Below are 72,089 nucleotides of genomic sequence, written 5' to 3'. Positions count from 1 at the left end.
CAAGCTTCTCAGATGCTATGGTGGTGGGAAGATTGGTAAAACACAACCTTAAGTTAATGTTTTGTCCAGCTGTGGTGCCAAGTATTAACAGTACCACAGATTTAATTTACTGAACACTATATGTAGCATAAAAGGGAATAAAACAAAAACACCCGCCTTATTAGTAGGCGATGCTCTATAGCAGGGGTTCTCAAACTGGGGGTCGGGACCCCTCATGGGGTCACGGGGTTATTACATGGGGGGTTCGTGAGCTGTCAACCTCCACCCCAAACCCCACTTTGCCTCCAGCATTTATAATGGTGTTAAATATATAAAAAGTGTTTTTCATTTATAAGGGGGGTCGCATTCAGAGGCTTGGTATGTGAAAGGGGTCACCAGTAAAAAAGTTTGAGAGCCACTGCTCTATAACAATTGCAGATATTTAGGCGTACACAACAGATGGCGCTCTATAGCTGCTTTTCCCTCCATCATTGGCAGGAAGAAAACAGAAGGACCCATGTGTCTGGTGCTATCCCTTGCTGTTTTTTGTAAACCTTCTTACTTTTCCGAAATATTCTTATCTATATCCCCCTTAACTGAGAGGACCGTCCTAAGCGGTCAAAACACAGTCATTTCTGCTCATTACAAGTGGTAGAGTGCAATATATGCTTCCAGTAGCCAAGAGTTAAAGGTAATTAGAGATACAATCTAGTCTGCTAGTTGGATCATACAATGCGAATAAAATGCACACCAATAAAGAGGCTTTGGATAACTAAATTTGTATGATAACTTAGCCTGCATGTAGCTACACTCCTTGTTTGACCACAGTCAAGACACTAAAACCAACCCAGCAAAGCACTTAAGCATGTGCTTAACTTCATGCACATAGGTAGAGTCCCACTAACATCACTGAGACTATTTGCATGCTTAAAATTAAGCATGTACTTAAGTGCCTTATTGGATTAACATTTAGCCCCTTGCAGGAATGGCCCCTTAACTATAGCTGGTGAAACTTTTTCAATCACAATTGTGTCAGTGAAAAATGCAGATTCAGTGACACCAAAACATTTTGTGAATTTGTGTCAATTTTGCTAAATTGTTTTGCTTGGAAAAATATCTTTAAAAATTCCAAAAATTCAAAACATTTTGTTTTGACATTTTTGAAATGAAACATTTTGTCTTTTTACTTCAAATGACTTTTCATTTAGAAATTTCCTTCAATCTTATCTTTAAAAAATGAAACAAAAAATGCTTGAAATCAAAACTAAATGTTTCATATCAAACAAGATGGGCTTTAGTATTGCTTAATGTTGAAAAAATTTTGGTGGAACTGTTTTTTCATCTAAATCTAAATGCCTCACACAAAAGAGTATTTTTTCAATGGGAAATTTGTCAATGTTTCATATAGATAATGTTGAAACATTTCAACTTTATTTTATTCATTACGTTTTGACTTTTAGGTCATTGTATATAATCTTAACATATTAAGGAAGTTGGAAAAAATGAATCAAAATGATAGTCATCACTGATAAGCAGGAAAAATTTCTGGCACTGCTGCAGTCCAAAAATACCAGGTTGCCTTCCTGTTTCTGATATGTGGGTTCCCACTTGTGTGCACATCTATACACGTCTCTTAAACTTTCTTTCTGTGGGGTAATGCATTACTGCTCCCTGCTGAATTACAGATGTTGCTGGATTGTTTGTTCTATCCCTTCCCCTACCCTTTGGTGCATGCTACAGGTGGGTTAGAGCCACCAACTTTAGATGTAGATCTGATCTTTTTCATTGTTCAGGAACGATGCAGACTAATTAGGATCATAAGACAGGTGGGCCTGAGCCATGCTGTTCAGATCTAAATCCAAACTGTCCCAGATTTTGTATGGTTCAGATCTGGAGTTCCAGGCTGGCCCTATCTCTAGTACTTACCCCTGGTAATGCTGGCACACTTTAAATGTTTTCTGTTTCTCTCTGTCCCTGTCACTTAAAGGGGAGGATGGAGCAGTCTGTCCCCCTAATGAAAATGCAAACAAGAATGTGTGTCCTCTTCTCTGTAGTGCAGGCTCAGTCTGAATATCTCCCCTTATCTGCAGTGCAGACAGCTGAGATTCTTTGCCACACTGAAAAACATCAGATGGAGCCATGAAGATCTGGTAAAGGCTGGTTTTGTTTCATCTGTGTTTCTCAGCTGATATCAAGTCAAAAAGCATTATGGAAAATGCCATGGGAGTCTGAGATACCTACAGTTTAAATCTGATAGTATGTGCTGTGCCCTGGCATAAAGTTGAGGCATTGGAGGTTGATATTAGATCAAATTCTGTTCTGGTGTAAATGAGCAGGGCTCCATCAATCTCAGTGGGGTTTTCCCCATTTCCACCAGCACAGCATTTAGCCTGTTGTGTATGTGCAAAATTTAGCGTTGGGCACAGAATTCCAAAGAACCTCTTGGCTTGCAGTGGGGGCGTGTGTGGTGTTGCAACGGGAGCGTAGACTATTAAGGAGGATTCTAGCCCTCAGTCTCGGTGCATTATTGCAGTCCTGAGGACCAGGTTACGCAAGAAGAAGACAAGTACAGAAAATTTATGATTTATCAGCTGAATGCTTTCTGTAGCTTTCTCTTTAGCAACAGTGACACTTTATTCAGAGCTGTGATATATAGATGAACATGTTGGGTTAGTCATCGAGCCTTGTGGACCTCCATTTGGTATTTTTACATTTACATTTTTGCAGCACACTTGAACTCTAAGAGAACCTAGGCTCAGAGCCCTCATTACCTGCAATTGGTAAAGCATAAATTATTATGCCATTGTTTAATGTGTAATCCAAACTGTGCTGGGTGCTGCCCAATATGGAAATTCTGCCCTTCTGTAAACATAAGAGCAATTTAAAATTCTTTCTTTGGAAATCACCTGGCTTGGTCTAATCTTAAAAAACACAACGGACTCTTTAATGTTCAGTTTTAGATCTTTCAAATTATTACTATTTCAGTTACAAACAAAGTCTAAGTGGAGAACACGCACCAGTTCTGTGATATGACTCAACGGGGAATTAATGAGACAGAAGCTGTGTGCCAGCTGAGCCTTTGGTGTTGTGGTGACAATGAAACTTTACCTTGGCCTAGACTGGTGAATTTTCATGAAAAATACCTGTTTATTATCCAATGCCGGAAAAGCAAAACCAACAACACTATGGGGTGACACAGCAATTCCATGTGGAGGTGGCGGGGGCTGGAGGAAGTGAAAGTGCTCCGGAGTCAAATATGGCTCAGTCAGCCTGCTATTTGATGTGGCTTGACATCACCAAACCTTATTTCACACACAACATCAAACTCCTGTTAGATGGTAACAACTATACTCACTTAATGAGTGAGGGCTTAAATCAGATTTAAGTGGTATGCAGGGTTTGGGCCGGCCCTCTGCACAGGGGTGAATTGCACCCATTCTGACCTTAGAAGAGTAAGTCTGCATCCTCAGAACCATTCCTCTCCCACCACAGAGTAGTTATAGTATATGATTTATTACAGCTGTTATCTGATTCTCCAAAGGTATGAATTAACAATCCAGATTATATTCTCACTGAGATGCATGTAGTTTGCATACCCATCTCCAGTTAATGTTACTGGGTGCTGGGTGCAATTCCATATGGAATTACAAAGGAATTTTTAGAAATCTATAGTCTCATGATTAATGCCAGTACTTTTTTCAAGTCTTCCTTTCTGTATTGGTAGAAAATGTCCTGCAGGAAAACGGTCCTGCCTTAGTCCTCTGGAGACTGACCAGCTGAATCCTAATGTCTTTTCTATCTCTAGTTTCTGAGATTCTGTTAAAACTAATCAACCAGTGATACTGGCAGCTGCAAATGAGTGCTGAAAGCCTAGCTGGAGTCTTGGTGTCATTGCAGAATCAATACCTCTGGTAATACTATAGTTCCTCTGATCAGAGGCTTTCCACTGTCAAGAGCAGGCAAATCTTATTACAAAAAGCCACGGTATGTGGAATAACATAGTATACGATTCATTTCCATTGGGTGCAAAACCAAGCAGTGGCTGGGAAAGAGAGAAGGAAATTTAACAAAAGGGGAAAATGGTCAAATGTCTACTTGAGAATGTTGTAGCTATGTTTTCTCATCAACACTTAGGCTGAGATTTTCAAAGCTGCATAGGGGATTTGAATGTAATGGAAAGTGGGTGTCCAAATCCCTTAGCGTTGAAAGTCTCAGCCATAAGGCTGTGCTGGTTACGAGAATATCTGCTGTCATAGGGTGCCTGGCCCCACTAAATGAAGTAGGTCCAGCTGCCCTGTGCCAGAGGAGTTGCTCCCATGAGGCCAATTCAGAAAGTGGGGCAGCACCTGGGGGTTATAAAGGATCAGGGGGAAAGCCAGTCAGAGAGATAGACCTAGTGAATCAGAGCTAGACAGGAAAAGGTGAGTGAGAGCTGCCTGGCAGTGAGGAGGAGGGCGGTGAGAGCTGCTAGAGATAGTATGCGTGGGGTCTGGTAGAAGGCAGGAGAACTGCAAGAGGGGTTTGCTAGCTGGCATCCCCAAGTCAGAAAAACCCCAGGGCAAGATGGCTGTGGGGAGGAGGAGCAGTTTGGGGAAATGCCTGCAGATTCCAAGCCAGAGCCAAGGGCCTTAGTGGGATGAAGGCAGGGAAGCAGCAGAGGATCCTCACTGCTGAAGTCTCCAGGGTTAGAGAGCTGGAGCCAGAGGAACCACGGGAGGCCAGGGGGAATGAGGGATGTTTACCTGGCAAGGAGGCTCCCCAGCAGAGAGGCTGTGAGGAGTCTCCCTGGGAAGAACGGGGTTGTGCTCTATTTGGGAGCATTGGTGTGGCTGACCTGGTACAGGGACAGGGCAGGACTGACGGAGTCCGGGAGCGGTTGAAGGCAGCGATGTGTGATATATGGGGTATGGTGGGACGAGATATTGAGTGATGTTAATGACTGCAGCGGGGCAAGAAATGGATTATAGGTTTGCAACTCTTATTATGGATTGCTTTGAACTATATTCTGGTAATAAACTATGTTGATGGACTAGAGGATAAACGTGCATAGATTTACCAGGGACAGGGGAAACTGAGTCAGGTGTGCCTGTTGTGGTGTGGCCTGCTGCTGGAGGGTGCTCCAGGCAGGTGCTGCCCTGTGACATTGGCATTGTAGGAGCTCCTGCAATCACTGAGGTTGAAATGCAACTTGTGTTTATAAACGTTTCCTATTTTCATTTGTTGATACCTTTCTCAGAAATTGTCCTGTAGCTTGAAATTTTCCATGCTTGAGCTCTGCCCAGATGTGACTTTTTTAAAGTATCAAGAAAATCTTTTCAGTCACTTTTGACTTCTATGTAGTTCAAGGGAAAAAATAAACTTGGCTCATTGAGACTTAAAACATAGATTTGACACACTTTTATCCTAAGTACCAAAGACTATATAGACCGTAGTATAACTTACTGTATTTAAAGTTGTATAATAAATTCCAGTGCACATTATATATTGTATTCATTGACATGTAATGTACAACAGTATAAAACAGACCATGTTTTAAGTCAGAAACACAATGGAGCAGCGCTAAGGTTGAGCTTTCAACCTTAACTCTGCATTTTCTAATTTCTCAGTCCTTTCTCTGCCTTGCCATTTCCAGCAAAGCTAGTTGGTTTGTTGTATTTTTTTTTTGCATGGGATATCTTTGCTTGTAATGCCATGGTTATTGCCAGATAATCCAGTGCCTCTGGCTGGAAATCAACATCAAAATGCTAATGCATGTTCACTGCTTGGCTCACTTCCGTGCAATCAGGTCTTTTGGACACTTCTATGTTATGCTTATTATTTTGGGAATCGAACCACTGGGGGTTTTAATGAATTCAAATTTATTTTTTTAAGGTTGCATTTCTTCATTTCTTTATTGTAGTCAGGGCCGGCTCCAGGCACCAGCGGAGGAAGCACGTGCCTGGGGCAGCACATGCTAAGAGGCAGCATTCGGTCCGTTCTTGGGGCAGCACAGTCCGAGTGGCTTTTTTTTTTTTTTGCTTGGGGTGGCAAAAATGGTAGAGCTGGCCCAGATTATAGTTCATGCAGCAAAGAGAGCTCTGCTATATATTACACAGAAATGCAGCACATTGTAATGTACATTATAATGCTACACATTATATGGTCTGGGGGCTTAAAAATTGGGAAATATTGGGAACTGCATCACTCTCCTTCCTAGCTTTCCATAAAAGCCCCTTCAGTCTAGCGAAAAGGATTGATTCTGCCTTTTGTGGCTGGAAGAAAAGAGCTGTTCTGACGCCAACATGAACATCTCTTCATTGGCTAATCAGAAAAGATTTTTGCAGCAGTCCGTTACTACTGGGTAAAGAGCGGCCAGGATAATGAAGCACAGGAGAAGTGCATTCAGACCAGTCATGCAGCCTATGAAATACCTGGTCACTGGCTACCAGAGCATCACACCTTCCAGCATCACGCCTGAGCCCGGGTCATCTTTCTTGTTTTAAGTATGTTTTCTCCAACGAGACAGGGTGCCTAGTGATTTTTGGGTGCCTACCTTAAGTTACCTTGAAGGAGCCTGATTTTTTGGAAAGTATGGCGCACCCTTTCTCTTGGAATAATGTCCCTTTGAGGTATCTTGAGTTGGGCACTGGACATCACTAATCACTTTTGTAAAATATTGGCTTGTATCTTGAAGCCTTCTGTAGTGAACTCACACTGAAATACACCTTGTGTATTCCTCCTTATCATTAAATTTTGTCTTCAACAATGGAAAAAATTAAGTATAGAAAGAAGAATATCCATTTTACCATCGCACCTGCACTCTCCATATCTCATGCTGGGGCTTTTACCATAAAAAAGGATGTGAATTTTAGATGACATAGAATCGTAGGACTGGAAAGGACCTCAAAAGGCATCTGGTCCAGTCCCCTGCACTCATGGCAGGACTAAGTATTATTTAGACCATCCCTGACAGCTGTTTGTCTAATCTGCTCTTAAAAATCTCCAATGATGGATATTCCACAACCTCCCTAGGCAATTTATTCCAATGCTTAACTACCCTGACAGTTAGGAAGTTTTTCCTAATATCCAACCTAAATCATTCTTGCTGCAATTTAAGTCAATTGCTTTGTGCCACATCTATAGTGACAATCATTTATTGTATTATAACAGTAGATACACCTGTTACCCCTATATCCAGGGGGTAGTTCCAGATTGTCCCATGAGTAAGGACTGAATATTGGCTTCAGGAATTTGCCTTATGACCTAAATATTAAAGGTCAGTATTTGAATAATAGTACTGATAATGTAGTAGTCATTCTGCAATAATGACTACAAAATGAAATGGTTATGATGATTATTTATTATAGCGTTTAGAGGCCTCAACTAGGTCAGAACCCCAGGGTGCTAAGGTGCTGTAGAAATCTGTGTTAAATGACAGTCCCTGCCCCAAAGAGAACTAAAATTAAATTATTTTTGAGAGCCAGACTAGTTGCTGCAACATGAGGACTGTTGTCCATGCAGCATTTGCATGGCACACTTTAAATATTGTTCTGATGCTCGTTAAAATGGCATAATGTAGAATAATGCAAGGAAACACATTAATCTAAAAAGGCAAAGTATGCAAAGCCATTGACAGGTAAATGTATAGGAAACTAATAAGAATGTCATATATAAAAGTCATGAAGTTACTTAATTGGCATTAGTACCATAATCCTCAGGCATAATAATATAAAGGCAGTCTATGCACCTGCAGTTCTTACAATGAAAATATTACACAATAAGGAATCCACTCAGGAAAATAAAAGATCAGACAGTTTCTTGCAACTGATTCCCACAAAAGGAAAACCCCTAACTTTCCAGGGAACTGACAATATTTATCAAATAAATTCTGTGAAGCGAGAGTAAAAAATATACGCTTATCTCACTATATTGTGATGTGAGAGGGTCTGAAAGTATGCCATGTACAAGGAAGTATAAATAGTTAGACGTCAACACTACTTTTCGACTGAGAACATCCCTGTTGATCAAAAGCAAAATCCCCTTGAAAATAAATACTGCTGAATGTGTTTAAAAAGTCCACTTACTCTCTTAACACTGACATGACTGTCATACAGATAGCCCCAAAGCAGTTCTATATGTTAAATGTCAGAGATCCTATAATTACAACATTTAATTCAGAATGTTTTTGATAAATACCAAACTCAGGTCTCCCATATACTCTGTGGAATATAGTCAGAATTAAGACAAATGCAGACACACCTGAACATAACCCCTAATAATGAACTGTAAACATCTTCTGAATTAATAGCTGATCCTAAATGTTATACTCGATTCTATGAACTAAGCATGCAATTCACCTCTGTGCAAAGAGCTTAATACATGTCTTGGGAAGGCCCTCTTCACAGGGGCAAATTTCATCCCAAACAGTATATCATAGCTGTAAATAGATCCCCTCCCTACATCATGAGAGGAATGTAATCTAAGATTAAGGAATCCTGTTTTAGAAACCGTAGAAACTAGGAATATCCATTTCAATTAGGATTATTAAAAGTAAAATAGTTTTGAAATATAGTAGCAGCACATGCTATATTTACTATGTGACTCAAATGCTGATACAAACCATCATCTTTATATACAAATTTTTCCTTTAATCCCTACCTGTCTATTACATACATAATTCATACTGGAAGGTCTTTTATACACACGATATACTTTTAATTTCAATATTTATCAGGGTTAAATAAGAGGTTTAAAGTTAGCTATATTTCTAAAAATGCAGATCAACAAGTATTTTCTCAAATCATCCCTTATAGTATCATAAACATAATGGGCCTGGAGATGCATTGGTTTAACTGAGAGTAGAATGTAATCAACTTGAAGATGTTTCAGGCAGAATGGGCAACTGTTTTTATATCAACGTTCATCTATAGCTGTTCTTTTCTTAGCTTCCTTGTAAAATGGATTACTCTAAATCCTTACCGGATGTACAGTATCCTCTACAGGATTTTGGAAAACAAAAGAGAATGTCTCTAAGTTAATTTTTTTAAGTTGTTCCATGGTTTCAGTGCCTAATTCAGAGCAATAGGGCTCATTGTTTTCCCCTGCAGCAAGGTTGGCAAAGGCAGGGAGACTAACGAGAATGCCTGGGCGGGGTTATGAACTACAAATCTGCGTTTTCCATAGAAGAGCCTGATTCTTAACAATTGCGAACCCTGTTTCCACTTGTAAAAAGATCATTTACTTGTAAAAAGCCTTTTTCTGTGCAAAGTAGATGTTGTTCTTTGCAGCAAGCCATGGTTTGGTGCTGTAACGGGCTGTTCTCTTATGCCTCCCGCGTGTTGTGAGACACCGAGACCAAAATGCTAAATGAGTGCCTGTCACCATTTGGGAAGCGCACTGATAGCCAAACAACACACTTACTGGAGTGGCTTATTGCTACTGGGGTGAAATTCACCCCATCTGCTGAAGGTCAGTACAAGACGCCATTTAAATCCCACTTAAATACTATTTATATCTGACTGCCCTCTGTTCCTTACGTTATCCTGGGACCGGTCAATGGTCCTTCCCTTCTCAGAGGTCCTTCGCTTTATCCTCTTTCCCCTTTTGTTCTCGTATGTAACAAATTCCTAGAATGGCTTTGCTTCCCACTCTGTTTTTAGCCAAAGGGTTAGGTTCTCTTGATTGCACTTGTATGGCTCTCACTGAAATCAATAGGGGCCATGCTAAATGCAGCTGAAGGAAGAATTTTTGGCCCTTAATGATTCTATTCCATCCTAAGCTTCCTGAATAAGAAGTTACTAAAAGAAAGGGGAAGCTGTCATATTTATGTTGGATCTTGGTCATAGATTTCCATTGGCTGATATAGATGTACCCCTCTATTACCACATCCTGTATCAACAATCCAACATCATGAGCTATCTTGGTATCATTGCACTGTCCTCATACAGGAGCTGTCTGTGTGAGATTGCAAAAGCTGTCTTGGTGCTATTGTAATAGTAATGTATATCCTTTGGCCTAAGACTTGCTGTTGATCTGCTTAATAATTGCCTTAAGGGATACTGTATATTGGTAGGAACTTATGACAGCTGCAGCTAATTAAAGTGTAATTTTTTTCAGTAAAGATCAGTCACTAATTATCCTGACAGTTATGTACTCAGGCTCTTATTCTTTATTTAATTTTAGGATAAGCCATTTGAGTTCAGGAATTTTTTTTTTTTTAAATGGAGATATACCCATCTCCTAGAACTGGAAGGGACCCTGAAAGGTCATCGAGTCCAGTCCCCTGCCTTCACTAGCAGGACCAAATACTTATTTTTGCCCCAAATCCCTAAGTGGCCCCTCAAGGTCACTATAGACTATAGCTATAGCTCTGTGGTTTGAGCATTGGCCTGCTAAAGCCAGGGTTGTGAGTTCAATCCTTGAGGGGCCACTTAGGGATCTGGGGCAAAAATAAGTACTTGGTCCTGCTAGTGAAGGCAGGGGGCTAGACTTGATGACCTTTCAGGGTCCCTTCCAGTTCTAGGAGATGGGTATATCTCCATTATATATATAAAAAAAAAAAAAAAAAAAAGACCTAACATAACATAAATAAAATCCTTGCTGATGCATGTTCTACTACATTAGTGTGGCTGTGACATTGTAAATGTTTCATTGTTTTCCCCTGTAAAGAAACCCCAGTCAAGTTCATTAAGGTGAAATAGATTCATTGTTATTCTTCGTTTGTTACTGGAGTGTGGAGGAAGGTGCAGCAAAGTACAATATTCATTTGTTAGCTATTCCGTCCCCCCCTTTCCAATATGCCAATATTCTGGGACCAATACGGCTACAACAACTCTTCCTAGGCAGTCAGTCACTGGGATGGGGATTTGTGGGGGAAAGTCAAAAGAAATCAAAGGGCATTTCCAGAAGATGAATTATTGACAGGGCTGACATATTTGTGGCTGGTTTAGGGATTTATGCGCATATCTCGGGGAGCATAAATAAAATATCACTCTACTAGAAGAACTGTAAAAACAAAATTAAGAGACGGAATATGAGGCTATACTAGCTCCTTCAAGTCAAAAATGTAGAGAGAAGAAAGCCAGTGGCTTCTGTGCAGTAAATAAAGGTTGAATCCTCTCCTTGCTTATGTGAAACAGATGACAGCATGCAACAGGAGGTCAGAGATCAATGGGAGAAGATGGGTTGAGCTGTGCAGATCGCAGGACAAATGCACCATGTGCTTGCTCCTCCATGGAGCTTCAGCCCCGTGACAGTGGCAGCATGGTCATCTGAATGACATACTGCCAGCAGTGCTCTGGCTGTGCCTACACACAACCACCTACTGTCTGAGATCCCACAAGTTACTGTGTACCATAAGGTACTAGGTCTCTTGGCTGCACCCCCCAATCATGCCCCACAAAGAATGTGGAGCTCGAAACGTACAATGATGCTATATAGTGACTGCTGCCAGCTAGTCACTGTGATGAAGATTATATCAAATCAAAGAGAATTTTGGAAGAGAAGCTGTAAAGATTTGTGTGAAACCAGGGAAGGGGCCTATAGGGGGCAGTGTAAGTGCAGATTGGCATTAAGAAATCAGTGAGCAACCAGGATCCAAGGGATTAAACAGGGGTTTGAGAACTGGCAGTGACTGTGACACGCCTAGAAGCCAGGTGATGTTTCACTGACTTTGTGGTATCTTGCTTATATTTATTTAGAAGGGGCACTATATGAGTTTTCGATGATATATAAGAAAGGTCACAATGGATGGGGCTACTGACGAACTTGAGTGAAGATACATAGCTATAGGGCAATGTCATCTCAGCTAGAACATGGGTGAGTGCTTGTGGGACCCGTCCTAAGTCTCTCAGTGAACATGATCCCACAAACACCTGCCCTTCCCTGTGAGTCATTTTCCAGTGTAGTCAGCTCTGCCAGGCAGGTATGGCTTTGGGCTGCAGTTCTGGTTGCTGCCACTTGAATGCACAGCATTTTTTTTTAAATAAACAATTTAGGAGAGGGAAAGAAGGACAAAGAAGAATCCAGGTGTGGTTAGGAGCAGGAAACAAACCAATAAACTCTCCAAAGATAAACAGCTGGACCCTCAGATGGCAAGAGCAGAGTCCACTCTGCGTTACATTCTTATGCCAACCTTAAATAGTACATTCAGCTGAAGAGAAATACAATAGACTGATAGAAATGGGAACTCAGTGCAGCTTACTGGACCTTTCTAATGTGCCTTAAGCCTATGTTAATTGTTTTTCACCAGATCACTCAGTGCATCCTCTTAACATTTTGAACCTATGTGGAGTAAAAAGGGAACCTAGAGCTTGATCCTATAAAGGACTGAGCAATAGGAATTGAGGGTTCTCAAAACTTTTCAAGATCAGGTCTTTAAGCAGAACTACTTCATGTAATGTGTGCTCAACATCTGGAATATAAATGATTAGTGAAAGTAATTGAAACAGAATATACATGAGTTCAAGAAACTTGCTGGGCTGAAAGGCCTTTTCCTGTTTCTAAAGTTTCCTATGCCCTGGGGAACAACTCTAGTGGTGTATATACAACAGCTTGACCATTCAATAAAACCTTAAGCTGAAGTTGGCTCTGAGCATGGTATAAGTGAAAGCACGTTGACATGGTCTTTGATACACTTGGTTTCAGTTTCCTTTTCTTGCAGTTGTCACTCATGGCAGCCATATCACTGTTCAGATCTCTTCAATCTTCCGTAAGTCACAATCCTTTAAGGCCAAGCAAATATCATCAGGGTACAATGCACCTATGTTCTAGTCATGTACCCTGTGATTACCCTAGGGGAAACTAAAACTGCAGCCAGAGTACCAAATCTATTGGATCATGGATTACATTGGACATAGACAAGGAGTCTAGTGAAAGTATCTTTCCTATGGTAAATTATTTTATCCATGGTAGACCTGGAGACAGTGAGACTCCATCCACCAATGAGTAGGTTTTCAGTCTTTTTAAAACGATCATTTAAGAAAAAAAAAAAAAAGGAAATCTGTATCCTCAAAGGTATGTTAAATGACAGGCATGGGAAATGCAATGTTAAGGTTTATACCATCCTAACCTCTTTCATCACAATTTGCTTAGATAGCAACACATGCAGTGACATACTGAATTCTGAGTTCCAAACATCAGGGCAGCAAGTGGCTTCACTTTTAACTTGGCATTCTCTTGCTTTGCTCTTGTGCATGACTGCCTTACTGTACTTGAGCCTTTGCATACGTACATTTTATTATCAAACAGTCACAATGTCTTGAAGCAGAAGATCATAGTAGTTAGAGATGGAAAAGATTTTCTAGGTTATGTAGTCCATTTACCCCCATTTGTGCCTTTGAAAATGTCCCCCTATGTGCTTTGTCCAGTCTGTTTTTAATAATATGACTATTCAAACCCAGAGCATGTTAATGGGGCTGTGGAAGGAGACCAGCAGGTGGCAGCTTCATCTAGGAAAATAGAAATACGTATAATAATATGTTTGTAAACATTAACTGTAGAAGTTTGTGTTTAAATATGGCTTTTCCCTCTGCTCTGCTGTGCTCTTGAACATTTCTTGTGCCAGTGCTTCACTGAACCTTGCTAAATGAATATTCTCCATAATTGTCATTAAGGACCTAATGCTACTGCCATTGAAGTCAATGGACAAACCTTCATTGATGTCAATGGTGCAGCATCAGACCCTAAATCAGTACTAGGGCCTCGATTCAGCAAGGAACTTAAGCACCTGCCTAAATTTAAGCATGTGAGTAGTGCCACTTAAATCAATGGGATCATTTGTATGTTTAAAACCAGGCATGTACTAAAACTAAATTGAGGCCTAGGAATTACCCATCCCCCCGCTTTTTTTTTTACTTCAGTGGGCTTTGGATCAGGCCCTAATTTCCAAAAGACAACTGAAATTGTAACATTTCCGCTAAATGCAACCACTTTTAAAATAGACAATTTTTATGGTCATTTCTATTTCGTTTCTTTTATGTTGCAGGTCCTATATTGTACTCGCAACAATAACTGCAGAAAAATTGGCATTCTGAAGCTTTTCTGCCCACTGATTATTTTTTTATGCCAACAATGTCCCTTTGCTGAATGGGTAAAAATAATGTTTTGTATCATATTAATAAAAAATGGACTGCATAGAGAATTTCAATTAAAGGATGTAAAACACTGCTAGAAAAAAGATTTAAGTTTTACAGAGATGAATTGAACTGTTAGAGCCCTGCTGATCTGTGGCTATCTGCGGACCACGTTTGCGGATCGCAGATCGGATGCAGATACAAATTTTGTATCCGTGCAGGACTCTACTAACTGTGATTATTAATCCTAGGTAGGAAGAAAAACATAATTAGATCTATGTCAATTTCAGAATACTGTATGTCCTTTTTGCTACCAATATTTTGACCTCAAGGATTTCTACAGTTCTGTTCCAGATTCACCCACAGATGTAGTGCATTTAATCTGGGTTTTTAATTTAAACTCATTGTTAGTGGGCATATTGTTAATGATAACATAGGAATTGCTATATCGGATGATCCAGACCCGGGTCCATCTAGTCTCTCACAGTGGCCAGCACCAGTTGCTTCAGAGGAGATGCAAGAGATCCTGCAGAAGGCAGTTACGGGATAACCTGCTCCCAACAGCGGCTCAGCTTTTAAATACAGAGCTCCAAGGCTCAGTCCCTGTGGATGACCCAGCAAGGGGTGTTGTTGCACCCTCCTCAGGGTTTCATTCATTTTAAATAAGGCACTGAGTGGCTGCTTAATCCGTGGTTCAGCCAAGATCTGCATGTGACTCAGCTGTTCACATGGACACCCCTGCCTCCTCCCTTGTGTCTGGGTTACAAGCCTCCGAGGACTTCAGAGCCAACCCTACCTTAATGATTGGCTCCAAGGTATATAGGGGGAACCATGGAAAAGTTCATACAGCCTTAATCAGTGTTAACTTTCTGGTGGATCCTCCATGACACTTCACACTCTACCCCACCCAGCCCCTGACCCTCTCTCTTCTGTCTCATATACACTCTTGCCCAGCTGCAGATCTCTGATTTCACAGGGTCTCTGTCCTCAGGATGTCTTGGAAGCAGCTGAGTTGCTCTTTACATGCAACCAGGAACAGAGTTCTCAGTATGCATCATCTCAAGAGAAATGCTAGGTTCTTGTGATTCTGTCTGTAATTCCCTAGGGGCAGCAGCTTGTGTTCTGAGACATTCCTTATAGTAGCCATGACAAGATACATGTTAATTCTGAGCAAGTAAGAAACTGCCCTCTAAGAAACATGGGTGGTAACTGGAAGAACAAACCATAGCATTTACTGTTAGCAGAACATAAGGTACCTACTCAAAAAGTTTTAATTTGGAGAAGTGCCAGTTACTGTATTTCCTATTTAAACCTGATCTAAAATAATTCAGCATTGGTATCCAGGATGGGCATGTCTATGAATGTGAAAAGGTACTGTGTACATGCCTGGTTCACACAGCTATTGTGACAGCTCAGGCATGTTTCTTGGATGAATGTAACTTGTATATACATGGTTAATTCTTCATTAATGTGGGTTGTTTCCACTGTACCAGTTGCACATCGGTTCATGTGTTATTAACAAAACACCACTCTGGGACTTTCCTTAGCCTGCATCCAGCCCTATGAGGTATTTTTCACTAAGTGGTTTTCACTCAAAATTCATGTGAACAGTAGGATGAATTTTGGATGAAAACCACTTTGTTTTCATGTTACATATACTCCTCTTACTTTCATGCCTTAATTGTTCGACTTGTATGCTGCAAAAACAATCCACATCTATTAAAAACATATGACAACAGCTACTCTACTGAGTGACGTAAGTTATACCGACCTAAGCACCGGTGTGGACAGTGCTATATTGGCATGAGAGATTCTCTCACCGACATAGCTGCTGCCGCTCGTTGGGGGTGGGTTAATTAAATCAACCTGAGACCTCTCTAGTGCACCGCTGTAAGCTCTCTAGTGTAGCCATAGCCTGAAGAGTTGCTTTTCCTTGATAACTGTACCAAAGGGGGACTGATTTCTCTGTTTCAGTACTGTGGCTTTTCTGCATGTACCATGGCAAAAGCAAACTCACTTGAAAGACTCGAGGGGTAACATTGCATGAACATTTCTAATTGTAATGAATCTTGCTTTACAACAGTTTCTGCAAGTAAGTCCCACAACTCTTCCTGCTCCATCCCATAGCCTTCCAGAGCTAATCAAATGATTCATTGTAATTAATATTAATTACAAATTTAGCCCTATTTTTTGTTCTTGAATCATTCACGATCTGATCCTGATTTCTGCCAATTTGTGGGTGGGTGTTTTTTGTAATTTCTCACTGGATAGTTTGGACGAACAATTTTCATTCTGTCCGTTGTTCACAAATTGTGCAAATCAATAAGGCATGTGTGTGATTGGTCACATAAGTTAAATGGTGTTGTTTCAGCTCCCCCGACACAATGACAGAAACTTTTAGGGAGCAAATAACAAAGGTATTCATCTGAAGAGAACTGCTCTTCTCTAAATATTCATACCAACAGTAACCTGTTCAAACTGATGTTTGTGAGCAGCATCGATCAAAAGGGCATGTCCGTGGCTGAATAGAACAGCAGTAGAGATTTGACTGAACACTTGTGAACACTATTCTGCAGTATTTTACTGAGTGGAGCAGGATCACCACACAGGGTGTGTAACTTTTCCTTGTCCCAGCATCCAGAAATATCCAGGTATAAATGAACCCCGAATGGTGCATTGCTTCATGGCTTCAGAGGCTTAGGAAATAAGCGTGAGCACTGTGTAATTTCTTGTTCCTCTGCAGAGTGACACACGAGAGGGTGTGGTTCAGTCATGGAATCCCTGCCTCAGCATCAGCTTTCACCTTCATGGGAAACTCTCATTTCAGCGTGTGGGTGTGTAATGGCACAAGACAAAATTGTCTCAGAGCACAAAGTTGCTTTGCCAACTTTTTCTACCTCAGACCCCCTGCATGGGAAGCTTTCACAGGTGCTGGGAAATAGTCTCATCTCAAGCTGGTTGGTGTGGCAGCCCTGCAGTGTTTCATGTTATCCAGTATAAGGGGGCTAATGGAGTTGTGACAGGTCTCCTTGCCCTAGGGGGTTTATTAGTAAAGGCAAAGTTCCTTGTGTGAGCATAAGCTCACCAATGAGTAATCTCATTCTAAATTGTATGGGCAGGAGCCCCCTTCTCTCAATATAAAATGGGTCTGCAGTGAAAAGAACTCCAAAGTGGCACTCTCCACGTGGGCTGGTATGCAGCAACATTGGAGCTGATACTCCCTAAACTTCTGGGCTCAGATTGTCAAGTCAGTAGAACTATGTTAATTTACACCAGCTGAGGATCTGGACCCTGGAGCTGAATAGACATAGACTTTGCATGCGTCATTTGTTAGTCATGAAAGCTGGAGTGTGAATCAGAACTGATTGTTTCAGAGAGTACAATGGATGAATGAAACGTTGTACAATACTATAGGTCTTTATAGAGTTTTTCACACAAGCTGTGTGCTAAAATGCATCATAGATGTAAAAATGCAAGACAGGACAGAATATGATATAAATCATAGGCAGGAAAAGAAGGGGTGACTTTGTGGTTAAAGCACTGGACTGGGACTCCAGAGATCAGGCTCCAGTTCCTAACTGCTACAGCTTTCTTGTGTGACCTTGAGTAAGTCACCTAATTTCCCCGTGCCTCCATTTCCCATCTTAAAATGGGGATAATAATATTTCCTTTGTCTGTCTTGCCCATGTAGAATGTGAACTCTTTGGGGCAGAGGCTGTCTTTTACTGTGTGTTTGTGCAGTGCCTAGTGCAGTGGGCCTTGGTTGTAATTGGGGCATCTAGATAATATTATAGGAAGAAAAAATAGGGAGTGGGGGAGGGCTGGCAGTTTTTTATTCTTTCTTAGCTAAATTCTGCAATCCTCAACTGGTCCCTGTGCAGGCAAATCTTCCAAGGAAACAATGGGAATATTGGCTGAATATGGGCTGCAGAATTTGGTCTTCTTTTTCTTTCTGCTGTATGCAGGTTGGGTGGTATGTGAGGCTTTTCCTGCCATGTCTAGGTCCCCTTGCTGGCAAGCGTACCATGACATTTGCTTTTGTCACCCTCTCACATTTCTTGTAGCAGGCATGGAGTTCAGCACACAGTAAATTCTGGCATTATGCGGACAGTCATCATGAGATTTATTACAACTCACTCAGAACAAGTCTCTGTCTCCCTGCACAGCAAATGTATCTAATTGGATGTGATGATCTGGCTCCTACCTTGACTCATGCACCGTATTAACTTTCCCAGTCCCAGGCTTCTGCTGAAACAGGACGATTTCATTTTAGATTTTTGTTTTAAGTAATATTTTGCTTTAAATGCTTGTACAAATGTTTGGGAACTTGCCAGCATTATCTGTTAAACTGTCACTTAATGTAGCATGAAAAGTCACTTAGCACTTTAAACTGCCTGACAGCCAGCCTTGTGTTTCAGATTGCTCGGAACAATGGTTTGATCGTGTTCCTGCAGGAATTAGACCTTTGCTTTGTTGCCAGGACAAGAGCAATTTTGGAAGGTTGATAGCTCCTGTTTGGAAAATCATTCTTTCTGCACAGTGCAAATACCGTGAACCAAATTAACTATAAGAGACAGGAGGGGCTGCTATGTTGTGCCCTTCACGCTACGATTCTGGCTACTGCGTTGTCTCCACCTTGTAATGCAGGAATCCTAGTCAGGGCCTGCCTTAGATTTTGCTGGGCCGTGTGTGAAATAAGATGTGTAGAGAACTGTCCAGTTCACCTCTTTAAACTGTTCGCCCACCTTTGTATACTCACAATAGCTCTTGGCTACCGGTGAACCAGATTTCCCTTCACCTGTCTGTGAGGCTCCATTGGCTCTAGTGACTATGCATACACCTGCAGAAGGTGACTGAGAGGGAGGATTGCCTGGTGGCTCTGGTCTGGGATTCCAGAAATCTGGGTTTGCTTCATTTGTCTGTGCTTCATTTCTCGGTGCTTTGATTCCGCTTCTATTAAATGGGTGCAGTCTATTTTGATTACAAGCTCTCTGGAGCCTGGGTTGTCTCTTACGGTATTATGTACAAAGCATATAGGTGCTACAGTAATAGAAATAATAGACACATAAATAATAGAATATGCCATCTGAAATGCCTATTATTGTTCAATCAGATTTCTGCATTTATTTTTTTTTAAGTAGGCTCAATTTGTCATTTCTTCAATCTTCCCATATGACTGATGAAAAGAATTATGTGAAATGACCTTTTATAAGTGTAGCAGTCCTTAAAATACTCACCCAACCTAATAAGTAGATATTCCTTTATTAAATTAGTTATCATACCCTAGGAGACAGCTGTTTGTGTTTTTTAGCCCACAAGATTTTCTGAAATCTTAAACTACTATTTTTGCATTCATACTCTTTGCATAGTGCTTCCGGGTTAGAGTGCTAACACTGACATGATTTAAAAAACCTGGACATCTCTCAAAAACACTGGCAATTTTCTTTCAGAAATGGATTAATGAACTCAGCTGTCTTCCAGGGAATACGACAATAATTAAAGCATGATTTTGCATTTACTTCTTCATCATCTTTGGAATAATGCTCAGGTTCAAAGGGCAGAACAAAAGCTGAACACAGCATATCCCCGTGTTTCTCTAATGTTTGGCTAGCCAGCATTTTCACACGGCTGTTTTGCTGTATACTGCACTGGCACAGTATGTACAGCTCTGGTTTTTTGGTTCCTCTTGTTTTTCTCTCTTCTTGGCACCTGTTGCAGTAGCAGTCTAGCAGGAGTCTAGGCTATGGGTACATATTTCCTGATGTGTTTTGGTCTGAGATCACTGCACAGCTGCCTCCTCTCAAGTCATTTTATCTTGCTTATATGATTTTTGTTTAAATTTATTTTAAAATCATTGGCATAGTGGTAATTTTAGAATTGGGGATACTGTATGAAGTTTTATGGGATCGCAGCCCAGCCATTCAGAACTAATTGTGGCAAAGCACTGACATTGTTCTTGTGTTGTCCACAGACATAGCAATGGAATATTGGAGTCCTGGTCATATCAAAGACTTTGTGTCTTGGCAAATGGAGCTTCCAGACAGTGGGTGTACATCCTTCTTCTCTCCCCGTTATTCCCCTGCACCATCACATTCTCTGTGCACTCAGGTACTCCCTCTGTACACCTTTGGCTGGGATCTTCGAAGCTGAGGCATATCAGATCTGTGTAGTTGTATCCCTGGGCCCCACTGAAGTCAAAAAGGCTCTGAACAGGTCTAAGGAACTGCCCAGGTGGAGCTGTTTGCAAGCCTGTGATAGGTTCTTGGTGTGCACTGAGCAATTAAATAGGTGGAAGAATGCAATTCTCAGCCCGTGGGAAAGTGGTATTCTTGCACTGTATATGATCAGGAGCGCCGCCAGCTTTTCTGCCGCCCTAGGTGGCGGAAGGTCCCGCCCAGAAATGCCACCCCCCACAGAGGCAGCGGAAGGTCCCGCCACCGAAATACTGCCGTGATTGCCGCCCCCCAAATTGTAGTGCCCTAGGCAACCGCCTAGGTCGCCTAATGGGTTGCACCAGCCCTGTATATGATACATTATTAAGCTAATATATGCATTTGATTATTGTTTGGGCTGATTTGTGGCTATAATATCTAAATACTGTGTTGCTTGTAAACCTTTCAGTCTCTGGATATGTGACTCAAAGCGGTACCCATCCGCAGAATGAGAAACTCCACTTTGCAAGTGAGCCACCAACTTTAATTTTTTGGGTGATTTTAAGGTGTGGCTCCATGTGGAGCTCATTGCAGTAATCTTAACTTGAGCAGACAAAGGCAAGGCTCAAGAGAGCAAGGTGTACATCCAAAAGAAATGACCCTGCCTTCAGGGTCATTGCTGCTGTGAACGTGAATAGGTAACAGTAGGCCCATGTCTTCCGTTAAAGCGGAAGATGTAACCTTTGCCATATTTTCTGGTTGCTTCCTTCATGCAATCTGTATTACTTTAATTTTATCTGGTCAGTTAACTAGTCCTTATCCAAGCCCACTCTATATCAAACATTGGGTAAAATATTCAACATGAAACAAAGCTATAATTATTAAGAGCAGTAAATTGGCAGACTCTTTATTTTGCTTTGTAATGTATTTTTCCATCAAACTAAAATAAATTCTCTGTTAAAATGTGTGAAGCTGTGTTTTGAGGAGTGGCTCTTTGGTAATACACCAAAGGCTTATCTTATAACTGTGTGTTAAAACATGGAAATGGATGACTGACTATCAAACACCAAAATAGTTTGGGCTGTTTTTATCTGTGGATAACATGCCCTTTGCAACTTCCTCATTTTAGATATTTACTACAACAAGGCTTTAACTGTACAATTTCAGATATTTAAAGTATTGATAGAAAGATGTTTTTAAAACATTTAATTTTGGGTGATTTAGTTCAATGAGATTTTATAATTAGATGATATCGGTATCTGTATCTATGTATGAACTTTGTGTATGTGCATAATATATATAATTTGCACATATGTACTATCCAATATACTTGTGCAAGTTGCATAGGCACATAAGACTGCAAATCTCAGAATCAGTCATGCACAATAGATTTTGCATGAATAACTTGGGTGTGTGCAAATGTGCATGGACATCTTAAGTGCATACTTTTGAAAATGTGGGCCGTATATGCTCCTTGATTTACTCCTTGAAAGGGACCTGCATATGACCATATTTACCATGACATTTAAAGCAGTAATACCATATCAGAATGCAATTTCTTTAGAGGGACTGGTCAAGAATATGTTTCTTAAAGTACCGTACTCGGATTTTTTTTTTTTTTACTGTTGTTCAGACTGGTTCCTTACTCAAGCAAAACTGCAGCTGGCTTCGCCTCGCAACTTCTTGAGACCATATTATACCGTCGGGTATTAAACAGAACTCCTGTTGGCTCATGCGGGAAAAATCTGGGCCACGTTTTGAAATTGCCTGACTTGTTAAAAAAGTGGTGACTGTTGTTGTCAACATATATTTTGATGCAAATTACAGAGTTAAGTGCTGTTACAATGATCTACAAAATTCCATTAGTTGAAGGGGGAAATTGCCTCCTTTTTTTGGTGACAGAAACATAACAGAGAGTGGGAATTTTTCTTACTATGGGCCTAATCAAAACCCCATTGAAATTTAGAGCAAGACTCCCATCTTTTCATGTACCGTGTATATATATCTGCCTACTGTATTTTCCGCTACATACATCTGATGAAGTGGGTTTTAGCCCACGAAAGCTTATGCCCAAATACATTTGTTAGTCTCTAAGGTGCCACAAGTACTCCTCGTTGTTTTTCATTGACTTCAATGAGCTTTGGACCAGGCCCTATCTTACATGTCTATCTATGCAGTGTTAGCTAACTGAATGCCTACTGTTACTAAGCATTAACAGTAAAGAGGATATTACACTGCATGATTGCTAGTGAACACTAATATAGCTATGCAAAATGTGGCTAAAGAATACCATCAGGACTCTCGGAGACAGCAGACGAGGTGGATCCTACTTCTGCATTAAGCAGATATTCTTTATTTTTTTTAATACTGAGAGGTCTTAGAGAAAATGTTTTAAAGAGATAGACATATATTAACTTATAATCTGCATGTGATTGAATCCTCTTTTCTTGTTAAATTTAAAACCAATTCTACACTTGTAAAATGGTACAAAATAGGGGCCTGATTCTGTGAGGTGCCCAGCTTCCTAATTCCATTGGGCTCGTGCATCACATTCCAGGATTGGGCCCCAGACTAGATGTCAGGATCCCAACTCACTTAGGGTCATGAGGAACTCATTTCTGTGGCCATCTCTTTTTTCATAGGAAATGATGTATTTCAACAAAAACAAAACAGAAAAAACAGGGTTTCTTTTTTAAATGAAGGATGTCGTCGTTTAATGAGGCTTGAAGTGTTTACAGGTGTTTCCTCATGAGTTCAGATTTAGTGACCCCAGGGAGTTGATTCTCGGAAGGCAGGAGAAAACACTGAGCTCAGGCTTGTATTTTAAAACAGTTGAGCACTAAAGGGCCAGATCCTCCTCTGGTGTAAACCAGAGCAGCTCTGTTGAAGTCAATGGAGCCATGCAGATTTAGACCAGCTGAAGTCTGCCCAGACATATGCTCCTCTAAACACAACAGATCAAAAAAACATATTAAAAGATGCTTGTGTGTTTCTGCTTTAGAATCTTATGGGCCAATCTTGCAGACCTCGCTCAGGCAAAACTCCTATTGACTATAGGTTCCAGACCTTAATGTTTGTTTAAAAAATGTTTAGGTGATCTAACATGTCTTTTATGCATAATATCTTCCAGCGCACTCTAGCCTTGGAGAAACTGCATAATGTGGCGAAGAACAAAACATAGCAAAGGAAAATATAAAGTATTTGTGGTTGGAGGATGTGATGACATCACGTTGCTCAGCGGGAACTTAGGGCTTTTAAAAAGCTGAAGGAAACATTCTGACAGCCAGTTATCACATCACTTGTAAAGGAGTAAAACACAGTTAGCGATTAAAAAGCCACACTATCTTCTTCAAAGAGAAAAGACTCCGTTCTGCCACAGAATATGCACTGGCAAAAATGTAAGTGAGTTCTGATTGCCTTTGTTTTTCATAACTACAGTAGATATATGAAGATCACCTGAATAATAGCTCTAAGTCAGTATTAGAATAGCATTTACTATACCCATGTACTGAGAGGTGCCTGGTTTAGGAGAGACGATTACTAAATGTGTGATGCTAATTTTCCAGCATGGATATTAACACAAGACAACATCACTGCTTTGTTGGCAGTAATCACTTTGAATCAAATGGCAGACTGATTCATAAAAACAGTAACAGGATGCAAGGTATTATGTCAAAGGTTATAGTGGTTACTTGCCAGAGTTTTCATGTTTAAAAATGAAGGCTACTATAAATCTTATTTTTGTATCTGACTTTATGTGGACACGACTTTTACCAAAAATGATATTGGGCAGTCAAAGGAGTATTTCAACTTCCTTTACATCTCAGCTTATGAGTGATGTGTTTAGGGTCATATCCTCAGCAAGTATAAAGCAGCATAACTCCATTGCAAATGGAGCTACTGGCATTCCAATGGAGCTGATATACACCAGTTGAGGATCTGGCCTTTAGTGACTAACTTTTTATTAAAGATAAACATAATTGTTGATTGTAGGAGTTAACCTCTTACATAAGTATTCAAAGAGAGAGTGACAGATATAAAAGATAAGGAACAGAGCAGAGCTGAGGACGTATGAGCTGTAAGTTACCATATGTATACATATTGTTATATCCATGGGGTTTTTAAATCATTTTGTTCTATCTGGCCCATCTTTCCTCAAATAGTTTAGTTCTTTCTCTAATACACGTAGAAATTTGTACCGTTTCTTTTAATTCTTTTATTGTCTCCAGGCATATTTCTATAGATGATGTTTGTTTTTGCAACCATAGTAACATCCTTTACCTTTCACTACACTATTCACTTAACCTATAGCACAACATACCTGAATGGAAAGGGTTAATTTCTTAAATATTTTCCAGTGAGTTGACTAACATGGAACAAAGATGAACCTTCTTTTCCATTATGTTAGAGATCAAAGAGTAGACAAAGATCAGTTTTATCGGTACCTATTATTCTGAGATAATCAACAGTTGATCATATTTTCTTTGTAACAGATTTAAATATTTTTCCTTTATTTGTTTGTTTTGTTTGAGAATTGCATAGTCATTTTTTCCTTTAGGTAAAAATGTGGATTTTTCAAAGTTATATTATGGATTGCAGAATCAAATAGCAAGAAGCTTCAGCTATTTTTTTTTTTCATGTACTTTGAGTTTGTATTGCAACATGACAGATAGTAGACTATGGTAGCACTATAGTAACATTTTTCTTCTCATTATCTTTTTCTCTTTTCAGAATCAATAGTGAAATATTATATAGAATCAGCAATCTAAAACGAACTGCAGCAAGATCAGAGTAAAATGTAATCTAGTAGCTAAGAAATCTGTGAATTTTAGATTTCAGCTGCAAGGACAGAGACACATGTGCAAAGTTTGTTGTCTTTGCTAGAGCTAGAATGATAGTCATACTGAATATTGCTAAGGTGTGTTCTTCCCTTAATACATACACAGCTTCTTTAAAGATTAATAGGAATTACAGGCCTATGTTGTGAGTGACCAGGCTGCAGTATTAGGGGTTGGTTGTCCCCACAATGTAACTATATGGATCCCATTTGAAAACACTGCAACTCTTGTGCAATACCTTCCTGTCACTTCGTCCACAGGGCACCCGTCCAGTTCTCAATGCAAGAATCTGTTATAGCAATTCTTATTGGACATTTCAAAACATATCATGAGATACAGCAACTGCCTTGACTGGCTTCCTCAGTGGAGAGTATTTTTACACCAGGTAAAGAGTGGGCAGTGGAGATATTGTAGTTCTGTTTGACATCTGTTCAAGAAGGTTTTTGGGGCAGAGTTGAGGGTATGTGTCTTAGAACAATGAAGGGGCGACAAGGAGATTTTTGTAGGTGGCTGACTGGTTGAGTTCATGTTTGAAATTATTATTTTTGGTACTGAGGTTTTATTATATGCTTAATTACATGTCAGGGTGCTAGACTTTAGGTGTCATTTTTTCTTTTTATTTAAATCTAAATAAATACTGTCTAGATATTAAAACCATTACAACACTCTTAAACTTGCCTTTTTTCCTAAGTCAGTGTGATAAATAGCTAATTGCTTTAGCTTCCTGTGTTGAGAGGAAGGATGATCTAGTGTTATAGCACTAGATTGGCACTCTGGAGACCTGGATATATGTCACCTTAGGAAGGGATGCAGAGATAAAATTTCTAGACACCATAAATAACTGGTTATTAGAGCAGCTAGTCCTAAAATCCACAAGGGGAGAGGCAATTATTGATTTAGTCCTAAGTGATACACAGGATCTGATCCATGAGGCGAATATAGCTGACCTGCTTCGTAACAGCAACCATAATGTAATACATTTTAACATCCTTGTAGGGGGAAAATGCCAGATAAATCCACCACAGGGGCATTTAATTTCAAAAAGGGGAATGACACAAAAATGAGGAAGCTATGTTAAAAGGAATAGTCACAAGGGTGAAATGCCTGCTAACTGCTTGGAGACTATTTGAAAACACCATAATGGAGGCTCAAACTATTTACCCCAAATAAAAAAAAAGTAAAAGAACCAAAAAAATGCCACCAGGGCTAAACAGCAGAGTAAATGAGGCCGTTAGAAGCAAGAAAGCATCCTTTAAAAATTGGAAGTCAAATCCTACTGAGAAAAACAGAAAGGAACATAAACTCTGGCAAATCAAGTGCAAAAAGATAATAAGGCAGGCAAAGAAAGAATTTGAAGAGCAACTATCTAAAGACTCACAAACTAACCATTTTTTAAAGTACATCAGAAGCAGGAAGCCTGCCAAATGATCTGTGAGGCCACTGGGTGATCAAGGTGCTAAAGGAGCGCTCAAGGAAGACCAGGCCATTGCAGAGAAGTTAAATGAATTCTTTGCATCAGACTTCAGTGCAGAGAATATGAGGGAGATTCCCACACCTAAGCCTTTCTTCTTAGGTGACAAATTTGAGGAACTGTTCCAGATTGAGGTGACAGTAGAGGGGTTTTGGAACAAATTGATAAATTGAACAGTAATATATCACCAGGATCAGACAGTATTCACCCAAAAGTTCTGAAGGAATCATGAAATTGCAGAACTACTAACTGTGGTATGTAACCTATTGCTTAAATCACCCTTGTATTGGATGACAGGTGGATTCCTAATGTAACACTAAAAGAAGAACAGGAGTACTTGTGGCACCTTAGAGACTAACAAATTTATTAGAGCATAAGCTTTCGTGGACTACAGCCCACTTCTTCGGATGCATAGAATATAACACTGATTTTTAAAAAGGGGGATCCAGAGGTGATCCTGGAAATTATAGGCTGGTAAACCTAACTTCAGTATCTGGCAAATTGGTTGAAACTATGGTAAAGAACAGAATTATCAGACACATAAATGAACATGATAGTTAAGTCAAAAGCTGCCTGCAAAGAGTTACAAATGGATGTCACTAAATGGGGTGACTCAGCCTTTTTTGTATTAAAGCTGTCCAAAGTGATTTGCCTGAATGGAGAGACTGTCAAGTTGGATTTGCAAGCCAGGTGAAAGGCATTGTGCTGAAATGTCACTTAGTATGTTTAGGTCAGAGACATAAATGTTTGCTCAGCCTGGAAGAACATAAGAATGGCTGTACTGTGTCAGACCAAAGGTCCATCCAGCCCAGTATCCTGTCTACCAACAGTGGCCAATGCCAGATGCCCCTGCCGTCCATCACCACCCTCTGACAACAGAGGCTAGGGGCACCATTCCTTACCCATCCTGGCTAATAGTCATTAGTGGACTTAACCTCCATGAATTTATCTAGTTCTCTTTTAAACCCTGTTATAGTCCTAGCCTTCACAACCTCCTCAGGCAAGGAGTTCCACAAGTTGACTGTGTGCTGAGTGAAGAAGAACTTCCTTTTATTTGTTTTAAACCTGCTGCCCATTAATTTCATTTGGTGGCCCCTAGTTCTTATATTATGGGAACAAGTAAATAACTTTTCCTTATTCACTTTCTCCACACCACTTATGATTTTATGATTCTATATTCCAGGGTGGAAGAAAACTCAAACAGAATTCTGCACAACTACCCCCGGGTTTTACAGGGAAGGTGGGAAGACTCAGTTTAGATTGAAAAGATCTTCAAGATAACAGGAAGCACCATTAGAATAGTATGATTCTCATCCTGATTAGAAGAGACTGCAAGAATGACACAAGTCATCAGATTTGAATGCTCATAGCCTGATTGGAGGGAATTTGCTCATTATTACTATTTATCTCACAGTAGCACCAGAGAGAGACGCCTCAATCCAGCCAGGAGTCCTTCCTGCTAGGCACAGTACAAACATATAGAAAATGATTAACCTTGCCCAAAACAGCTTACAGTCAAACCCAGATCCTCCAAAGACTTATGCATGTGCTGAAGCTTGTGCACTGGGAGTAGTTTCCTTGACGTCACTGCACTCTGCATGGGAAAAAAATCTTTTCAGGATTGGGACCTCAGTGCATCAGTCCTGCAAAGACTCTTTAAGCAGTGCATTTTAGTATGAAAGTCAGACTCTAGCCCTTGCCCCTGCCCATGGCAGAAGATAAATGACTGCTACGGGCTTCCCACATCTTTGAAGGGTTTTATTTAATGAAATCCAGCCCTCATTGCAACTATTTTTTGTTTATTAATGGCAAGTGCAAGTTTCTAAAAACGCAGCACCAAATACCATTTTGTCACATGCGTTTGAAATGATCTATGATTTTTATGACCAAATGAACATACCTTTCATGCAATTGATTTCTGTGTGAATAGCTTATAGAGCTGGTGACATTTTTCAAACATTTGAAATTTTGATGACATTTTTTGACCATCTCAAATAACTTCTTTGATTTAAGGGTGAGATTTTCAAAGATGCCTGAGAAAATTAGGCATCCGACTCCAAGTGAAATGAAATGGTATTTATGCACCCAAGTTAAGAATTTCAAAAGCACCTATGTGACTTCAGACACTATGTTCCACTGACTGCTTAGGCTCCTAAGTCACTTAAGTACTGTTGATTGTATGCCCGACTCCACTTTGCCGCTTTGCCAATCTTGCCTCCACCAAAATGGCTTTTAAATCATGTAAAGCCCTTGCTGCACACCACAACAGATGTGAGGTTTTTAGCACCCTTTCTGAAAGTATCAAATAATGATACTGAAAGCTGAAACTAAAATGTGTTGCACCTTGTGAGTCTTAGTTTTGGTAACACCGCTCTGGGAAAGGCGGATAGCACAAGAATCAAACACATCAGTGCTTCACAAACCAGGTGTCAGGCTCTATGAATGACCACATCTGAGATTAAATGGAAAGCTTGTTTTACTGAAATAGAAACAATATTATGGGTTGTAGCTAGGGATTAGGTCGGGAGGGTGAGACCTATGGGTAGATCTCTTCCCATCAGTGTATCTCAGTTCCCCCATCTGTAATATCAGCTCCAATGTTCTGAAAAATTGGACTTATTTTTTACCAATTCCCATTGACTTCAACATGCATTGGCTTAGACCTTTTATTTCATGCATGATGTTGCTGCCTTCTGCAGCCATTACAACAGCAGACCTCTTCAACAAGCTCTACAAATTGCATCCTAAATCTCTTCAGAGTTTTCTGTAGCCTCAGACTTTATCAGTGTAAAAGAAAAGTTAAGATTACTTTTGTTAGTCTGCATCATCTTCCTTGTATCCACGTTAAATGTAATCACCATGCAGGATTCGTGCAAATTAGAGTATTCAGCATGTTCACTAGACTGCAGCAGACCAGAGCAGATAGGAAACAGTGATATGTACACCCTCTAGAATCCAAGGCTCATCTTGAATAGACCAAATTTAGTTCTTACCAATCTTCACAATGCCTGTAATCACTTTGTTAAAATAACAACAAAAAAATCAAGATATTGCAGATGGCACCAAGCTGGGATGGGTTGCAAGCACTTTGGAGGACAGGTTAAAAATTCAAAATGACTTTGAAAATTTGGAGAATTGGTCTGAATTCAACAAGATGAAATTCAATAAAGACAAATGTAATGTACTTCACTTAGGAAGGAAAAGTCAAATGCACAACTACAAAATGGGGAATAGCTGGCTAGGTGGTAGTACCGCTGAAAAGGATCTGGGGGTTATAGTGGACCACAAACTGAATAAGAGTTATCATGGTGCTGTAGCTACATAAAAAGGCTAATATGGTTCTGGGGTTTATTAACTGTAGTGTTAGACACAAGAGGTAATTGTCCCACTCTGCTCGGCACTGGGGAGGCTCCAGCTGGAGCACTGTGTCCAATTCTGGGCACCAGACTTGAGGAAAGATGTGGACAAATTAGAGAGAGTCCAAAGGAGAGCAACAAAAATGATAAAAGGTTCAGAAAACCTGATCTATGAGAAAAGATAAAAAAAAATTGGGCATGTTGAGTGTTGAAAAAAAAAGAAGACTGAGGGGGACCTGATAACAGTTTTCAAATATGTTAAAGGCTGTTATTAAGACTATGGTGATCCTTTGTTTCTCCATGTCCACTGAAGGTAAGACAAGACGTAATGGGCTAAATCTGCAGCAAGGGAGATTTAGGTTAGATATTAGGAAAAACTTTCTAACTCTAAGGGTAGCTAAGTTCTGGAACAGGCTTCCAGGGGTGGTCATGGAATCCCCATCATCAGAAGCTTTTAAAAACAAGTTGGACAAACACCTGTCAGGGATGCTCTAGGTTTACTTGGTCCTGCCACAGCACAGGGATCTGGGTTTGATGACTTCTTGAGGTCCCTTCCAGCCCAACATTTCTATGATTCTATGATTGGCCATGATTCTGGTATCACTTAAACTGGATTTACACTAATATAACTCCATCAACTTCACTAGTTACTCCTGATTTACACCAAAGAGATCAGAATGAGATCCAACCAAAAACTGTCCATAAGTACACTGTTGCTTTTAAGGTAGGTCAGATGTTTGGTCTGTTGATTTAGAGTGCTAATTATGTTCAGAAGTCTCCAAAGTTTGTTTCCTTATACTGTGCAATGAGCCAGCACTCTGGTTCCTTCGCTCTCGCTCAAGATTTTTTGATTGTAGAACAAACACTCTGCCCAGATGTTTGCTTAGCACTTTGCATTTAAGTACATTTTTATTGAAGTATCCGCCCATAATGTGGCAAACAGTCCATGGTATAATCCACTCCTATCCAGCTCTCATTGTCAGCATTACTTACAAAAATAATGGTAATGCTTCATGGGAAAGCTAGAATGTGTCAGATGCACAGAAAGTGCTGCTTGTTGACTCCTGCAGACAGGCTGCAACATGCAGAACTGCAGCTGCGATAGTCACATTATCCCAGCATTCCATGAGAAGCAGAAATGTCCAATTCGGACAGAAAACCCATTGACGGGACCATAAATCAATTGATAATCAAATGTAGCACAGATGAGTTATCTTCTGAGTGATTTCATGATTTATCAGATGACATCGCACAGTTCTGTCGGTCAGTACAATGCAGCGGGGATATTCCTGCCTGTTATCTGTTATCTAGTAGCCATCAATGAAGGAGCCGGATGTTGTTTGCTGAGGGCAGTCAGAAAATCTCCCATCAGCTCAGCACAGCATGAGGGTTTACACCTTCCTTTGAAGAATCTGGCTTGGAGCTGTGTAAAGAACTTGACACTGGCTAGATACCCTGCATAGTCCTACTATATCAGTCTCAAAGGAGTAAACCCTGATCCGCTCTGATTCTGGGAGCAAAGAGTGCAGGGTGCTTATTAGTTCCCAACTCCTGAATATTCCTGGCAGATCGTGAGGCAGAAGAGGACACCCATGAAATCCCTGAGAGGAGAAGGGAGGGGAGTTTAACTCACTAAACTCCTTCCTGAGTGGCCCTGCGAGGATGCCTGTTCTCCCTATTGCCTCTTGCAGTTTGTAAAGATTACTGCATTTCTGGGGTTCCAGTAACACCACAGACCCGCTGACCAAGAAGACAGGAGAATGAGGACGGGCCATAGAATTTTTGCCCCCAAAAGTGCATCTTGGTAGAAACTGGGCTAATTGGCTAGGGGTTCACCAGAGGGGTGATATTTCCCTGTCACCGCAAGAGAATCCTCGTCCTGATGCAGACCATCACACGCCCAGGCTGACAGCTACATTGTGGAGAGGACCTGATGGAATTTAACATCTCTTTAGCTGATGTTCCATTTATTATTATTATTTTATGTGCATTCAAATGGGTCTAAAGATGCAGGTAGGCACCTAGTGAAACCAATGGGCGTTAGGTGCCTAACCTGCTTTGATACCTTTCAAAATCTCACTAACCACCTATCTGCATCTTTAGTCATGTAAATATCTTTTGAAAATCTGGCCTTTGTTGACTTGCTCAGCATCACACAAGCCGTTTGTAGCACAGCTGGGATTTAAAGCTGGCTCTCAAGAATCCAAGTCCAGTGCCTTAAACACCAGCTCCTTATTGATCAGTAATTGTGGAGGGTTAGGAAGACTTTATTTAAATACAAGAGGAGTTGATGAAATAAAGCCCTGTAAAAAGGGTCACCTGCCTAGCTGTTTAACTTTTTGGAGAGATATTTTTATCAGTGTAAAAGTCTTTTCCCTGAGTTCCATTGGAACAGTATGGCCTTTTGTTAAAGTAGATACATTGCAAAACAAAATATCGATAAATCGGGGGGGGGGAGGGAATTACAACTCTGAGAGAAATACTGCGCGATAGTTAAAAATATACTAAACCCAAAGCAGCAACATATACAAAAACAGTATTACTAGTTTGAATAATTAATAGTATTTTTAAAAATACGTTAAAGGATTCAATATCCAAAACCAACATAAAGTGTGGACATGAACAAGTGTGATACTTGTTTACCCCATTATATACAATATACAGTATTTACCCCATTACTTAAATACTGCTAAAGAGGCATTGTTATATTACTGTAAGCAGATTGTGATTGCAGACAGAGCATAAAAGTTGTGTATCCAAGGCTAAGCGTGATTTCTTTTAAAAAATTAAAGTTCACAGTGTAGAATATAGGTGTCAGCAGCCTGCCTTGTGCAATGCAGTTTTCAAGATTCAAGCCAAAAACTCAGACTAGCCTGTTACTTGAAAGCCTGGAATTTTTGGTTATTCAGTTATTGTTTGCTCTTCTGTATTACTGCAAATAAGAAGAGATTGCCATTGTATTTCTCTGTAGTTTTTTGATTATATTGGAGAGGCAACAGGAAAGAAGAAAAATATTTACACCGGTTGCTTTGATAAGCTTGTCATATGCCAGAGTGTGAGTAAAGAAACACTAAATCTTCTGAAACTGTGAGAAGTGTGTCATTTGCTGTTGCAGTCAGTCAGGCATGCAGTATATTTCAAAGTGGAAATTGGCTTGATGGGAAATTGTACTGAGTAGTGTGTGTGCAGGGCAGTAATATTAGTCTGAAATTCAGAGAGCTAAAACTTTTCATGCTTTTTGACCTTTGCGATTTTTATGCAGCTGTTTGTCATTAATTGCCTCCACCGCTTGGGACTGATTAGAGACAGGATGCTGGGAAATGAATTTTGTTTTAATTCTTAAGAAAAAATAATTTAAAAAACCAAGTTCTCAGTGCTGGTTTCAAAGCACCAATATGCATGTTAGCATTTAGCATATGTAGATTGTTAAGAAGCAGAACTGACTGCACAGAAAAACTCTTGCTGGTACTATGGCATAGACAAATCATAGGATATATCTTCACTGCAGAGTTAACTTGGCTCTTATTCAAAGGCAAGTTTTATGACCTCTTATTCAGCACTTCGATAATGTGGTGCTAGGAGCTATGGACATACCTGAGATAAATATTCCAAAGCACAGGGAGCCAAAGGAACTGAAGCCCAGAATTTTACAATATCACCCCTTGAGCTATTAATCTGCTCAGCATTTCTCCCTTCTTTGCCAAGCTGTCTTGCACAGTATGTTCTCTGAGCTCCTGTAACCCCATGATCTAAGGCCTGATCCTGATCCGAATGAACTCATTGGCAAGAGTCCTACTGACTTCAGTGCCAAGACTCACACTAGAGTCAGATTGGGCTCTACTTAGAAGGCAGATCTGATTCCCCCCCAAACGTAAGTCCAGAAAAAGGGAGAGGAATAGGTAGAGAAGAGATAAATATGTTACCTGTAACTATGAGCTCATATTAGTCTGCAATAAGAACCTGATCTAAAGTCCATTGAAGTCAATGTGAATCTTTGCACTGACTTCAAGGTGCTCAATTGTTATTCTTTTGGAAACCAGTCTGGGAAGATTCTTCAGCAATCTGTAGTAAAACAGTATTATCATTGTTTTCTATTGTCAGTCTGTGCAAAGATCCAGCAGGGTTAGTGGGTTTGGTAAATGTTCTCCTAAGCTGAGCCAGAAGTAACAGTCAATCATTTGGAGTGACAGCCCAGAACCTTGGGATTTGTGTGTGTGTGTCTGTGTGTGTGTCTGTGTTGGGTGTTTGTCAGCATTAAAATGTTCAACAAAATCGTGAGTAATAACTTTGATGAAAGGAGCCCTGATATACAACACATAGTAGCTTCATAGTAGCTAATGTAAGAATAGGCTATGGAGAATTGCAATGAACTGAAATATATTTACATTCAGAAATCTTGCAAAGCTGTTCAGCCATGGAAAAGTTCCCATTGATTTTGCTTGGCTCTGGATTGCCCCTAGCTGGTTTGCACTGCTCTGACCACACAAAGCAGCTGCAAACCTGGCTTCAGTGCCTGTATAAGCCGGATTTATGGCTGTTTTCATTACAGGAGTCGTGCAAAGCAGCTGGAACACAGAGTGAATCTGGCTCATTGTTTGCACTCATCTTGTTGCCACTTTAGTGAAGTATTTTTATTTGTTTTAAAAGAATTTGTTCATGTGTGTCTTTGTTCATTTACAGCACATGTCATGAGCAACCAACTAAAATGCTGCTTTGTCTGAACACTGTACAATGGGGACCATTTGTTTTAAGATAAACCTTGCACCAAAAGGTGAAGAATGAAGTGCCTAGGTTTGTTTGAATCAGGAACTTGCCTGAATTTGGGGAATGTCATTAGTCCTCATGTCACTTTTAATTTGTGAAGATCAGATTCTTTTGCTCTACAATGAACCGTGCACCAAAGCAGAAAGTCATTTTTCTGTGGGTACGTCTATAAAGCTCAGACACGGGATACAGTTGACTAGTGGAAGAGCAGCTGCACTAACATTAGTTTTGTTTCAGCTCTGGGGGAACTGAAATATGTTCTGCAGACTTTGTTATATTTTGTCAGGTTTTTGGTTGCTGACACAGGAAACTGTGAATAGGTATATTTATCAGCTTTTACTGTAAACGTCGTCTTCCCCCTTCCACCTCACCCACCCCCAAAAAACCCCAAAAAGATTGGGGTCAGATAGTGCCACTCTTACTCAAGCTGAGTATTAACCTACTTTGCAAGTAGGCCCACTGAAATCAATGCACTTACTCAAGGAATAAGGTACTCGTCTACTCAAGGAGTGAAATACTGGCTCAACTGAAATCCATGACACTCCCACTGACTTCAATGGAGTCTGGATTTCACCCAGCATGAATAGTGGTAGCAGAGTCTGGCCTGTAATTAAAATTCATTAAAGTACAAAATAATATCATTTTGTATGTAAATGAACTATAGAAAACAGAAAGTGCTATTTTAATGTTCTTAATTTCAAATATATTGTTTAATAGTCAGATAGTTCTTCAGGTTATTGCTGCTGATTCCTCAGTTGTCAGGGGCCAGGACTCTCTTCTTTGTTAGAGTCAGGTTCTGATCCCTAAGTGGGAATCCTAGGCCATTTCATTAGTACTAAGAATAATAAAGCCGTATTAACAGAAAATTACAGTCTGAGTCTCTCCTCAATTATGCCAGTCGAAATCAGAGCGTGGTTGCATTTACACTGGTAGTAAACTGATATAAATGAGATCAGAATTAGTCTCCAACTAAGAATGACGAGAACATTTTAAACACGTTTATAGTCGTGTCTGGTACCACCACTATTTGTAAGGGCCTTTCAGCATTCCATGATTAAGTGGTTTATAACTAGGCAATTAAGATTCACACTGAAATGCAACCATTGGATTAGATTTCCTTTTAAAAAAAGGACAGACATGAATAACTTACAGGAGGGTAAAATAAGAGACATGAGGAAGGCTTAAATATGTTTCTATAACAAGCTTAGATGTTTCAAAAAATATTGCTTGGCATTAACTTGCAATGGCTTTATTTAGGTAGCTTTACAAAAGCTCAATAATTGGAAAAGTTGCTACATTTTGAAATTTAAAAGCACCTGCCATGGATCCAAAATATGCATTACCTTGTCAAGCTTTGCAAGATTTGTTACAATACAGCGGATCCATTCAAGTCAGTGCAGCTACAGGAATTTGACCAGCTAGAATCTGGGCTTTTCTGATTCTCCTTAGGACTAAGCGGGGAAATACAGTTAAATTTATTAGAGGCACCAGATTCTTAGCAGCTGTAAATTGGTATAATTCCTTTGAATTCAATGGAGCTTCAGAACTTGAGCTGAGAATCTGACCCTGGACCCATACCCATACCCATATAGTGGAACACATACTTATTCACAACATGGTCTCCAAAGGAAGCAAAGGGTTAAGAGAAATATAAATTAAAATATGTTATTTATTTTGGATAAGCAAAAATATAACTGTATTTTAACAGGGTTTATGATGTGATATTATCTTTTAAGGGATGTCAGACCTTAGAGCAAATCAGGTTTTCCCCATCTATTGTTTTTTTTTACTTGCAAGCAACTAATAGCTAGACACTCTTGATACAACTATCCAATTACTGCAATTTTCAAGAAAGTAAATCGTGCATAGATTCACTAGGACACCTGAGGATGGGATCCACTAATGTAGTTTTCTGGATGAGGACCTACACAAGGCTTATTCATTATTTAAGTCCCCATTTAAGCCTTATTTTCAGGGGTTAAGTAGTACAGAGATCTCTTGCTGGCCCTCTAGATGGGGAGAACTTCATTTACAATGAATATCTCAGCATCACCTTGATGATCTCAATGTGTGTGTGTGTGGGGGGAGGAAACGTATTAAAAACATTTCAAACGTCTGTAACCACTGAACCATTTTAATGTCTTAAAAACGTAAGAATGATGAATAGCCTATGTAGACATTGACTCTGCTGGTCTAGAGTAGATCTATATTTTAAAATTCTCTAACACACACAAATGAATTAAAATGTCCAAATATTATATCCATTTGTATATAGAAGAGATGAACAGAAGTATAATGAATGTTTTGTTTTATCATATGAAGAATTTGTTGTATCTCTAAATAAGTTTAATTATATTTTAAATTCAATATTTGATATGGGTTCAAGAAATATTTAGTTATACTTAATAAATAGAAGGGCCAGCCAGATTCTTTAGTAATGGGAATTTATCAGTTGGCATATTTACAAATCAAAGTTCAGTGAAAGTCAGGCAGCTAAAGTGTTGATATCAATGGTTTTATAAAGATCAGAGCTTTCTGAGCTATGATACACCACAGTCTCCTTCTGCCACTAATTGCCCCGGATACTTCATGTAAGATAAGACTCAATAATATCAGCTACTGAAGTATTATACTTCCCTCTGACTCAAAATGTCACAAGACTTTTATGATAGGCATTTTAGCTGGCTGCTAGCTTTGCTTTTCAAAGCGGATCTTAGCCATGTATTGGCTTAAGCCCTGGGATCTGTCACTATGATAATTGGCCGCAAAGCAAGAAAAAGCGAAGGCGTGTATTGAGAAGCGGGAATGGTCAAAAGAAAAACACTGTTAAAGTCAATGAATTGTGGAACCAGTTAGTTGCCATATCTCACACTCCTGCTAACCAATTTTTAAACCTCCTTGGAAGGCAATACAGAAAACGTGATTTAGAACTGCATGTGGCCCCGATGCAGGATAGCACTTAAGCATATGCTTCAACTGAAGAATTTGTTTAAATGTGTTTCTGAACTGGGATGCTTTCCGGAATTGGGGCCTATGTTTGCAGTGTATATGCAACAATAGATAGAACATATTCCTATTCTATATTTTGGCTATATCTATATATAGAACTATATAGGCTATATGTGTATATTAGATATATATAATAGGAATTTTATTGTATATCTAATAGATAGATATAGATTATATAGCTATAAATTAGATATATAATAGGCTACTAGTAGCTGAAAGCCATCTAATTTGTTAAGTCATGGATGTAAAAAGCTGAAAACGGCTGCAAACTTAAAAATTTGCAAAATCCCAGTGATGACTGAACCTGGTGATATTCTAAATCAAAAGAGATCTCAACCATACTTGTAGTTATTTCCATCACTTCACCCTGTCTCAACAGATGTTCTAGGTTCAGAGTGATTTGGTGGGGGATAGGGTGCAGATGGTTGTGTTGTGCTGGGAGAGTTGTGTGGATTTGTGCGGGTGGTGAATGAGGGGTGTGTGCTGCTGGGAGGGGCTATGTGGGTTTGGGGATATTGTGTGTGTTGGTTGTGTTGATTTGTGTCTGGGGGGGGTGTGTGCTGAAAGATTTGTGTGAACAACAGCTGAGCGCACAGGTAAAACAGTTGGGGCAAATAATCCACCCTCTGTGCAGTCTCCTTCATACAGTCAATGAAATTGTGCATGTAAATTAGCTGCAGAGGGAGGGTGGTGATTGCTTGTGTTCATTCTGTTATTACAGTGACTTGTGGCTCTTGGTATGGCATAGCTACATGCCTTCTTATAGCTGCTCACTGCATGGGTGTAATTCATAAAGTCACAATGGCTGAGAACTTACAAAAGTGGAAAGAAACAGACTGTGAAACCCAGGGATGATCCAACCTGGTGATATTCTGAACAAAAAGAATTCTTTATCATGCTTGTAGCTCTTTCTGTTGCTTCACAGTGACTCAACAGATGTTCCAGGCCAGGGATTCTCAACTTCATGGCACCGTGACCCTCTTCTGACAACAAAAATTACTACACGACCCCAGGAGGGGGGACTGAAGCCTGAGCCCACCCAAACCCCACCGCCTCGGGTTCGGGGGGAGGCAAAGCTGCCCCAGGACTCCTGCCCTGGGCAGGGCGCATGTAACCTTAGCCCACCTGCCCAAGGCTGAAGCTTTGGCCCTGCGTGGTGGGGCTCGGGCTTCGGCCCTAGCACCCAGCAAGTCTAACACCAGCCGTGGCGACCCCATTAAAATGGGGTCACGACCCACTTTGGGGTCCTGACCCACAGTTTGAGGACCCCTGTTCTAGACTTCAGAGTGACACAGAGTGACATTCCTGGAATCATACAGATGATTCCTATTATATATTTTCATATATTCATAGATTCTAAGGCCAGAAAGGACCATTATGATCATCTGACCTCCTGTATAACATAGGCCATAGAACTTCCCCAGCATAATTCCATATCTTTCAGAAAAACATCCAATCTTGATCTAAAAATGGTCAGTCATGGAGAATATACCACAACCCTAGGCAAATTGTTCCAATGGTTAATTATTCTCACCATTAAAAATGTACATCTTTTATTTCCAATCTAAATTTGTCTAGCTTGAGTTTCCAGCCATTGGATCATGTTATACCTTTCTCTGGTACATTGAAGAGCCCATTATTAAAGACTTGTTCCCTGTGTGGGTACTTTGTAATCAAGTCACTCTTAACCTTCTCTTTGTTAAACTAAATAGACAGATCTCCTTGAGTCTATTACTATAAGGCAGGTTTTCTAATCTTTTAATCATTCCCGTGGCTCTTCTCTGAAATTTCTCCATTCTTCTTCAATGTTGGGCACCAGAACAGGACATAGCATTCCAGCGGCAGTTGCACCAGTGCCAAATACAGAGATAAAATAACCTTTTTACTCTTGCTTGAGATTCCCCTGTTTATGCATCCCAGGATCGCATTAGCCCTTTTGGCCACAGTCTTAAAGTGGGAGATCCTGTTCAGTGGTTATTCACCATGATACCCAAATCTTTTTCAGAGTTGAACAAAGTGGGCCTGATTCCTCTCGCGCACTTTCTCTGAAATAGCTCCCTTGCAGTCAATGGGATTAAACCTGTGTAAGAATAATGCAAGTGAGAGGAGCAGCAGGCCCAGTAAAATAAATCATCTTTTGCATGCTATACCCACTAGGTACCTGAAGAAACCAATATTTCAGATTATGAGAAAAGTAGATCATAGTTTAGGGCCCAGTCCAAAGCTCACTGAAGTCGGTGAAATGAATTACATGAGATTTATAGATCATTTTATGAATCACAGCTTTTTGTTACTTCCATTCCATTCCTGTGTTTGTATTTTATCTACTTAGACTGTAAACGCTTCAGGGCAGGGGCCTTGTCTTCAGACCTGTCTGTAAAATGCCTAGAACTCTGTTGGTACTTTCTCATTGTTTGTTTATATGTGTGTGCCTATATATATGAAAAAGAAACAGTGACAGAGTTTGCTAATAGCCAGGCCCTTAATGAACACAGCATAATTCTGCCACAATTGTTGATATTTAAGGCAGGGCATATTGTACTATATAATGGTGGTCATTTTTCATGAGTAACCATGTCCTCACAGGCTTTAAATATGAGTGCACTGATACCACAGTTTATTTATTTAATAGAATCCGTTCACTATACGCTGAATCTGATGTAACACACCAGACGGCTCAGATTACTAACAATCCTAGTCTTGGGGCAAGGGGATGGAGGTTTTGTTTTGGAGGGTGAGGGGGTAATAGCTGGGTCTGGCTTTACTGCCAAGTCTGCAGTATTCTGCCCATGTTTTTCATACATATATTTTTAAAAGAATTTTCTTTAAAATGTACAAATATTGGGCCCAATCCTGTGGCATCTCTGCAGGTGATTGTAGCCAAATGGGAGTTCTGCATGCAGACCTGCTCATTTCATTTTAGCTTGCCCTGATGCTATGCAGATTACCTTGCTGAGGAGCAATCCCAGGGCTTCTGTTCCATGCGTTGCTGGAGAATGAGTGCATTGCCAGCGTGACATGTATGATACATAAGGAACACAAGTCTGGAGGCAGACTGCACCTTTCTAGTATCAAGGAGCAGCATTAACTCTGAGTGCAGGAGAACCTGTGCTAGGAGGCAAAGAGAGTCATATTGACAGGGCAATCTGCAAAGAAAGGATTTCCCTAGATGGCGATTATGGCCTTGCACTGGTATAGGGGTGAAGGAAAATAAATGTCACCAAAATATATTTCTCAGCTTCTGCTTCAGAGCATCAGCAGCAGCCACGACCCTATCAAGGTGTCCGTGTCAAAGAACCGGTGAAGGAGCTACTGAAGAGGAAACGTGGGAACATCATTCATAGTGTTAATGCAGCTGCAGCGACAACGGTAAGAAAAAACACAGAATGCCTGAGGAAAGCTCTTCCTTTCTGACTGAATAGGCACCCAGCCCGTCTCCATCATGTGCTCCCATCGATTTTAATGGAAGCTGAAAGAACTCAGTTCCTTGCAGAATCAAGCCCTTAGACAGGAACAAAAGGAGGCAGAGAAGTTAAGTGACTTGCTCCAGGCCACAAATGAGTTCAGTTTCAGAACCAGGACTAAAACTCAGTCGAGTGGTGCCCGGTCCAATGCTTAGATCACGTATCTTTCTAGTGCTCATTTATCAAGACATCAGGTTACACTAGCATCATTGGCTCATTCAAGACCATGAAACTCAGCAATGCTGAAGTTATCAAAGGAGAGAGTTAGGTGTCCAACTCCCATTGGCTTTCAGTGGGATTTGAGATCCTATCTCCTTTAGGATTCTTTGAAAATCCCAGTTTAAAATACCAAAATCAGCAAAATAAGTCACAGGATTCAGGATAGTTGCCTTATGCAGATGTACTTTGTATCATCTGGGATACAGAAATGTCTAATTCTTAAAAATCCACTAAAACTTTGCGGAGCTATTTCCCCATGGAGTCTAATTTCCTATTTTGTAGTGTGCTGAAAACACTCGGTTATACAGGTGACCTGTTGTGTATATACTGTTCCAGACAAAACACGCAAAGCAACCTTAAAAGCTACCGAAGCTGTCCAAAAAAGCTCTCTGGCCCCTCATTTCCTATACTCAGGCTAGATCCATTTATTCTGGTATTTAAACTCCTGGAGGGAAGCAGTTTGACTGTATCTTCACTAACAATGAAATTAACTCTGAGCAGTGGAGCCACACAAGGTCTCATGTATCATTTAAATCCCACTTAAGCTTCAATGGAGCATGGATCTTGTGCTGACCCACTGCAGAGGGGTGAATTTCACCCTGAAATAGTTTTCAATAACTGCTCTCATACCGGTATAACACAGGCACATGATACCTTCATCTAAGAGGCAATGGATGATAATATATTTATTGCTACTTCTGCTCTGAGCAAGAGTTTCTCAAGATATGCTGAGTTTAAATCTTTCAGGAATAACTGATATCTGAATATTCTTCTTTGTTCTCTAGGTTGTTTTGCCCCATCAGCCACTTCCGTCCTATTCACCAATTGGTAATGCTTCCAAACATTTATTTTCATTTGTTCGTCAGCTTGGTTTCAGCCCATGCTTTGGCTGACATTTGATACATTTCTTTTCTTGTTTTGCAGGCCAGCCTTGCATTGATATGGATGTTACTGCCTCTTCGTTGCCAGTTACCGACGAAGGGGCATTATGTTCTGGTTGGCTCTCTCAGCCTTCTCCTGCTACCCTACAGCCCTTAACCCAGTGGACAACTTACCCAGATTATATGTCACATGAAGCAGTCAGCTGTCCATACACAGCAGACATGTATGTTCAGCCTATGTGTCCCAGTTATACACTTGTTGGACCCTCTTCAGTTCTGACTTACGCATCCCAGCCGCTGATCACCAATTTTGCGGTAAGCTAAAGATACCTAGAAATGAAGGCAAATCTGCTTTCCAGTAGGCGCTATGAGAAGCCACATTTCTCTAAATTTATCTTTATACTATGGATTTCTTGACATCCCTGCCTCACATTATATTGTCAAGGATGATGTCCGCAGTAAAAAGTTATACAATATACAAATGATGCTGAAAAATCAGAAGTAGTTTCCTCTGCCATAATTGCCTATGCAAGGAGAACAGTCCTGAGAAGTGAGACTGAGTAGAGAAACATGCCTTAGTGACCCTCTCTATAATGGTCATGCAACTGTCTCTTCTTGGTGTGAGTCTCTCGTATGGTTTTCTACGTGAGCTACAGATTCCTGTTAGTAACCTAACTGTCTAATGTGATGGCCTGATTTATTCTCTGCCTGGGCCTGGAAGTTAGGGGGATTGTTCTGAGAATTATTGTAGTTTGAGAGGGATTAAAAGATTTGACTATATTGAAGTCGGAGTGAATCCAATCTTTTTAACAAAGCTTGCCTGTTCCATGCTCTCTCAAACCCACCAGCACTCACCACCTAATTAACTCATGAACCATTCTGCATTGTTCTCATGAGACCTTCTCCAGCTCCCATTGAAGTCAGTGGTAAGACTGCCATAGACTTCAGTGAGAGCTGGATCAGGCCAATGGGCAGATTTTATCTTAGGAAAGTATTGTCTGCAGCTAAGGAAAAATAATGCAGAGCAATAAAGTCATGTTGCCATCAGCTCCAACTTAACAAGGAATCCTGCAGCTTTGATTCATGGTGCTCATGAAGTTTCAATTAGAGTGGATCATAAATTATAATCTTCTGTTTAGATGCACAGAATATCAGATATCAAATATACAATAGGCTCTGTTGTCTGGATGAACAGGGCAAAACTGCACTTGAGAATCTGAGTGTTTCAGATGCTGTTTCTGAGTTTATTTCAATACAGTTTTTTCAATAAGGGTGTGGTTTGGGTTTTTTTAAATAAGGCTTCCAGGGAACTTGTTTTCACTGGGAAATCTTATGATGTTTAAACATGACCTTGACTTAGCTGACATGATGCTGACCATGAGTGACTGGTGGTCAATGTAGACAAGGACATGTTCAGCATCATGTCAGCTTACCCTGACACATTCCATCTGTGTTGAAACATTATCAGAGAGCCACAGATGAGGCTTGACAAAGCCCTGGCTGGAATGATTTAGTTGGGGATTGGTCCTGCTTTGAGCAGGGGGTTGGACTAGATGACCTCCTGAGGTCCCTTCCAACCCTGATATTCTATGATTCTATGATAGCAGGTCCAAATACAATTTATAATAATCTTGAAAGGATGCCTTGCATGCTTACAAAAGTGGAGGCAGGAGGGAGACCGGAAAGGTGACAGGAATGTGATATGTACGAGTATATTTACCACTGCAAAAACTTTGAGATTGCATTTGCTGGCTTGCTGACAGCTGGGGTTTTAACCAAGTTGCATCCTTCTTTCTGGTGAGCTTGTGAAAATGTTCTTATTGAACATGAAACTTTATGAAGCCAGGAAAAGATGTTTTAACTGTGATAGTGAGTATCCTTATTCTGATATCTTTGTACTTAACAGCCAAGAAGCACCACTCCAGCTGTTGTGCCGCAGCTGGAGGTGACAGACCAGCAATCCCCTCTTACCTATTTCCCATGGGCTCAGCCCATTTCTGCATTACCAGCATCTACCCTGCAGTATCAGCCGGCTTCATCCTCACTTCCTGGGCCACAGTTCGTTCCACTTCCCATTTCAATTCCAGAGCCAGCCCCACAGGAACTCGAGGATGCAAGAAGAGTGATCAGCACTCTGCCCATTGAAAAGCTACTTCTAGAAGATGAAGACAATGATACGTATGTTTTAAATCACACTCTCTCTGTTGAAGGGCTTTAAAGTAATGTATATGGGGCCTGATCCTACATTTCTTGTTCACCCAAAACTCCAAGTGAAATCAACGAGAGTTTTGAGTGTACAAGAAAAACAGGTTTGGGCTATTTATTTTCTTAAGATTTTTTGTTGTCAACCACCACTAATGTTCCCTGAATATGAGATTTGCACTCAGGGTGAAATTTACCTGTGCGCACAGGACTAGCATGAGACTCATGTACTGCTAACGTCACTTTTAGTCCTTCCTAGTGGAAATATCGAAGTGCATGGTTCTTGTGCTGGACCTCTGCAAGGAGTAAATTTCACCCTCATGTGGAACATGGGCTCAAACTGACATGGTTTTTAGTAACATATTTGCTAACCCTGTAGTGTCTGACTGTAGCGTTTGGATACACGTATCTTAAGGGCGTCTTAGAGGGTTTACTTTACAAGCCATATTTTCTTGAGCTATGTGTAACAAACACACATCGATATCTTTGCTTTGTTCAGGTGGAGGAAACTACCCCAATACCTGTGCTTAATAAATCTTTTTGAAAAAGGCCCAGCTTAAGTGTGGGGCCTGAAATGAGATGGTCCTTGAATTGATAACACCGTTGAAAAATTTCATTGTATGATTATGAATATTTTTATTCCTGTGGTAGCACCAATTGTTAGCCAGTCTGAAGACCAGTAATATAAACAGAACTGGTGAGATATGTGCTAGTGTGAAAAGAGGTCACCAGCTACAGAGGAACACAAAATTACTTAGGCCAAGAATTGTACAGTTGCTTCTTAATTTCATTTTACTGATCATTCTTGCAAAATGTACAGATTTGTCTTCATGCAGAACTCTAGCTCAGTGAGTGGGGCAATTGGACTGATGCATTTTCAGCATTCAGTATGTGAAATGTTCCCCTTTAAAACTGGTAGAGTCATATTTTATGGCTGCCGCATGATGTTGTGTATTGCACTGAGACAGAACCTGGTCCCAGTGGGATTGCAAGATATGGCCCTATGTCAGAAAATCATTGAGAAGACTGGGCCTTCCAAAATTCAGATGGGTGTGTGGCAATACTGACAGCACCGTCATTCATTCTCTTGTTCTTGGGCCTTAGTTCAGTTTACAATGATGATAAACAATCCTAAAATTGGAGACAGGCCATGTCAAATTAGAGACCTTTAACATACCTTATCAACATTGAACGTTTCTCTGTATTCCAGTCTTTTAGAGTCACAGGCATATGCAGCATCATTATTGCATTTTGTTTTTATTCACTGGAAAATGAATAGCATCTGCCCCCTCTAAAGCTATTGTAAATATCGCTACTGGTGTTCCATGGCATCATGCCACAGACAAAGGTATTTGCGTGAGGACATATCCATTTTTAACATTTGTTAACTGTTTTCTTAATGCACCAGGGACTCCTAGATGATGAACACAATTTCTCTGGGTTTTTCTGCTTCATAAAGCCCAGGAGCCTTAGATGACTATAGCATTTAGAAGTATTTTTGGAATGAATTTATTCAAAGGGTTGTTACCTTGCATTGGTTAACTACTTGGTGCCCTCTCCTCCTCCTTCTACCCAGGCAATATTCCAAATAACTTTACAGTGTTTGCCTGAGTAAGGACTGCAAAATCGGGTCCAGTGTCTCTAAGACTTTCAAAGCAGGTTTCACTATTGACAAATCTAAAGGGTTTAAACAGCAGATCATGCAAATGATCATAAAATTGTCTGAAAACTGCAGTAGCTTAGGCTTACTGGTATTAGTGGCTTAAATTTTGCAGAAAAACCCAGCAAAGAAATTAATTAGATGAGGCTTGATCTACCACTGTGTTACTCCAGGTTTATGCTGGTAATATAGTGTAAAAAATACCAGTGTAACACTGGAGTGGTGCAGTTGTGAATCAGGCCCGTGTTTGCCAAGATTTATTTGAAACTTTTTTTTTTTCATTTCACTGTATGTAAAATCTCCCAGTTGTATATAAAGTGATGATGTGATGTCTATGGATTTCTTTCTGGGTTGTTCTGTTAGATTAAAAAAAAAAACAACAATGTTCAATAAAGATCTACAGTAACTTTCATATGCCTAGAGTGTTTTTTTCATACTCAGAGAAGTATCCCATGGCATTTGACACAATATAAACATACTGGCTTGGAAAGCAATAATATTAGTTTGATAGCACGGTTACGAGACTATAACCAGCGATTAATTACATGGCTTTGTGTTGATTTAATGTATGCTAAAAGAGACTCTTGTGAGCCAAATATGGGCTCAAAACCTTCCTTACTCAAGTAGTCCTTACTTATGCAACTGTGGTCATGTTGTTATTTATTTGTGTTACAGTAGGGCCTAGAGAGGCTTCAATTGAGAGTGGGGACACATTGTGCTAGACACTGCACAAACACATACTAGGAGATAATCCCTACCCTGAAGAGCTTACAGTCTAAGTAGACAAGACAGAGTGACTTGGCTAAGGTCACAGATCAGGTCAGTGGCAGAGCCAGGAATAGAACTGAGATCTCCTGACTCCCAGTCCGGTGCCATATCTAGTAGATCACATCACCTCCCAGTAAAGATAGTAAAGATATCCATGATCATGCTCTCTGGACCAAATTCTCTGCTGGTATAAATGGCTGAAGTGCCAGAAGTCAGAGGAGCTGTATCCACTTATAGCAGCAGAGAATTTGCTTCTATCTATCTGCATGCACTTTGGATGCTGGTTTGTTTGATTGTTTCCACAGCTGTGCATCAGCATTTCAGAAAGCAGATGTATGTTTTTTTATTAATGTGGCCAAGCTAACAGGAACTCTAACCCATGTAGGTATTGTGATTGTTAATTCATGTGTCAGCACCTTTTATGCTTTTTCTCTTTATGTCCGGGTGTGTGGTCCACCTGCTTTAGCTTATCTACTGCCTAACATGGCCCAGATCCCACAAAGCTTCATTTCATGCACATTTGTCCTTATTTTGGCAGAAATAATCTAGACAGAAGGCCAGGGTGAGTGGGGCTGCACTTAATACCGAGGCTGGCTGGAAATCAGATGCCCAGTTAACATTGTCCGTGTTTTCTAGAGTGCAAACTGTGGCCCTGAGGCAATAAATTTGTGGCAATTACTTTGGACAGAACAGAGTTGTCTAAGAAAACAAGCATTCGTTCATCATTATATTATTCTAAATGAAAAATATAGAACAATAAGGAGAAGGATGCCCAGCTGACTGACATCACAGTACTAATGCTTACAGGGTAAAATTCCCCCCTGCACACAGGGCCAGCACAAAATTATGTACAGCTTAAATCCCACTTGAAGACCTCAAAGCAGGGTTGAAATGGGTGGGACTTAAGTGATGCATAGGTTTGTGCTAGCCCTCTTCAGAGGGGAATTTCATCCAAACTGCAGAAGTAAGTGCACCTAAGAATAGAATTTCCCCCATCATTAGAGACCTCAGCTCCAACGAACCCTAATCTGTAAGGAATATTTCTGCTGTTATTTTATAACTTGATTGTCCCGTGGAATCAACATAACATTCTTTCCTTCAAGCCACTAGCTTTGAAAAACAGGTAGAACCACCTTGCCAAGAAATTCTGGATTTATCCTAGAGATGAAATCATTTAAAAGAGGATCATTGTTACTTTTGATGCACAGGTATTACCCATGTGTCCACTGCCTATACATGGGATAATGTAATACTGTAATATTACTGGACCCCTGCAAGTATAACATTGTGGTTCTATTAAGAAGGACTTAAGAATTGCCCAGTGCCCAGGGGTGAATCTCAGTCCCGGTAGAGTGCATTCATCTGAAAGAAAGCCTGTAACTAGGCTATGCAAGAATTGAGTAAAACTGCACGCTATTGAAATCAATAGGTTTAACTCATAGTAGCAAGCACTATGTCTGTTTTCAAGATCAGACCTTTAAATGGCCCCTCGGTGCACACCATATGCCCTTACTGGAGTCCAGCACTCACAGTAATAAACCACAGACCAGATAGTGCTGTGCAGTAAAACTGTTAATTAATCTTCAGGATGATTCATGGATAGGCAATGATCAGTGTCTTTATTTACTGTCTTAGAATTCTACATATTTATGCAGCTAAAGGTATGAGGGAATACACACTGGCAGCCGCAGAGCGTATGAGAGAGCTGCGAAGACTAGATGCCAAGGAGCACAGAGGAAAGGTAATGCAGACATTGTACCCTGCTCAAACCAGAATTGCAGCATTTAATTCACCTCTGTGCCAGCACTCGTCCTGAGCATCACTTCATTCCCACTGAAAAACACATCTCCCATACATGAGTCATAAGCCTTCGGAACAAGGGTGAATTTCATCCTGGGGACAAGTACAGGATTTATTTCACTGTTTCATGAAAGGGCCTTATCCAGGCATGTTTCTGTCTCTGTCTATGCTCAGAAGGGAGCACTGTGTTTCTCAGAACACTGCCAAAGACAAGAGCTCCATGCTTCTCTGTCAGGAGCATCCTTGGGCAACGTGAGGGCTCAGTCATCCCATGGGTCCTGCACGGCGTCCTTCTCCCCCCTCCACAGCATTTTCTTGTTTATTAGTTTCACTGTTGCTGGAGTCTTGTATTGTATTTGTTTTGCTGCTATTTTCAGACTCCCCTGTTGGTTGCTGTAGCTGCCAGACAACCAGCCATAGTCTATGATTTGATACTGACAGGGGCTGATGTCAATGCTGTGGACGATAAAGGGCAATCCGCTTTACACCTCGCGGCAACATATGGATACGCACAAGTCATTCAGGTAGGAACAGCTTCCTTATTGTAATTGCAAGCAATATAGAAGTGCAAAGAAATCACAGTATTGGGATAGGGTATTGAAAACCAGGCTAAAATTTCAGTTCTCAGGGGTTTCCTGGTCCTGCTTGCAGGCTAAGGGGCTCTGTAATGAAACATGCAATCTGAGCCTAGCAGCAGTCAGTCTGCAAAGAGCCAGTCTAGAGCAAGCTGTGTGAGTTGTGTCTCTGTGCCTTACGGAGCAGCCTGCATCGTCTCTCTCTGTTTTTGGTTCTCATCTTGTGAAGGTTCTGGATTGTAAGAAATAGTGTTACACTGCAACCTTCCAGAAAGAGTATTTTGTTTTTATCTAACGTCTCTGTTTGTATGCCGTGAATGTAACAATCGATTGAGAGATGTGTTTCTAAAATGAACATCTCAGAAGTAAATATATCCTTAAGTAAAAATCTTTTGGCTTGATTTCATTCTTTCCAGTCCTTTATTAGGAGTCTTTTTTGCCACTTGCACCTAATATGTCAGCCCTTCACTTCAAAGGAGATGGCTGTATCATGTCACTATCTTGCTACTCGTGTTGTGGATGCTAGCTCCAAACCTGGTAGAGGAAATCTAGGCATATTATTGTTGTTATTGTTTGTTATTTGCATTGCAGTAGTGCCCGGGGCTCCAGTCAGACCTGAGCCTTATTGTGCTAGGCACTGTACAAACACACTAAGAGAAAGCTCCTGCCCTGAAGAGTTTGCAATCTGAAGAGACATCATGGAACAAGTGGGTGTAGCAAACAGAAGGAGTCACAGGGAGGGAGAAGGTAACAATGATAGGAGCACATCAGGAGCACACAGGTGTAAATCTGGAGTAACACCACTGAAATCAGCAGAGTTACTCCAGATTTATATCATGGTGAATGAGAGCAGAATTTGGTCCCTGGATACGTAGACTAGCTCCCTACACAGTTTGCCAAATCAGATATATTTTTTAAATGATAAATAGAGACAAGAGTTATTGATGTGGCTTTTCAAAGGCACAAAGAGGAAGTAGGCATTCATGGCAGACCCTCAGCTGACGTAAATTGTCATAGCTCCATTGCCATCAGATTGATCAGCTCCCTTGCTCCAATTCTTACTGAAAGTCAATGACACCTGACTGCCCTTTGTGCTGTTGAATATCTCTTCTGTTAACGATAGCAGTAAACTTGGTGGGCCACCTGCCGAGCCATTATTTCCTGTGTGTTTCTGCCTGCCTGGTTGTATGGCCACATTCTGATACACTTTCTCACACTGAATAGTGCTTTATTTAGGGTGAACATATATTCCATTTTGGCCGGGACAGTCCCTTTTTTAAGCCCTGTCCCAGCTGGCCTGACCTTTTTGTGTGTGTGTGTGCGAAAGTGGGCATTTGTTCCGTTTGCTCTTGCTGACTCGATCAGTTGGCAAGAGCATAAGGGACAAATGCCCACTTTTGTCAAAAAAGTTGGGTGCACTGAGGAAGAATTTGCAGGGGGGAGGCAAGCAGAGATGCCAGCCCTGCACGAGGGGGTGAGAGGAGGGGGGAAGCAGTGTTCTAGCAGGCAACAGCCTCACGCAGGGGAGAAGGGGGCAGTTTTCCAGCAGGCAACAGGGTTCCGACTGACAATAGCCTCACACGGGGGGAAGGGGAGTCGGGCGAGTGGCTGGGAGTGTCCCGTTTTCCTTTTGGGAAATATGATCACCCTAGCTTTATTCTGCCAGAAATCCTATTGACTTGAACAGGATTTCTCACAGAGCAAGATACTACCCAACATGGGTGAGTGTATTGGAATCTGGCCCTTTAGTAGATCATCGGTTGGTAATAAACTTTAAAGAAACCTTTACCTCGCTTTCTATTCATACCAGCAGACACTGTAGGCAGCTTCCCTGACAAAGTTCTGGCACCCACAATGATAGGATTACGGTAGGGCTGTTCCTCTAATGATGGCGCTGCATTGTAAATGAAAGAATGTTGCAAGATCGCCTTAGTTCTGGCCGTTTGAATTCCAGCACTGGTTAACCATGCCTTATACACAGCCCTAAGTTAATTCATAAATAGGAAGTTAATATGTAACTTACAGAGTGCTTAAGACAACATTCTTTTCAGGCAGCCTCATAAAGTGCTGAATCTGACTGGGAGGATTCCGTTGAAGGGAATGTTTGTGGGGCACTTGTAAAACCGACGGAACCCTTTTTCATGGAAATGCATCTTTTTCACTTAAAATAAGTGCTGCAAAATATATTCAGGCTCCCCAATCTGTGTAGGCAAATTCTTGAATTTTTAAGGTTTCATTCTGAACTTTTCTTCTCCCCCTTAATGAACTGAGATTAATAAGGAGGAAACTCAGAGCTATGTGTCAATATTTTATCTGGATAAATCACATTCACGTTATGTAAAGTTGGCACTGATTCCAGGTGTCTCTGAAATTGGGGCCAAATTCAATCAAAGACTTAGTGTCTCATGCCTGTATGTTATTAAGGGTTCTGAATGAGTCATCACAGTACATGTATTTATATTTGAAAATCTCAGCTAAGATGCTATGCTATGGGGAAATCAGGTTATTCAGCAAAAGTAGGGAAAATGTTATACTTTCTAGTATTTTAGATGAAGAGCCTGTACGAAGCATCACTTTATATCACCCTATCTGGGGAAAAAAGAGCTGAATGTTTTCAAATGTTGCACTCTGCATTAAATCCAAACAATGCTCATTTCCATAGAAATTCTTAACTGCTTTTATTAGTTTCATTTGCATACTGCCCCAGATATTACAAGCAGGCATGTTTGCTTCAGCCTGCCATATTGCTACACATGAAAATTTTACAACATGAGCATTGCCAATGTCAACAGATCTTTAGGAAATGAAGTTATGCTGTAAATGATAATATGTGGAGACAGCTTGTTATTTGTAGGTTTCTAAGATAGTTCTAAATACACATGCGTTCACGTTACAGGAAGGGTTAAAAGGCCTGAGTTTATATTGTTTGTTAACCCAGTGCAGAGTGCGCTAAAGAAAGTTGGCTGAAGTACTTGACCATCATTGACATAGATGCACTGACTAAAATTTATAGCTGTTAAAATAGAACTCAACAGAATTATATTAAGACCTGTTCTAAGGGTTTAAGTGGGACTTTAGTGACACAACCTGGGACTCCGGCGTCTACACTGCATTATGCAGGCCCAAATCCAACCACCCATATCCCAGACTTCCTAGTGCACTCCCGAAATCTGGTCGCTCTAGCCCTTAGTTCGTGATGCAATGCGGGAAACCTTGACTGGCCACAAAACGTAAGTGTCCAGAGGACAAAGAAGGCCAGCCCTTCAGTATGGTGGAATACTTTTGGCGGGCTCCTGGAGCATGAATCCCATGGGGCTGCATCTACACTGCAAAGCAACAGGATCCCAGCTTGACTGAGGCTCGGTTCCTCCACCCCAGTGGAGTCCTGGGAACCTGGGTCAACACGATTTGTGTGTTGATGGAAGGGGAGTTATGCTTGAGCCTGAGTTTGAACCCTGGTATAGACAGACCCACATAGATAGGCTTTGTGCAGCCTTTCTGGGTAGGATTCACAGCTCAATAGTTATCCTGCCTTTTGCTCTAGCAGGCATATTCAATAGCAGAGCCCAGTGCCTCTGCATCTCTCATATACAGTACAGTGCGCAGTACAGTTCAGTACATCAATGACCAAAGTTCAAGTGATGGTTAAGGTAACCGGCAAAGGGGAAAAATGGGTTGATGCTCTTCTTTGCTTCTTTATGATGGATAAAGAAGGTCTGTAAGCTTGGCTATTATTAAAGGGAGCAAAAGTGTTCTACATGTTTTTTACATTAGAAATTCAATCTTTTCCCTCTGTTTTTCCTGGTAAATTCTATGATCCAGTAGGATTGTGATATCATCAATATCCGAGGGGAAATGACATTTACCCAGCTGATTTGTGATTGTGACTGGCCTCTCAGTCATGCCCAGTAGTGACCTTTATTCTGTAAGCCTTTTGGGGGAAGGACTTTCTTTTTGTTATCATAGAATCATAGAAATGTGAGGCTGCAAGGCACCTGCATTGTGGCAGGGCCAGGTAAACCTAAACCATCTCTGACAGGCGTTTATCCAACATGTTCTTAACAAGCTCCAGTGATGGGGATTCCCCAACCTCTCTTGGAAGCCTGTTCCAGAGCTTAACTACCCTTATAGTGAGAAAGTTTTTCCTAATATCTAATCTAAATCTCTCTTCCTGAAGATTAAGCCCATTATGCATACATACAGCGCTAAGCATGAAAGGGCCCCTGATCTCTGCCTGTAGCTTTTAGTTGCTACTGATATACAGGTTATTATTATAATTATTACTCTCTAAAGTTATTTGAATTAAACATATTTTTAAAAACAAACACCCTATATGCGACAAAAGGAAAAAAACCTGTTTGTTAATGATTCAGCCCCTGCCGTATCCCTTCAGTTAAGGATTGAGAAAACTCCCAGTCCATAATTCTGTATCCTCCAACTAGACATCCAGCAAAAACAGGTAAGATTTAACATTCCTGATATTACCAAGTAAAAAACAAGCAGGAAAAAAATCCCTTATCCTGCACACACACAAAAAAATAGGCCTTCTCTAGCCATCATAAAGAAAGCGAAAAAGTGCACAATACTGTTATTTCTCCTCCTGCTGCCACCTTTAATACTTGAAAACATTCCCAGACAAGATGAAATAAAGGGCCACCCATAGTTCTACAGTTGGGACAAAATAGACAGGTTTGAAACAATCACTAACTCCAATACGGAGGCTAAGTGCATGAACATATAATTGGATTCATCTGTATTCTGCCATCAACAGAAATTCTTTCCAGTCAGTCGGCTCTGGGAATGTTACAAATGTTTATGGATGCTTTGACTGGTTTTTGCTATAAACAGCGTTCTGTTGAATTTAAATTCTCCTGTGCTTTTGTCAACTCTAGGTTATTATGTCACTAGGTTTCCCGTACGATTTAGAAATGAAGGATTTTGAAGGTAAGATAGTTTGAGTTTTAACTCTTTCACATTTTGGTTTTGCAGATTTGGATGGTGGCATTATAATAAGGAATAATAATTATAATGGAGAGACGAGGCGGGTGAGGTAATATTTTTTACTGGACCAACCACTGTTGGTGAAAGAGCGAAGCTTTCAGGCTTACACAAAGCTCTTCTTCATGTCAGAAAACGACAAGCTCAAATGCTTCTGACCTGAAGAAGAACTCTGTGTAAGCTTGAAAGCTTGTCTCTCTCACCAACAGAGGCTGGTCAAAAAAAAGCTTTTACCTCACCCACCTTGTGTCTCGAAGTTCCTGGGACCAACACGGCTACAACAACACAGCAAATAATAATTATAATGGATATTTGGGGCCCAGATATTTGAATTCAATGAATTTTGGGTTTGCAAGAATATCAAGGAGAGTGTTGGCGTCATAGGCTCTGTTTCAGGAAAGAACTTAAGCTATAGAATTCAATCATACTTAAACATATGCTTCAAGATAAGCACATGTTTATGTCCCCTGCCTGAATAGGGATGTTTTCCTGAACTGGGACCATAATGGATAACAAAGTCCTGTATAATATATAATATAATGGGTTCTAAGGTTTATGGTCTCTAATCACATCTCATGTATTCCCAAGCAATTCGCCATTCATTACTTTGAGTTAATTGTACACAATAATATTCCTGGAATTCTCTCAGAATAGAGGGAACTGTTGGAAAAAGAGCTGAAAATGAAGCAAAGGTTCAGAGTTAGTGCAAATGACTGATGATGATGATGATGATTGATTGATTTTTGTACAATGGTAATGCCAAAAGGCCCCAGTCACAGATCAAGACCCCCATGTACTAGGCGCTGTATAAACATCCAGAGCTCACAATCTAGGTTTAAGAGAAGATGCTGCACATAGATGAAACAGACAAAAGAGGGAGCCCTGACTTAAGAGAACAACTTACATTGTTGTTTGCAGTGTTGTTGTAGCCGGGATACTACCTCACCCACCTGCTCTCCCAGAACAACTTAGGGAGTTAACTCTTCTCAATATGTAAAGATTCGCTTTGGCTACCATTGAAACTAGCATTTAAAATCTGGGTTAGAGATCCATTCTGTGATTTCCCTCTCCCTTGAGGCCTATGTGTCTTTGGGGCACCTCAGACTATATATGTGAGACCTGTGTCTCTCATGAAACCACTTTTGTCATAACTGTGAAGTCACTCAGGGTGAAAGGAGCCAAAGATGTCTTATTTATTTATTTTACACTTTATTTAAATCAACTCTTTATTGAAACCATTTTAACCTTATTTCCTTTTTTTTTAGGCCATACCCCACTTCACTGTGCTGTTCTGTCCCATAATTCCCTGTTCCGAGAGCAGCAATGTCACCTTACACTAACCGAGGAACAGAGAAAAGAACTTCAGTACCAGAGTGAGGAGGTGCTATCATGTATCCACCTTCTGGTGCAGATGGGAGCCTCCATCCACAGCCGAGTAAGGAGCGAACATTGTTGCTTTCTGTGGTTGAATTACTGATTACACCGTGTCGCGGAGCAAGTGCGCCCTGTCTCTTCTTGGAACGGGCTGGGGGTAATGATGGTCCTATGGCTGAGTCTATACAACCATCCCTTGTCTTGGAATAGCTTGGCCTAGGGGTAAAAGTCAATATGGTTGCCCTCTCTCAGGGCTGTGTGGCCTAGCGGCCAGAGTCAATAGGGCTGCCCAGTTCAGCAGGGCTTCATGGTCCAATGGCCAGAGTCAGTCTAGCTGCCCTCTCTCAGGGTTGCATAGCCCAATGGCCAGAGACTGTATAATGGCCCTCTTCAGTAGGACTATTTGGCCTGACTGCCGGTTAGGGGAGAGGGCCGCCACCTGGGTGGAGTGTGACGCCTAGGTAGGGGGACCCAAGTCTTCCCTGCTCCACTGGGTCACAGCTCAGGGCCCTGTCAGTGGCAAGTATGCCCGTCAGTGGGGAATCCACCTGAAACATGCTGACCCCACACAGTGCAATAACTAGTCCCCCTGAGCTACTTCTTACCTTGTTCCTGATGCAGCATCCCCAGGGTCTCTTGGCTCTTCGGTCAATGCAGTTCCCAGCAGCTCTGACACTCCTTGGGTGTCCTCCGGAGTCTCAGCGTCCCGGGCTTCCACCATCTGGGGCTTCCACGGTTCCCAGGCTGGGGCTCCAACATGTGTCTTCCCTCTTCAGCGGTCCACCCTGAATGAGCCAAGGTGCTCCCTTTTATATCTGGTCTCCAGCCGGAGCATGCCCAGGGGGGCTGCAGGGACAGGGCCTCCTTGGCCCAGAGAGTAGAGCTAACCCTTGCAGTACGTGTGGGGCACATGTGCCCCGTCACACACTATAATGTAGCAGCAGCACTAGGGAATCCGATGGATGTCTCCAAAACAGGAGTCCGGTTCTAGAATGTAACATTTCTGTCCGTTCTAGTTGTTAAACTCTATACATTATGTTCCTGCAAAAACTGGCTGAAAAATTTCAATGAAAAAATTCTGGAACAAAACGGTTGCAGAGCCAACAACCTGTTTTTCAACAAACTCGAGTTCACACATTGAAAACTTTAAAAAATAGCAATAGAAGTGGGGCAGACTGAGATGGTTGTAAGATGCCCTGTCACCAACAAGTTGAGATGTAATTGCAATAAAATTGACTTTTCCAATCATAGAATCATAGAATCATAGAATATCAGGGTTGGAAGGGACCTCAAGAGGTCATCTAGTCCAACCCCCTGCTCAAAGCAGGACCAATTCCCAGCTAAATCATCCCAGCCAGGGCTTTGTCAAGCCGGGCCTTAAAAACCTCCAAGGAAGGAGACTCCACCACCTCCCTAGGTAACGCATTCCAGTGTTTCACCACCCTCCTAGTGAAATAGTTTTTCCTGATATCCAACCTGGACCTCCCCCACTGCAACTTGAGACCATTGCTCCTTGTTCTGTCGTCTGCCACCACTGAGAACAGCCGAGCTCCATCCTCTTTGGAACCCCCCTTCAGGTAGTTGAAGGCTGCTATCAAATCCCCCCTCATTCTTCTCTTCTGGAGACTAAACAATCCCAGTTCCCTCAGCCTCTCCTCATAAGTCATGTGCTCCAGACCCCTAATCATTTTTGTTGCCCTCCGCTGGACTCTTTCCAATTTTTCCACATCCTTCTTGTAGTGTGGGGCCCAAAACTGGACACAGTATTCCAGATGAGGCCTCAGCAATGTCGAATAAAGGGGAACAATCACGTCCCTTGATCTGCTGGCAATGCCCCTACTTATACAGCCCAAAATGCCGTTAGCCTTCTTGGCAACAAGAGCACACTGTTGACTCATATCCAGCTTCTCGTCCACTGTGACCCCTAGGTCCTTTTCTGCAGAACTGCTACCTAGCCATTCGGACCCTAGTCTGTAGCAGTGCATGGGATTCTTCCGTCCTAAGTGCAGGACTCTGCACTTGTCCTTGTTGAACCTCATCAGGTTTTTTTCGGCCCAATCTTCTAATTTGTCTAGTCAAGTCGGTATCACGGATTTCATAGTGAGTGATGCAGTGTGTGATGCAGCTATTTCATGTGCAGTATTTCATAAACAAAGTATTCCTGACCAGATTATTCTATGGCAAAAGGCACACTTTGGAAGGCTGCACTCTTCTTCTATTATTATTATTTTATCGATTAAACTTCTACATCTTCCTTTTCACAATCTCGAAGCAGAGTAAAATTCACTCCTGTGCAAAGGTCCAACACAAGGTCTTTGCATCACTTAAACCTCACATAAACCCTATTTCAATTAATATATAAAAGATAGGTATTATTATTATCATTTGTATTATTTATTAGAGAGAGAGAGAGATTCCCTAGTCCCTCAAGTTTCCTCTCTGTGTTCATCTCCTCCTCCCATGATACACAAGGCTTATTACAGGGTAACAGAGGTAATTCTTACGGGACCCTTTGTGGAAGGCCTTTTTTGTATATATAAGCTGAATGGGATGGCCGTACTAAATTCGTATCACAGAGATTAAAGCAGAGATGTGTTGGCACTATATTACCAAGTGAAATAAATATGGAGCCTCATCCTTTTTCAACTACATGATCATGAAATGTTGGCCAGTGGCATACTGGCTGAGAATTTAGGGGCTTTCAGATAATTTATTCTACAATTATTTTATTGTTGCATGTTCAGGACCAAATCCTGTATCAGCGTAATTCTCCAGAAGTCAGTGCTGATTTACAGCAGTTGAGCAGCTAGCCTTTAGTCTTCTCCAGCTTACTTACATAACATGCTAAGCTCTTCTGCAAACGCTTTGTTGTTGTTTTTCTAACAGGATGTTAAAAGCAACAAGACAGTACTTCATTACACGGTACAGGATGGGAACATCTCCCTGCTCAAGTACTTCTTAGAACTAAATGCTTTCATGTCTGAGGACTTTGTCAACAGTAAGGTGAGTTAGGGCTGGTACTGGTGCCTAATTTGCATGAACCATAAGACATGGGATGTTCAACTGGAAAGCAATATAACAATTGGATTTCACAGGAAAAGATTTTTGCATGCAGATATGGCAAACTATCCAAACTAAACACAGGAAGTCAATGGACTGTGCAACTTTTCAAAGCTACCTTGAACCTGTGTATCCTGTTTCCATTTATAAAACATATCGCAGGTAATATTTTCTAGAAGGCATTATGCAGGAAGCTAATGCAAGAAACAGAGTACGGAGATTTACATTTTGACCATGAATAAAATAACGTAATTTGTATTGCTGTTGTAACACTCACATACCCGGATTGGGTTTGGAATCCCCTTGTACTAGGAGCTGTATCAACAAAGATGAGAGATATTCCCTGCTTACAGTCTAAGGCTCTGATTCAGGAAAAGCAGCCCTAGTCAGACAAGCATTTAAGCACATGCCTAATTTTAAGCACATGCTTAAATTCCATTGAAGTCAAGGGCCTTTACCCATGTGGTGAATGTTAAGCATATTCCTCAGTACTTTCAGAGTCAGGGCCTAGAAGACACAAAACAGATGAATGGTATGAGGATGAGACTATAACCTACAAACAGGTGACAGATCTGGGGATGAGGATAGAACATACAAGCAGAGGAAGATGGGGAGGAAGTCCCACTGCTTTGTTAGCTACGTGTTTTGTTGCATCTTTTATTTTATTTTTTTAAAATTGGGAGTAAGGTAGGATGGCAGGAACAGGGGCGTTAGTAGAAGTAAGGAACTAGAAAAAGAAGGAAGGGGAAGAGGGACAATTGTAGCTTGTCACCTTCTTAGGCATAAACAGTAGGCAGGTTTTTGTGAGCAGCACAGCAGAGGTAAGCCTTAAAGAGGGATTTGAAGGAGGATTGAGTACTGGCTGCATGGACTGTATTCAGGAATGTTTTGCATTGGGGATCAGTGCCCCATTGTGCTCGATGCCCTACACACACATAATAAAATGGCAATCCCTGCCCCAGAAAGCTTTGGCCCGAATTTTTAAAGGTATTTAGGTGTCGTGGCGCTAGGTGTTGCAATGCCTAAGTATTTAGGAGCCTAAATCTCATTTTCAGAAAGGATTTAGCCCCTTAGGAGCCACGATCCCATAGACAGTCAATGGGATTTAGGCTCTCAGTGCCTAAATCCCCTTTGAAAATGAGATTTAGGCTTCCACATTTTTTAGGCATTGCAGTGCTGAGTACTGCAATGCCAAAATACCTTTAAAAATCTGGGCCTTACATTCTACATGGAGCATCAAATCTATACTGCATTGAGAGTACCTGTAGTAGTATTCAAACATGGATCTTTGCCCACGCCGTGAGTAACTGACACAAGCAGTGAGGGAGACAAGCAGAAAAGGGGTTGGGAAGGAAAGGGAAGGGCAAGAAAAGTGATTACTCAGTGAGGATGAAAATTATTATTGAATCATGTCACAAGTTGAGCAAAGAGGCCTGAAATGATGCATTGTGCTGTTCCAATGCCCAGTGCGATGCTGTGGGTCAGCAGTATAATGCGGCGCGTTTCAGTCTGCGTGTCTCCCCCATCACCTGTGCCATCCACAGTATGGAGACAGACTCTTGGAAACACCCCTGCTGCTTAGGGTTCATTCCAAGGACCACCAGCACAATCGTTTTCTCTCCAAATTATTTACACCCTTGAAGCAAGTCTCAGAACCGTGTGTCTATTTTGTCACAGAGCAGTGAAGTTGTTCATGGTGACAACTAGCTGTAACTTTGAGCTTGGAGAATGTAAATATTTTACCGCACATTTCCAGTTCCTGGAAACCAAAAGGGGAGATAAAGAAGTGACATACAGCAGCCGATGAAAGCAGTGACCCAAAGTTGCATTTCAGGAGAAATACAAGGAAATCAGCCTAGTACAGCTTGCGCTGATGCCAAACCTCTAAGAGGATGTCTACACGGCAAAAAAACCAAACCACCCACGGCAGTGAGTCAGAGCCTGGGTCAGTTGTCTCAGGTTCACACTACAGAACTAAAAATAGCCGCGTAGACGTTCCTGCTTGGCCTAGAGTCTGGGCTCTGAAACCTGGCGACGTGGGAGGTCTCAGAGCCTGGGCACCGGCTCAAGTGGTAACATCTACAACTGCTATTTTTAGCCCCGTTGTGTGAGCTCCCTGAGCCTAAGCCAGTTAACCCAGGCTCTGGGCAATGGTTATTGTGAACGAACGTCATGACATTTATACTTTACTAGAGACCATCCCCTGGACATATTTCCTGGAGTTTTTACTCCTAATGGCTTGCCTAGCAGCTAGACATCAGGGCAGATCCTCAGTTGGTCTAAACGGGTGCCGTTCTGTAGGCTTCAGTACAGCTACGCTCATTTATGCCAGCCAACGATCCGACTCAATCTGTTCAGGCTGTCTCAGCCTGTAGTGAGTCGGTGTGGCTCCCCTCCTGCCCAGAAGAGGGAGCCCACGTGCCGGCACCAGAGTGGGTGGGGCCACCACCGCCTGTCCCCGCCCCCCGGAAGTCAAGGGGCGGGACAGGAAGTATAAAGGCCGGCCGCCCGAGCTCAGTTGGCGGCCAGCCACCACAGGGAGCAGACGTGCGGCCGGGAGCTCCCGGCCGGGAGACCGTCGAAGACCCTAGCTGGCCTGAGCTACCCCGGGCCCGCTACGAGGAGGAGCCGCCGGAGCCCGTTCACGCCCGCCACTGGGAGAACCCCTGGGAACCGAACCCCGCTAACCCTGAGGGTGAGACTGGACCCGGACCCCTCAGCCCCTGCTGCTATCCAGAGGAGCCGCCTGAGGACCATTGGCCGGACTTCCCGGCAGAGCTACCAGACTTGCCGCCGAGCCCGGGCAGAGAGGAGCCCATGCAGGTGGACTGGCCCGATCCCGGCGCAACGACCGAGGTAGGCTGTGAGGGGGATCACGGAAGTAGCCCGGGGGTAGCCGACCCCGGTCCGGCTGCAACTGAGTGTGAGCCTATGTCAGTGTGTTGCGGTCTGGATACCCCACTGACCAGCAGCGGCAGCAACCGCTGTTAGGGCCCCGGGCTGGAACGCAGTGGAGTGGGTGGGCCTGCGTTCCCCCCTGCCACCCTCCGTACGGGTGGCAGGCTTCCCCCTCACCCAACGCTCGGCTACAGAAGCCTGGGCCTTGAACTATTTGCCTGCTCAGCCCCTGCAACAAGGGCCTGAGCTTAACTGTGTTTGCCCCGCCCTGATCCAGGGCCTGGGCTCTGAACTATTTGCTCGCTCAGCTCCCTGCAACAAGGGCCTGAGCTTAACTGTGTTTGCCCCGCCCTGATCCAGGGCCTGGGCTCTGAACTATTTGCTCGCTCAGCTCCCTGCAACAAGGGCCTGAGCTAACTGTGTTTGCCCCGCCCTGATCCAGGGCCTGGGCTCTGAACTATTTGCTCGCTCAGCTCCCTGCAACAAGGGCCTGAGCTAACTGTGTTTGCCCCGCCCTGATCCAGGGCCTGGGCTCTGAACTATTTGCTCGCTCAGCCCCTGCAAACAAGGGCCTGAGCTTAACTGTGTTTGCCCCGCCCTGATCCAGGGCCTGGGCTTTGAACTGTTTGCTCGCTCAGCCCCTGCAACAAGGGCCTGAGCCTAACTGTGTTTGCCCCGCCCTGATCCAGGGCCTGGGCTTTGAACTATTTACCCGCTCAGCCCCTGCCATAAGGACCTGAGCCTAACTGTGTTTGCCCCGCCCTGATCCAGGGCCTGGGCTCTGAACTATTTGCCCGCTCAGCCCAGCAAGCAAGGGTCTGAGCTAACTGTGTTTGCCCCGCCCTGATCCAGGGCCTGGGCTCCTGAGCTTTAACTGTGGTTGCTCCGACTCTGCACCAAAGAGCCGGAGTTTCAGGACTAACTGACTGCTTATTCCCAGAGTAGTGAGTCGGTGTGGCTCCCCTCCTGCCCGGAAGGGTCGAGCCCCGGCTAGGACCTACTACACAGCCTTTTTTAAAAACCTTCTTATTTATTATGTTTCACATCCAGCAAGCATATTAGCAATCCAGCTGAACTCCGTATTGCAACGTTTCTCCCCATAGAGTGACATCTGGGACAACACCTAGCACCAAATCATCACCACTAGTGGTAGATTCGTTTAGACTCAGTGTACATTTTCAGCACTTGTCATCAGCTCTGAAGAAAGGGGGGAAGGGAGTTATTCATCTAATGTCCAGAAATGAACGTGGTTTGATACAGAGACTGGGAGAAAGCTGTACCGTTAAATATTATGTAGCTCCATTTACCCCAGCTGAGGATCTGGGCTTATAAACACACAGATCCAACAGCAGAAACTCACTGCCATATGTTGAGTACTCTGAAGTGTGGCTTCCTACCATCATGTCAGCCTCTGACTTTTGAATGTGGCCTTATTGAGGAATTCTCCTTGTCGATAAAAAGCAACAAAGAGTCCTGTGGCACCTTATAGACTAACAGACGTATTGGAGCATGAGCTTTCATTGGTGAATACCCTCTTTGTCAAACGCATGTCCTTGTCTAGTTTACTTAACTGTTCTCCAAAGGATTCAGCATGAGAGAAGATGTTATTCAGTTCAATTAACCCGGCGCTCAGTTTTGTGGATGCACAAGTGACACTTGCACGTTTTGTCTTATAAAGTTCTGTTTGACGGGGAATGGCACGTGCCTTTTGCTCTGTGTGGCGGGACAAAGATCTGTAAAGAACAGTCTCCCTCCTTACCCTTAATTTTTTGAAACACCCTGGTCTTTTTTGCATCATTCTCCCTTTATCTCTTAGGACTCATTGCACAGGCAATAACTTGTCCATGGGGTTCTGGTATCTGACACTGTCTCCTGATAATAATCCTGTAGGCTCTTTCTACATTGATAGGATCATCTGGAGTCTTCAGCTGCACTGCTGTGTCTCCGATAACCATTATTTCCAAAAAAAAAAAAAAAAAGATTAAATCGTTGTCCTCTTGTCTTTCCTGTAGTTAAAGAATGTGAAGAATTTGAGCCCACACCTGGCCCTCAGTTTGCTCTAATTTCTTTTAAGTTTCTGCACGCTGTTCAGCTTCTGCTCTTATTTCTTCACAACTGCATCCGCCTTGGCCCCCGGTGCAGTCAAGGCCTTCCATGCTCTTTCTAAAGCACCCAAGTGAGCGTCTAGAGAGTCCCATAAGATTCCTGTCTGACTTTCTTCCATTTATGTTTAGCAGTTTACTGAAAGAAATATCCTTGCAATATTTACTAGCCAGTGAGATCCGGGACAAGGCTTCTTAAGGGAATACTCAGATACTATAGGCCAGAGGCCACATCCAAAGCTCAGTGAAAGAAGTGGGAATGTTTCTACTGACTTTAATGGGCTCTGTCTTAACCTTATAAGACATGGATGGATGGATGGATGGATGGATGGGGAGGTGAGGGAGTAGGTGGGTAGATAGATAGGATTCAGAGGCCTAGCAAGTGGGTCTTGGATCAGGGAAGAAGTGCACTGGCAAGTTTTTAACTTGGTTGCTTTGTTTGTTGGGATCCTGGCTATGATTCAAGATCATACCTATGTATGCAAATGCCAGCTTCACTGGGATATTGAGTAAAATCTGAGTGAAAGCTGCCACTTTCGATGATCTCCTGCCTCGATGGGTCTGACTCTTTACTTGCTACAGTGTGGAAATTCAGTGATCTACCCAATACAAAGTCAGTAACATTAACAGTTTCCCTGGAAGCTTGGAGGAGTTCTCAAAAGTGCAGAGGGGCTTGGAGACCCTGAACTCCATCCCAGGGCCGAGTATGCAGCAAATACTGAACCTCAGCGCAGTTTGGAGGAGGATGAGATGATGAGCCCACTGTGCCTCCAGGGTGCAGCCCTGAAGTACTCCCAGTAGGAGTGCTGGCGAGACGGGCATAATACCTCTGGCAATGCTGGGGGGGAGCACATGGCAGAAATTACTGGTGCACCTTGTTACAAGGTACAGCAGCCGCTCTGCTCCTCTGGCTAATGCAAAGGGGTGGGGAGTATTGCACAGCATGACCCTGTCTTCTCCCCAGCCACCCCACCCTGTGTGTGTAATCTAGTGCCACAGCGGGCACTAGAGTCACCAGTCTCTTGTGCACCAAAGGTCTGATCCTGCATGCATTGAAGTGAATAGTAATGCTCCCTCCATTAAGCCATAAGATCATGCCTCTGTGCAATAGGAGAGAAGGCTTCTTGTGTTCTCTATCCCTTGTCCCACTATAGGCATCATTTAGCCTATAGTGTCCCTAATCCAACTTCCATTACAGCGAATGCAAAGGCTTTAATGACAGCTCAGGCTTTATAAAGTTAAGAGTCTTATTTGCCTAGCTTAATGCTTGGTTTCTGAAGATACCAATGTTTCTGCCTCAAGACTGTTGTCAAAGATACAGCATATAAACACAGGTGCTTCGTTTTTTCTTGAAAAGCCATATAAATAGCCATATAAATAGCTAAGTAACAGTCATTTTGTTTTATAGGATGGTAAAGTTGACATAACAGATTTGCTGATTCAGAACTTGTAAAAATAACTTGTATCCCTAAGAAAAGCTTTTAAGAATTCATATTTGTTTGCTATTTAGAGGTGTGTTTCCGAATATCTTCTGCATCACTGGTGCACGTGGAAAAAAAATGACTAGCCACTCCTTCTAAAATTGGTTAGCATTTGTGTCCCGTACCTTTCAATGTCATCCCCTTTCCAACTGAGCTCATAAAATAACGGCAACGGCGTATCACTGTGTAATAGCTAAGTAGTAGTATTTGTTATTTCATCAGTTAATAAATAGAACCACAGCAGGGGAGATGATCATACAAACTCAACAGAGCCCCATCTGTGATGAATACATGATGATTTGAAAAATAAAAGTTATGGGGCTGGTTAAATATATTATTAGTATCATAGAATCTTTAATAAATTAATCCCTTGCCATCTATATTTCTTTTATTAGTCCTTCGTCACCAATTCTATTGACTCTTCTGGCTGTGCAGCGTTACAGCGTTTGTCCTGTCCTGTCTGATAACTGTGATCGAGTTCCTCTCCGGTTACAGAACTCAGTCTCAGGCCACCTACCGACCTGGCAAGGAATTACATTTTTTTTTTTTTCCATTTTTAAGAATGCTTATGTAGAAGGACCCAAGAAAGCACTTAAGCGTGTTCTTAAATCCCATTGCTTTTCATGGCACTTAAGCACATGCTTAAAATTAAGCACAGGCTTACATGCTGTCCTGAATAGGATGCTTTCCAGAGTTGGGGCCAATGACAGGTGTGATTTCTTTCACCTGCTCCAGTACCTGAGCCCCTCTATATATACAGTCCTAGCATATATTCTTAATATTACATAGAGATACATGGACAGCAGTAACCCTTCAAAAACTGGCCACTTTCCAGGTGGATCACTTCTAATCTGAGTGTTTTGCAGTAAGTTCCACTGAGGACACTTACCCAGTGATCTGGAACTTGGAAGCGCTCTAGCAGTAACAGGCAAGGTGGCTGGGACTTGCATTTTTTTGAAACAGGAAAGGCCCAGTGGCCAGGAAATCAATGTCTTTTAGCTCCAAATATAATCCATTAAATATTGTTCCTGATCCTCATTTCCACTAAGGCCCTTTTACACTCTTCTGGCGGAGGCCTTAATGTGCATGGCAGAGCAGTGTAAAGAGGTGTTACTGGAAATGAGAATCAGGCCCATCATTTTCAGCTATGATGCCATCGCACAACTGTGTGTAGTGCATCCATGTGGCACCAGATTTTACTTTCTCTATGTAAAGTTAGTTTCTTGATAAGTGACTTTTCTTTAGCCCTTCAACTTCCTTCTACAAGGCACTTTATATGGACTACGCCCTTCTCTTTTTGCAAACAGCTTATCTGGCCCCTGCCACCTAACAAGATATGGTTCTGCAGAAGTCTGCAGGCTCATTGGGCACATTGCTAGTCAGGTGTCTTTTGCTGGCCTCTGAAGTACTGCTACAGCCAGGTATCCGTTCTTAAAGCATCAAAAGCCACCAACTCTTAGAAGCACTGTTTTCCCAACTTTGTAGCAGGTCTATTGAGCTGTGGTGTTTAGAATAGGCATATATAAGTAGCAGATAATGGGGATACCCTCAGGCAAACAATATTTTCTGGCCTCTTCATCTCTAATTGATGGTTTTCCATTTTTTGGGTACCTTTTTAAAACTGAAAGTATTTTTGCGGGGAACTGAAAGGTACAATTGAACGATGGACTGTAAGGTGTTGTGGTTTTTTTTTCATTGTGTTAGGCTCATGGTAACACAGCTTTGCACATGGCAGCTGCTCTTTATCAGGACAAAAATCAGGAAGAAATTATCAAATTGCTCCTGGACCATGGGGCAGACCCAAGCATCCGAAACTTAGACAACGACCAGGCAATTCACATGGCACAGTCAGGAAAGGCTGGCGATCGGGTAAACATTACATACAGTTTATACTTTGTAACTCTTATTACTTTATAACTGCCTATTAAACATAGACATCATGTACCTTTATAGAAAGAAAGAATTCAGTTATAGTGAAATTTTGCTACTGAAATTCCCCGATTGAAAGGCTCTGAAACAATGGACCTTCATTCCACTCATAGTGGAGAGTCCACTGTGCTGACCCTCCAGACCCCCAGCAATTACCATCCATCAGCTAGGCTTTAAGGCCCAGATTTTCAAAAGTGACTGTTGATTTGGGGTACTTCCATCTTCAGGGGTTCAACTTGAGACCTTTTAAAGGGCCCTGATTTTCAGTAAATGCTGAGCAACCACCCTCTGAAAATCAGGCTCCTTTGTCAAGTTGGGCACTGAAAATCACTAGTCACTTTTGAAAATCTTGGCCTAAATACAGTATTTCAAAGGGATTCTCCCGTCCCCCTCCTCCTCTGTTCTATCTAAACAGGGGAGGAGGAAAGAAATTGTCACTGCTCCATAAAGAGTAAAGAAGAATTTACAACTCCAGTGTTGTGGTTGTTCCCAGCTGGAGTAAAGAAGAACTAGTCTTGCTACAGTGGCTTCCCACAATTAGGACCTAATCCATGGCCTATTGAAGCCAATGAGGGTCATCCCAGAGGCCGTCCCCTCTCTCTCACACACGCACAGTTCTCCCTGCAGCTATATCAGGTGAAGAAAGCCTTGGTCACCATTCCCAAGTGAATAGGGCTAGCTATTATGCCAGATAGGCTCTCCTCTGTTACAGCAAATTTGGGTCTCCACTGTACATGCATGGATGGAGTGCATATCGGCATATGCCTACACAAAGGACATTTGCCTACTTTGGCAATTCCATAGCCAAGGAGCATAACAGAAGTATGAATGGATGCTCTGGAGATCATAGAGAACTGTCAGCACATAACTCTTGTGTTATGAAAACAAATACTGACAGAAGATTAAGTTACAATGCCTTCATGTGTGAAAAGGTTACTGGAGCACGTTCTAATTGACAATGGGATCATATACATCCGCCATATGCACATCCATCCACAATTTTACATGACGTAAACAGTCTTTATATTTTATATTTTAAGTCTTTATATTTGTTGGCAGGTCAGGCATTTGCTGAAGAAAGGGAGAGTCACGTCAGCATTTGTTACCTGCCGTCGAAACGCCAGATCCTAGATCACCTGCCAGTTCAGACAGGGTTTTGCCTTGGTTTCCTGATAAGACACCTCCTTTCAGAAAAACTTGAAGTCTTTAAATCAAGACTGAACGACTTTCTAAAAGTTTTGCCACAAGTTGTTGGGCTCAATTACAAGGATTGCTGGGTGACATTCTGTGGCCTTTGTTATGTAGGAGGTCAGAATCTAACTGCTCCTTCTGGCCTTAAAATCTATGAAAAACCAAAGGCTTCAGTAATGAACTGTAGGGTGCAAATGTGCAGTAGCCACTAAGTTACGCTCACCATCGTACGAGTCATTTGCAGGTTTAAACTAGTTTAAATGGTGGATTTTCTGTAACTTGAAGTCTTTAAGTTATGATTTGAGGACTTCAGTGACTCAGCCAGAGGTTAGGGGTCTATTACAGGAGTGGATGGGTCAGGTTCTGTGGCCTGCCATGTGCAGGAGGTCAGACTAGATGATCATGATGGTCCCTTCAGGCCTTAAAGTCTATGAGTACGTCTGAACCGAAGACCTCTAAAGAGAAAATTCCTCTTGTCCATGAAGCTACTATCAATTCTGTTCTTCAGTATTTTGCATGAGAATATTGAAGTAGCCACACTTGAAAGCTTGCGTATCATGCTTCTGACTGTAAGAGGGGAAAACAAATGCTCACAAGGATAAAAATACAGGACCAGATCCTCAGCTGGTGTAGGTCAGCATAACTCCACTGAAGTCAATACAGCAGCACTGATTTACAACAGCTGAGAATCTAACCCACATATTCCATTTAGCATTCAGAAAACTTAATTTAGCAACAGTTCCTGTATATAAAAATAACAGACCCGGCTGATCATTTGAGTTCTTCTCTTCTCTTAGGATTATCCTCCTACAGTATGTGCAATGACTAATGGGATTTTGCAGCTCTAATCATGCAGTTAAGAGTGCAGGAAATCACTTTGTCCTACAGAAGACAGGTAATGATTACTGGCGAACATGGTGACATGTTATCTAATCTACTTAATTAGTTTAGTTAGATTAATCACAATGGCAAAATCATCAGCATCAAACCTAGACTGTCAGTCATGTGCCCCAACTGATGCTAAAAGTAACCCAGAAAATCAAAAGTCTGAAGAAGAAAGGCCTGTTGGATTTTGTTTTCAGGCATCTATTTCATTTAAAATGCGTTAAAATTAACCGAGGAAATTACCCAGAATAGTGACCAACATTCAGGATGCTCATTCAATATTTCCGGTCAGAATAATCTATACAACACTGTCAATCATAGCAGGAATTATGGTCCTGAAAGCATTAAAATACAAGAAGCTAGATCCATCTCAGCTGCAGCCAAGGAGCACAGGGCATAGATGGGTGAAAAGGTGGCAGGAGCTCATCTCTGTACTCTCTCAAATCCTCAGATCACTCTGTGTTATTCCAGTCCCATGTAATTTAGAGCAGTCTGGGGGTTGCCAATGGTCCCAAAGGACCAACATGGCATTGGGGAATCAACAGAATGTAGGGAAGCTCCAGTCTGCCCATTCACTGTGGGCTTCCACTGTGGACACAGTGGAATTCATTGCAGGAATAAGGCCCAAAGCATGAATGGAGAATATTCATAGTAACATTCTTAGCGGAATGTGTATAGTAGTAGATTCTTTCTATGAAAAGATTTGTGGGTTGCTATGCAATCGTAGACTGAAAATAATGTCTCTTTTGAGTCGATAGAAATGAGGGGGAGTAAAGGTGACATTCTGACAATCAGTATCACAGATGGTAATTTTCGTTAATTATATTTAATAAGTTGACTAGAAAGCATTTTGATTGTACCTCGCTATCGTCTCATTGTAGCACAAATGAATTTTTAACAAGCGTAAACAGAAAGGTAAAGGATCATTTTAGTTTCGTTTTTTTATTTTCGTTTTTTGGCAGCATCTACATGACTTAGGAGCCTGAGTCCCAGCAACTTAGCTATTGGCGCATGCGTCTCTGAGAGTGACTCTTTCAGCCTTCGCTTTTTGAACATTAGCGCTCAGTGTGTCCCTCTTGAATGATGCTGTTATATTGGGAATCACTAGTGATTTGCACTGAGACTTAGGCTCATAAGTTACTTAGGAGTTTTGAAAAAGAACGTTTAGCCAAATGTTTAGCAGGTTTAGACTAAAGCTCTTCAGAAACACTGCTATAGGTATTAAGTATTGGGGGTAGCCGTGTTAGTCTGTACAAGGAGTCTGGTGGCACCAAACAGATTTATTTGGGCATAAGCTTTCGTGGGTAAAAACCTCACTTCTTCAGATGCAACTGAAGAAGTGAGGTTTTTACCCACGAAAGCTTATGCCCAAATAAATCTGTTAGTCTTTAAGGTGCCACCAGACTCCTTGTTGCTATAGGTATTGTAATTACAGATTGCTGTAACTCTTAGCCTTCCTCAAACCTTTCCCTCCCTACCTCTTGGTTACCTCCTTTCACTTGCATCACGTCGACATACCTGCCAACATTCTCAGACCGAAAAAAAGAGCTGCTTGTATATTTGCATATATTTGCATGCATTCAGGCACAAATCAGCCAAAGCACATGCCTTCTCATTTTGAAGCTATGCTGTAAGAAACTCCAGTGTGGGAATGACTGCATGCATATGTGAATGTTCAGTAGGTGATATGTGTAAATGCAAATAAATAAATAACTGCAGTTGTTTAACTTGCTGCCATCAGAAATCTGTGAATAACACTGAGCATTTAATACACTTTAATGTAACCACTCATGCAGATTTTTATGTGGAAATTCTTATTTGTGCGATAAATTGGATGCCATCATACAATACATGGAATAAACCATTCTTGAATTAATGAGTGTTTAAATTATTAGCTCCCCATTTTCTAGGGTGAAAATGACCCCTGTGCAGAGAACCAGCACCACACTTGTGCACCATTTAAGTCCCTCTTATGCCCTCAAAATAGGACTTATGTACTAGTGCATAAGCTTCTGCTGATAGCACAGGGCTGAATTTCACTCATTGAGTAGTAACCTTACTCTGCAAGAGGTTCCTGTTGATTTCAATGCAATTGTTCAAGCAATAAGGCACTCCAAACTGTGAGAAAGGATGGTCGAATTTGGCCCTCTGTCTATGTCCAGGTTTATCCTTTCCTACCTTTGACTTAGCATAGGTTGTTACTCAAAAGGCCATGTTATCATTAAACAAAGGTATGGAGAATTGGCACTATGGAAAATCTCCAAATGGTCTGTAGTTGAAAGCAAAGAACTATTATTTGATGGATTAAACAGCCAGGACATTAGCGGAAAGCCATAATTTACGAGGTTTTGTCTTACCTACATCTGCACATTGCAGTTAGAAACTGGGGTCCAGACATTAGGTTTGTTAATGGCTTGAGTCTCAATTTCTTATAAGAAGGGAGTTATCTTAAAATAAAATATCAATTTTATATGCAAACTAGATAATATATAGTTATTATATAAACATTGGCCAAATCCTCAGCTGATGCAAATCAGTGCAACTCCAGTGGTGCTTTGTCAGTTTATATCAACTGAGGACCTGGCCCAAAGTGTTTTCCTTTAAACAAATTTGAAAAAAAACCCACCAAAAAAAAAAAAAAGGGCCTGCATTCCTTATTGTTGAAAAAGCCCAGGAGCAACCTTTGATAAATTGTCTCCTTTTATCATTTCTTTCTGATGTTAATAGACAGTCCATCGGTGGGTCAATAATCAGCAAGTTTTTACTTGCACTGAATGAATCATGTGAAATGAATGAGGACCTGGAAACATAACAACCCAAAACACAAACAAAAGTCTGTAACATGTTTGCTGTCTTAGGCTTGGACTAAAAAATAATAGACAAAATTGCAGAAACACATGATTGATGGCATTATTCAAAAGGTCTATGAATGCCAAAAAAAAAAAAAAAATGGTGTCAGTTCTGAGCCCTGAATTTGTAAAG

The 72,089-nt window shown here is 41.5% G+C and overlaps 2 protein-coding genes across 3 annotated transcripts; both read left to right on the top strand.

The window, feature by feature from the left end:
* Positions 1-23,491: 23,491 nt before the first annotated feature.
* POU2AF1 (POU class 2 homeobox associating factor 1) lies at positions 23,492-46,420 on the top strand. The gene is made up of 5 exons (XM_054049488.1): positions 23,492-23,580; positions 40,859-40,989; positions 42,089-42,131; positions 42,228-42,499; positions 44,091-46,420. Exons 1-5 carry the CDS (start codon positions 23,565-23,567, stop codon positions 44,400-44,402), a joined length of 774 nt encoding a protein of 257 aa, XP_053905463.1. The 5' UTR covers positions 23,492-23,564; the 3' UTR covers positions 44,403-46,420.
* A 2,642-nt stretch (positions 46,421-49,062) lies between these two features.
* LOC128849125 (NF-kappa-B inhibitor delta-like) lies at positions 49,063-70,977 on the top strand. 2 transcript variants are annotated; one of them, XM_054049486.1, is made up of 6 exons: positions 49,063-49,138; positions 54,082-54,133; positions 55,453-55,622; positions 58,448-58,564; positions 66,807-66,971; positions 68,096-70,977. In XM_054049486.1, exons 2-6 carry the CDS (start codon positions 54,088-54,090, stop codon positions 68,432-68,434), a joined length of 837 nt encoding a protein of 278 aa, XP_053905461.1. In that variant the 5' UTR covers positions 49,063-49,138; positions 54,082-54,087; the 3' UTR covers positions 68,435-70,977. The 2 variants fall into 2 exon arrangements, with proteins under 2 accessions (XP_053905461.1, XP_053905462.1); XM_054049487.1 differs by having other exon boundaries at positions 68,091-68,245.
* The last annotated feature ends 1,112 nt before the right edge of the window (positions 70,978-72,089 follow it).

The sequence above is a fragment of the Malaclemys terrapin genome, chromosome 15 (genome assembly GCF_027887155.1).
Source record: "Malaclemys terrapin pileata isolate rMalTer1 chromosome 15, rMalTer1.hap1, whole genome shotgun sequence".
Lineage (NCBI taxonomy): Eukaryota > Metazoa > Chordata > Testudines > Emydidae > Malaclemys > Malaclemys terrapin.
The sequence above is the reverse complement of the archived record's forward strand: the minus strand, read 5'-3'. Positions and strand labels throughout refer to the sequence as shown.

Excerpts from the sequence above, each read along its gene's own strand:
- POU2AF1 (XM_054049488.1), top strand. Across the intron at positions 42,132-42,227 it reads TCCGTCCTATTCACCAATTG|GCCAGCCTTGCATTGATATG; the intron begins GTAATGCTTCCA and ends CTTGTTTTGCAG. Across the intron at positions 42,500-44,090 it reads CGCTGATCACCAATTTTGCG|CCAAGAAGCACCACTCCAGC; the intron begins GTAAGCTAAAGA and ends TGTACTTAACAG.
- LOC128849125 (XM_054049486.1), top strand. The coding sequence starts at position 54,088 with ATGTCACTAGGTTTCCCGTACGATTTAGAAATGAAGGATTTTGAAG. Across the intron at positions 58,565-66,806 it reads AGGACTTTGTCAACAGTAAG|GCTCATGGTAACACAGCTTT; the intron begins GTGAGTTAGGGC and ends TCATTGTGTTAG. Across the intron at positions 66,972-68,095 it reads CAGGAAAGGCTGGCGATCGG|GCATTTGCTGAAGAAAGGGA; the intron begins GTAAACATTACA and ends TTGGCAGGTCAG.